General features: G+C 30.8%; 1 protein-coding gene across 3 annotated transcripts; it reads right to left on the bottom strand.

Annotated features, from left to right (window-relative positions):
• Positions 1-15,343: 15,343 nt before the first annotated feature.
• Positions 15,344-71,114, bottom strand: LOC124365959 (diuretic hormone receptor-like). Of its 3 annotated transcripts, XM_046822110.1 has the most exons (13): positions 70,987-71,114; positions 39,988-40,026; positions 31,070-31,143; positions 29,718-29,898; positions 28,436-28,634; positions 26,902-26,995; positions 26,708-26,801; positions 26,236-26,316; positions 25,137-25,207; positions 24,042-24,161; positions 20,334-20,519; positions 19,417-19,577; positions 15,344-17,436 (listed from the first exon to the last, which is right to left on the bottom strand). In XM_046822110.1, the coding sequence occupies exons 3-13, from the start codon at positions 31,133-31,135 to the stop codon at positions 17,238-17,240; spliced, it is 1,452 nt and encodes a 483-aa protein (XP_046678066.1). In that variant the 5' UTR covers positions 31,136-31,143; positions 39,988-40,026; positions 70,987-71,114; the 3' UTR covers positions 15,344-17,237. The 3 variants fall into 3 exon arrangements, with proteins under 3 accessions (XP_046678066.1, XP_046678067.1, XP_046678068.1); XM_046822111.1 differs by lacking the exon at positions 39,988-40,026 and having other exon boundaries at positions 70,987-71,106; XM_046822112.1 differs by lacking the exons at positions 39,988-40,026; positions 70,987-71,114 and adding an exon at positions 31,591-31,745.
• Positions 71,115-72,089: the final 975 nt, after the last annotated feature.

The following is a 72,089-nucleotide window of genomic DNA, read 5'->3' as shown; positions in this document are numbered from 1 at the left end:
AGGACGAAGGGGGAAGTCAAAGCCTAAAATTTAAGGGGTTATTTGGCCATAACTTTTGCTATTAACGTCCTAGAGATGTTTTCTTCATGTCATTTTATTTCTATTAAATAGACCATTACACTAATATGTCACAAGATAGGGATTGCAATTAAAAATTTAAGGCCCGCCCCCCGGCGACACCTTTGGAATGGGAGCGAGCTTTTTTATCCTCCAAAAAACCCAAAAACGTATTTTTATAAGTATGGTAAAGGTTATACATTGATATCTTCATCCGTTTTTAATATATCCAGGCATATCAGGATTTAATTTACACCCTGCATATCATTAATCTCTATAAAGTCTCAAACGAATTTTGCTGTTTATTGTTTGGTGCTCATTTCTAACGTGAATTACGATATTTACATTCAAATAGAAAGTCTTACAAATTTATTTATTATATAAGGCTCGAATAAAGATAATATATAAATATAACAAACACTGTTGATATAGGTACACAGTTTCGATAGTACCTCTTTTTATTGTATAATACAGGTTTCCTGGGCCAAATAATTACCTCTCAGCTATCCGGCTTACTGAGGACAATCTTCCAGCTTTAAGTCGCGTTAAATCCCGGGCCTTTAAAAAGCCATGAGAACTTCTGTACAGCGTTTACCTGCTCCAGTCTCTCTTAAGTAGCCTAAGAAAAGCATGTCTTGAGCGTTTGCTTTGTAATGCCGGATATTCAAATATGAAGAGGTGCAGCTGTTCATCAGCCTTGCCACATTTCCTGCACAGGATGTGCTAAACATGGATGTCTATTCTGTTTAGGTGGCTTCGGAATATCCAATGTCCAGTAATACAACCAATCATTACGGACCTCCGTTCTACTCAGCTGTCCTCCACAAAGCTACTGCCTGTCTCATTTTGAGTCATGAACTAGTTCAATAGCGTACAAAAACTAAAATTTCTATTGTCTTATTTATTTAAAAAAAAAACTGTAAAAGCTATGATTTATTTTTGAAAAGTGAACAAGTTTCAAAAATGTGTGATAGTAGAATTTCCCTTATAAGGAGATTACACTTGAGGTACTAAAATCATGTTAAATAGTTAACAAAACCGGTAATTGCATTTTAAACACATTCGATAACTGAAAAGATTTAGCCATGGGGGTTGTGTGTTTGAGTTTGAGAGAGCTTTGGTCGACGAAAGTCCATATTTATAGTAGCCACGGATGGCTGACGATGTATTTCTTAGTGAATAGAGTAATGTTTATAAAGTATGTTAATAGCAATAAGAAACAAACAAATTGCCTAGGTACTCTATACGTATGTATTATTAAACCAAAAGTGTCTAATCGTAGCAATAACGTTACTTGTTAGGTAGTGGAATAAAGATTTCAGTATGGCCCTATGAAATAAAAGATTAGCTTTAAAACTCCTTAATTTAATTGAATTTCGCCCTATATTTATTTAGGCCGCAGAGCCATGGCCACTGAAGAAACGTCGAATCGAGAGATCTCGCGCGCTCTCTCAACTCGCAATCCTCGTCCTGAGGTTTTAATTATCACCTCTGACCCTAATTTTTAACATAGTTTTACTAATGTTTCGTTAAATTCAGTAAATTTTAAAAATATCTTATCATCATAAAATATAATGAAAATGAGCCCAAACATAAATTACATGTGAAATACCTTTAAAACTAGAAAAAATCATTGTTCCAATATTTTACAATAACACATCTTTGCCATGATTATACTTGTTTTCTAAATTAAATCATGATTATAAGCTATTTCCAAGAATGATTGAAATACGGTAAAAATATAAATAAAGTTTTAATACGGCAGAATACCAATTAATTGTTTTCTTTCCTAATAAATATAATTTAAATAAAAATAATAAAACTTGTTGAATGCACTTTTGGACAATAAGGAGGATTCGATGAGTGAGAATTCAACCCGCTCATTTGGTCTGTGACTGGGCGTGCGAGAGCTAACAAATAATTAAACATCAGGAATAATAAAGAACAAGAAAGGAAAGTTATTCATGTCACAACTGGGTCAACAAGGGGAGATGCGAGACTTATAATGACTTGTCCATGTCTCCCAATCGATAGCGGACTACTTCATAGGAGAAACTGTTATTTAGCTTTCGACAGCTGATAGGAGCATACTTTTAATACAAACATGATCTGATCTATTTTTTTACATATTAATTTCATATAAATAGTTGTAATGTTCGTATATTATTACATAGTTCAAGTTTTATTTTAATACCTCAGTTTATTTCTTATTCTTATATCCTAGTCTTGTTTTTTTCCTAGATGTGATATAAATTTTACTGTTATATTTCAGAAAACATAAATGTTTCAGTTTAAAATTCAAGAAATACATAAATTGCTGCATTGCTGTTTACATACATAACTGGATAATAATGTAGAATATTCTATAGTAGTATTTTAGTCTTTAATGCAAATTTAATTTGCTAATATTAATCTTACACAGAATTTATATCCATCTTTGTTTATTCACAGGGGATATGTTAAATTAAGTAAAATTTCATAATAATTGTCAAAAATTGTATCTTATTTATAGAAATGCCTTGTTTAAGTGGAAGGCTACATTACATAAATAATGTTTGGTTAAAAATTAGTTTTGGTAAAAAAATTAAAATGTTTTCCTATATACTGGTCAGTAAAAGACTATAACTTAATAATAATATCAATTCATCCCTTATATTAGAGGTTCTTTTTGCAGCGCTTAAAATATTGTATTGGTTATTATAGCTTACATTATGCTTTACTGTGTTTTACAATTTCTTCCACTGTATGCTAGTATTAACTTTAAGAAGACGTTTTCTTCAATTTAGAAAAAAATTATACGTCATAATATGAATCACTTACTACCTAAATTAAGCATAATCATAACAATGAAATATATGGTAGAACATTTATTGATTGAATAGAGGTTTCCCACGTATTTGCAAGCAATATTTTCCACAAGCATGAGTACTTTTAGGTTGTGAGCGATAGAGATTTTGTGTTTTTTGTACATGTCTTTGTCCCTTTTATCTATTGACACTATAAACTATACCATTTAGGTACTCTTGGAATTCATTCATATTATAATATATGTTTATTCTCTATTTGGTTTCTAAGTTATACAAATTAAGTACATGATACCTTCTCAACGCCATACAAATTTATATTGGTAAATGCAATCATCATTTTATAGCTCAAGTATGGAATAGAAATTAATATCAGAAAAGATTTTTACCAGCACAGCCAATTTTATTGGTTATAAAATTAATCTTTACAGTTAATTAAAAATTTCTCTAAATTAATAAACCTGCACACATTCTAACAATACTTATTGATTAATTCCTAATTTTGTACAATTACAGGAAATGGTTTGTTTATTTTTTATGGGTATGAAAACACCATTTTGGTTTTATATAAATGCAATGCAATAGTATTGTAACAATCCACAACCTTTTTTTAACTATTCTTCTCATTGATACAATCAGTTATAGTTTTCATGTTTCGAATTAAACACATATACTTTTCAATCAACTACCATTGTATAATGTGTTGGAATAGTGCAAGTAGATATCGTTTCGAAACTTCTTCCTTGCAAACACGTTAATGTAGATGTTTATTAACTAACGATATGTCTCTGTTTAGCTGCACACAGTAAAATTCACAGATACTTAAAAACGTGCATACTTCAAGCCGAGCGTGGTCGTTAAAAAGCAGCTCATTAAATCTTCTTTTTATCATCCAGAATTCTGTGCATAAATATAATTGAATATTAGCATTCTTTGTTGTGTTTCATATTTCGCTTCCTTTTTAAAATATTCACACAGGTATGGTAAAATATGGTAGACATTAATTTTGGTGTTAATTTCTATATTAAGAGGAGTGGGTATGTTTAAATATATCTTGATTATATGTTAAATCAGCAGTAATTTGTAAATGACCTATTATTGACTCATTTAAATTAATAAGATATATTACATTACCATTGTACATATTGTTGAGGACCCTTTAATGAGATCGTGTTAAAATCGTGTCGTTTACCGTTCGCCTGTCTGTCTAGCCATCACACAGTGGAGCATTTGAAAGCTAGAACCTAAATTTGTGTAAATTCCTAACTTATACATGGTTTTTCTTTATTTGAGAAACATTTTTTGTGGGAATTGATATTTTTCCTTACATTCAAGACAATTGCCATTGTAACAAACAACTTTTATTCTATTATTTTTCGCTGAACCTAGGGTTTTATAGTTTCAGTATTTGAAATTTGTACTAAAGCCCAAACCAGAAACCTAGTATAGGTGGACAAAAAGTAATAATTAATTATTTAATTATGATTTACTGTTTAACAACAATTTATATACTGCAAAAATATTTAATAGTTAAATAAAAATGTACAAATTTTATTTTAGTCATAAATTTTTTACTGGAAGAGCCTTCTTTTTTAAACAAACCCATAACAGTCGATGCTTTTTATACAATATACCTTTGTGTACTCTATCAAATCAAGAAAAAAAAACATTCTCCTCTTGTTTCTGCCATTATGTAATTGTTCATAATATTTAATAATTAAATTTTTACAACATATGTCTGCTTTCACAAAATGTACTTAATATTTCAGTAAAATATAAAAGAAGTAAATTTTTTGAAAGAACCGAGGTATTTAGTATTTTAAAACGTGGGTTTAGCAAAATCTATAAAAAATATGTATTTATTTAGAAAACCATTTAACCGAAATGATTATCTGTGCACAAAAGAATAAATAATACAATAGAGACAGTCAAATTAGCTTCATTAAAGGTTTTAAGAAATAATTTATTATTATTTTCTTATTATAGATCGTTTCCTATAAAAAAATACATCCTAGCTTCAAATCTTTACATTAATGACATTATTAATTCACTAATAATTTTTAATCTTTACACTTCATGCACGAACTAAGTTCTTGGAAGGTTTGATGGATTTATATTATATATTCCTAATCAATAAATTGCAAAGCTGCACATTAGAGAACCAAAAAATAGTAAAGGAGTCCATGTATAAGACTCTTTCTCGTAGTTTCATTAAAAATTCAGATATTTTTTCTTGTACTTCATATACACACCATTAGTTATACTAGATATGTGTGTTATGTATTGATGTGTATTCTCAACAATAAATACATTAAGCCTTGATTCATAGATTTTTATTGTTTTATATAATGGTTAAAAGTATTAAACAAAGGTTAAAACACCGTAATTTTTGATTATTTTATATTTCAGTTTATTGTCATTTACAGCCTTTTCAAATCGATTAAATTTGATCGGTTATAATTGCAATATGTATTTAGTTGCAAATTTTAAACTTCAGACAGTCTGCGTGATAATGCTAGATAGAACATTGCTAGAAACTTTTGAAACTTGGCACATAGTTATATTTTACTGCATGGAATAAACCTTCTATTTTGGGTCATATTTGTAAAATGCGCCCTTTTTTCTGTCTGCCCATTTCGTTGCAATCTGTGGTGTCCATCGATACTTTCTTGTATAAGTTTATTTTTAACGGTTTCCTTACTAACCGACCCAGTTATTATTATTATGTTACTTATTTTAATAAGTATTTAACAATAAGGTGTAGGTATATTTTCTTTTTTAGTTAAAGTTAATATAAATCTTTGATGTAAATAACAACTGGTATCATTTTTAAACGTAAAATATGTTTGCAATTATAAATATCAAAGTAAAACCTATTACTTTAGAAGCAACATTTATTGTAAAAAATAAACAATACTGTAAATGCCGTACTGTAATTGTACAGTGAAATCATTATTATAGTCATTTATAAATTAACTAAATTATATTAACTATTATTTTACAATTCCCTAGGCACATTAAACTATTTTTGAGCTGCTACAGTGTACACCGCAAAGCTAACTCGAAATGGCTAATTTTATCTCTTAACTTGAGAAGTGGCTGTGAAGTTAAGATTAGAGGCAAGTTTGCACGTGTAAAGTTAAGCTTTATCGTTTCCATAATCTAATTAGTCGAAGGCCCTTAAAGTTAGTAAAAAATCAAAGTAATTAAACATGGTCTTCTGTTATGTAACTCTATTGCCGTCTCACTGTTAAACTAGTTTTATTTTAAAAATATATTTCTATACTATTTTGAGATGTTAATTATTTATATTATTGATAAACTTTATAGCATTACAAAACTTAGATACATAGATATGAGATACTTTAGATTTAATAAGTATGAAGGAATTAAAATATATTTATATTAATGATTGCTTATATCGTGGTTGACTATAAGCTTATCTATCAAAACAACGTAAAAATAAAGGTTCTGATATCTTAAAATCACTATCTGTACAACAATCGCTGTTTAATGAAATCTGCAGGTGCATTCATTTCAGTTTTATATTACTGGTGTAAACAAAATAAAAGTCAAGGTTTTAATAAATCACGTATGTTCTTTTTCTTGTAATTTTAACGGAATCATTTATCTACAAGTTCACGAATAAAATATAGCTTGAACCTGTTATGGTGTTCGATTCCCATTATTAATTATAAGAGTTTGATGTAAATTTATCTTACTATCAAATGCTTCTAGGAAATCATTGTGTTTATTTATGAAGTAGAATGTTAGACTGCAACAACTATTAATAGGTACTATCAATAATGGATAAGAAAAAAATTTCAAAACAATAATAAATTATTAACCTTGCTTTTAATAATTATTTCATTCTGATAGTCTTGATTTTAACAGTCCACGTATTTGGAAAAAAGTATGTAGTATAATTGTTATAAGGAAATTATAATGTTTAACTTTGAAAAATCCCTTTTGAGTATTATAAGATGTTTGATTGCATACCTATTTATATTATGGAAAGTAAATATATTATGTAAACGCAAGTTAAAACACTGATAGTTGGGAATATCAGTACCATAAACGATTATAATAAATTTCAAACTTTTTTGTAAACATAAATTAAATTAAATGCACCCAATAAATTAGCCCGACACTTAATGTTTTGTCCTCACGATTTCTTTACACTGGTCGTTAAATATGAAAAAGTACAAACTTTTCAAAGCACGGAAATTTCACCAATAACTTTCATTGGTGGGAAGGTGTTGGGCACACAACGAAATGTTGCACATCATGGACCTGTGTATATCACACGTCTTCACTGATATATCAATGGTTAATGTCTGATAATAGCGTATTTCCCAACAAGAATACATTGACTGAGCGTCAGCGAAGTCTACTAATCGAGGAATGGCATAATTTCAATTCTTGTTGCCTTTCCTCACTATATTTCGAGAACGTACAGATCTATAGTCTTGGAATTTCGCGTAAGGTTTTCAATACTACACTACTACTACGATTCTCTACATCAGATCGAAATAAAAAAACTAAATTTTAAGTGGAGTCATTCATTGAATTGAAGTCATACATCGAATATTTCTCCAGAATCAATTTGAAACAGACAGTTCAAAATCAAATTTCACAAATATTTACCTTCAGCAACAACAAGAGCAAGAACTTCAACCCTCTTACTTATCGTGGCTTAAAGTAATAAGATAATAAATTCAAGTTTTTTAAGAAGCTTCATCAAGGCCTGCTGCACGACACGTATCTTTTACCTTGTTTGGGTGGGTAGAGGTTCTTGGGTTTCCCAGCCTTCCTTAGACAACACTCAGAATTATTAAATGTAAGAGATATAAGGCAGAAATTTTAATTATTCAACGTTACGCACTTGTTGTAAAACTTATACTTTATAGTGAATCTATGTCATCTATTTGTTGTAAGACATTATTTAAAAATTAAAATCCACTATGATGGTATTTAACAGCTTGTATATTAGGTAGTCCCCACATGACACAGATGTTACAACGGTGGTTGGTATCACACATGTTTTAATAATGTCACAACAAACGTAAAACTAAACTAAACAAAAAATAAACGTGGTTTCAGTGAATCCTGTTCCATTCGATTTAAGTAATCCCTAATAATTACTCTTGGTCGACTTTGTTTTAAACCAGCGTCCGGTGTGTGCGACTGGCTCACCGTGTGAATATCTGTCCCCAAAAGCTTTATCTAACATAAGCCCACCGAATATACGTTGGTAGCCTACATTTCAGTTTTGTTTTACAATAACCACAATAAAGTATATGATGACAACTGTAATACCAGGTTCTACTCTAGCTTATTTCACTGCCTAGTAACACTTTCCTAAACATTATAGAATACTTCGTTGCCATAATTTTGTGTTGAAGGCTTTGATAGGATGTATAATATTTATGAGAGGATTAAATAAAAAGTAGAGTATTTGAAAACTAGAAATTTCTATTTAAAAAATAAATGGTAGAGCAAAAACATCCGTTTTGATCGAAAAGTGTAAATGTTTCATTTATACTCTTCGTTATTTTTCTATGTATTAGGTATTTACTGTTTATTTCTATGTTCGTGTGATCTCTACATCGGTTATTGATTGTCTCAGTGTTCTTATCGTAGGGACCCATTTAATTGGTTCGTCACATGAACATTATATTATTATTTTCGACTCTCGAAAATGATTACAACTCAGTACATTAGTTATACTGAGGACCATCGGTCGCTCCTGCAAAGAAAAGTAAGTTGCTGCTCCTTTCTCTGACCCCCGCACGCCGTTCTCCTTGTCCCGTCTCTTCCTTGACTTTGTCCGTTGAGATAGACCCGATGCCTCCTACCTAACCCTGAATCCCGCCGCTTTACATTGACTACATTCCAGACTATCATATCCGTGCTGATAATGATTTTCTTCATCATCGGACCTGTAACTCGGCTGATTCCTCGGAGTGGGATCAAATCAGGTCCTGGTCTTTCCGTAAGGTACTGCTCCACTAATGGTCCTGAGACGCCCAAGGGCATTGCTGGGCGATCCTCCATCGGCACTTCACTCATCTTGACTTGCCGTCTATCCTGAATTATTATACGTCCTTAATAAAAGGAGCATTACCTTTATATTCGTAGCTAAGTCTACTTCAAGTAATGACCTCTACAGTAACTTTCATCACTTGATGGATTTAATCATGTTCAGCATCTTCTATTGTGAGTAAATATCTTCTATATTCTTGAACATCAATAAGTTTTTATGCCAACTCTCCCGTATGAGTTATTTAGGGAACCCAAGTAGTTCTAAGTTGAGTAGAATGGTTTTGGTACAGGTGTATAAGTAAATATCGTTCCTTCCATTGACGTACCGGATATCCCATTGTTGCCAACATAGGATTTCTAGAAAAGGATCACACTGGATTCGTCTATCGAAAATCGCTTAACACAGATAATGCCGTTTGACAAAGCTCAATGTTAATCTGTTAATCGATCTCACTAAGTGTCTCCTGCTGGATCGGCTTCACGCAAAGAATGTTTTGCAAATCAATGCATTTCAGTAGCCTAGCACAAAATGTTCAGCGACGTTAGAAGCTTGTTCTGTTTTGCCTAAACGTCTTTAGCAAAACCCAAGTTCACTGTAGAGTTTCTACTTATCTCCATAGAAAGACGTTTCAAGAGGTTTTCTGGTTTCATGTGTTATAGCACTTAAATACTATATTAATAATTAAAACGAGGCATTGCTGTTACAGAAGAATTAGTTTCTATTTTCGCTTTTATTACGCGCACAAAGTTTAATTATATTTATCGTGTATGCGGAAGCACAAATTTAAACGTAACACAACAACAAAACCTTACTCTAAAATAATTAAAATAATGATGTTTTATGGATCAAACTTTATACAAAAACATAGAAATTCGTTTTATTTTGAACACATAATGGAACGATTCCGTGTTAACATTCTAAACTTGCTTCTCTTGTATAACGAGAAGTTTTGATGCCGAGTTCATTTTAAATACAATTGTGCAGCCGTATCTCTTTTCGGCTAACGCTATCTTTTCAATGTTGGTTATTCACAATGGTAAAGTCACTTTATGTAACAATTATACAGGTTTTTTAGTATTAATGAAATCTCTCGTAGTTTGCAACAACATTTTACGGTTTGTGCTCATTAACACAGTTTGACTTTTATCGTTCTGTACACGTATCCAAATAAAATTTAAAATTTCTTCAATTTACACTTTTACAAAAGTGTATTTTAATTTAATTTTTCTTTATTTTCTTGTTAGTCAAATATATTAATATAACAAACTAAAGATAAAACGATTATTTTAAGTTTATTTAATTTAAGTACTGTTTCATTATATTAGGCCAATATTTTGTTTTAAAACAACAATTTTGAACCATAATTCATATGTCTTACGTTATGGAATGTATGGAATGTCAGATAATTTAAAACTTTTATTTTGATCTATTTTATGTCCTAATAATCCATAAGTAGTTCTTCAAATATTGTGAATTATTATTTATCTAGAAATATATAAAATAATATTATTTGAAAATGATACTTCCAAAGATAGAAACAGGAACTAAATGACATATATGTATACACAAAAGGTTATTAAGTTTATAGAATTTACGAATTTATCTGTTAAGTTAGCTATTCATTTTTATGGAGCCAGGAAAATCTCGGAAGCTATAAAACTTGAGTGCCGGACGTCGTGAGAAATCCCAGCTTTTAAGATTACTAACGCCGCAGACGTTTCACATGAGGGGATCCAGCTGATCCAGGGCTTAGCTGTGATGTTATTAAAGTTTGTAAACCGAAACCATTTTAGTTTATTTCAGGAAACACAATTCGTTTTGGATGCTCTTAAAATTCATATTGTTCATTCATTCACGTTTTATATGTATATAATAAAATTTATACCGCTATAACTTAAAATATGCTGATTTTGAGTAGTTCATAACAGACAAAATATTGAATTAGCATTTTATACTATAAAATTACTAATATAGAACATACTAAGAACTTTTAATTAAATTTCACACTGTATATAAGATAACATCCAATATGACTCTAGGGTGTACTGCATGACCGCCTTTCTTAAAGTTAAGGCAACTTTTGATGGCACGGTATGAAAAGCATTTACGCTAGCATGCTATTCAACGAGTAAATACATTGCAACTCACCCGGTTCCGAGCATAGCATACATTCTGTGAGCAACAATTACTTGTTTACTGAGTTTCACACACTGAAATGTTGGATCCGGAAAGTTTGTTGTAGCGGCAAAGTCTGCGTTGATATTAAATTAAGTGTAACATTATACCTTTTTTTGTTTAGGTGGGAATATTTCTCAATAAACTTTGTTTAACAAATTTTGGATATACTTTAGCAAATGTGTAAAAACATTAAAGATGTTCCCCTTCTTCAATGCATGAATTTGTGCTTTAATTTAACGGATAACGCAAGTGCGGTAAATGTATCTCCCAATTATCATCGGTAGTTATATTGGATGTAAATGACACTTCTCTCATATAAAAACTGTGTAAATCCATACTACGACAAACAAAATTTGTTTCCTTTATGTCCCTTAGGAACCATAGATTATTATTAAATAACCTTTAACCATGATAAAAGAATAGGCCAAAGAGATTTATCTGCATTACCTTGATCGTTTCACGTTTCATGTTATACGATAACATGTTCTTGTTGTGAATTTTCTTTATTGTTAGGTTTCAAAATTATACTTATATTTTTGTTATTATTGCTGTTATTATATATTATTGGTTCGTTATATTGTAGGTTAGATGACAAATAAGAAATTAATGAATAAAAAAATAGTCTTTGAAAACATTTCTTGTAATTGTTAGTTATATTTCTGCTATTCTAGTATTTTTCTTTTGTTTTACAGAAAGGCTGCTTCGACCTTATTAGTAAAACTAAAACCCATGTAGCAAAAATATAATATTAACAATGCTTAGAATATTCATCCATAAAGTTAAAACCTTTCGTGAAAGACTAACTTTTGAGCTGGTAACTGGAACTCACTTTGGAACCATTCTGTACTATTTCTGCCTGCCCATGTGGCGTGTAAACTAGTATCTACTTTATGGCAGAGAATCCTTTATCTTCATTCACCTTCTCATACAATGATATCTGGTCTTCTATTCACTAGTAGATGATGATTTTCACAGAAAAATATCTAGAGATTTTTGAGGAACTCTATTTTAGAAATAAAGTTCACTCAATTACTCGTGGTATGCAATTACCAAAATAAACGTGTATCTTTATAAAAATTGGTGTTTAACTGCCTATTAATGTTTAGCATTGAAGCATTTAGCAGTGTTGCATTGAAAATTTTAATGTTCCTTTTAGTTTTGAAAACAGTTTTTAATGTTAAATTTAACTATGTAACCAATTACTCAATTCCTATTCAAAGATGGGGGTGACACTGAATGATACATAGTCTATATCTTAAATAAAGAATTGGCATAGGGCTTCATTTTTTTATATAGTTTTAGTTTTATCATAATTTGTATTGATAGGATATATCTTGTATATACACAAAAAAACTCACAAAGAAAATAAAAATAGTATGATGGTATATTACTCTTAAATACCAATAATAACCTATACAATAAATTATAAATTAATAGAGTTTACTAATAATATATTCAATACCTTTGTTCATACAATTTAAAGAATTTATAGTAAAATATAATTTGTTTTCTACCACGTGTAGCAGCTTACTAACAAATTCGAATTAAGTTAGGTAGAGTACATAACAACATTGTTGGTATCTTCCTTTGTGCTTGTAACTTTGTTACACGTCTTTTTTATTCAGAAAATTTAATAAGAAAATTTTATTACTAATACTTTATCTTACGAAATTCGTACAGATGTTGCAAAATAAAATCCATGTTTTTGTAATCATCTTCAACTATGTTATGATTTTATTAAAATCTTGTTAATTTCAGATATAAATTACCTATTTCTAAGTTAATCCTTCTAATTTAAATTAATTACAGTAGCTGTAGCAATAAATTGAAAATATCTATTTTTGTTTGAGACTAATTAGTTGTTTTTATATAAAGAAAAATGGTCCACTTTCATTAAAAGATTTTGAGATAACATTTATGATTATTAGGAAGTCCTTTTAAATTTGGTTTACACCAGTAAGAAAACTTAATATTATTATAAGCTAAACTTAATAGGTAGTTAACATGTAAAAAGCTGATTTTGTAGCTAATTAGCTGTACGCTTACATAGTGATACTTGAAATTGTCTAGCACTCGCCTTTTAAAAACAAACTATCTCTCTCATTTATGAACAGATGTTCTTAAACTTGGTAGCATTGGGTTGAAAAAAAATAGCGTAATGACGGTTACATTTGTATAATGTGTTATTTTTAATACATTTAAGTTTAAATTTTGAAAAAAATAGCTTAAAAAATATTTTCTAAATTTTTCATAATCAGGCAGGGTATAAGACCATATACAAATTTTAAATTTACTACGGTAAGCTGTCCTCAAACTAAAAATAGTAAATAAAAATACAAAATGGTGGATGTACGAGTAGTTAAATAGTTTTTGAAAGTTCAAATATAACATCTATATTTTGGTTTTTATTTAGTTTGGAAATAATAACTCAAAAGGCTGGTTGAGAAATGGGACACCCTGTAAATATTTGTTCCTTTACTCTAACAAACAAGCAATTATCAAAGAAGTTCATAAGTAATATACTAATATTAAGTAATAAAATTCATACCTGTATAATTAAAAAAAACTAAAAAACTGCAATGATTAATAAAGGGTAAGATTAGTACGTATATTATTTTATAAAACTACCAAAACAGAAAACACTAAAACTATGGATCTTAATTTCATCATACATTACAACACAACTTACAGACTTCAGGTCACACTGCATGAGTGCCTTTTAAATATCAAGCCATCTTTTAGTGACAGAACTTAAAAAGCACTTAAGCTAGAATGGTATTCAACGGCCAAATACTTTGTAACTTACCCGATCCCGCCGGCAGTAAACATACTCTACACTATTTCTAAAACAATCACGCGTCTGCAAAGTTACACAAACTGGACTGATGCATGCTGGTTCCCCGCAAGTTTGTTTTACTGTTAAAACCACAGTACATATTGAAGTGAATGTTATGATATACCTTTTGTGTATTTCTCAGTAGGGAATTACCTCCAATAAATTTGCCTTCGGAGATCTTGGGGATACTTAACTGATTATCTAAGAGTGCCAGTTATATTATTTGTTATGAACATGAACGTCACATAATATACCCATATTTTAGCACATAAGTGTGAACAATATAGCAACATGACCATGGATAATCTTATGGGATGGTGGATTATGGACCTTCAAATAATCCATAATCGAACAGGCCGTTTCAGTGAATCCTGACCGTTACATTCGTAAGATTCAGTAATTGTTCTCGAAAAGACACTATGAGATAGATATGGATGTGCGGTTTCAGCAGGACGATGCCACTGAGCACATAGCACGTGTGTCAATTACAGTTTTGCGTCAACACTTCCCATGACGCCATATCTTAATAAGAGGTGACTTGAATTGGCCAGCCCGGTAGCCTGATTTTCTTTCTTTTTTTTAAAAAAAAGGAGAAGCCTATCCCCTTTTAAGCCTTACTCTAGCCGTCCTCATGGGCCACAGGCCTGTGCGAGGATCTTATCAAACAGAATAATGAGGAGAATCGATACAGTACAAGGTCGAGTGTACTGATAAAAAGTGCAACGGTCACAGACTGGATTCGAACCTAACTCAGACTCAAAGTCCAACGTCTTATACCACTCGGCCAATGGCACTCCAAATTAGCCCCATTTGATATTTTTTCCTGGGGCTATCTAAAATCACTGGACTATATAGATCGCCCTAAGTCCCTGGCTCAACTGAACAATAACATTCTTGAAGTTTTCACAAACATTCCGGTCAATATGCTGGAAAAAGTTTAACGAATCTTCATAGTCCGATTAGGGCAGCGACTTGACGAAAATGGAAGTCATCTACCTTATGTAATCTTTAAAACTACGTAAAAATTAAGCTTAAATATTTTATTTTATGATATGACAAGAAATAAATGAATGTCTTTATTATTTTCTTGTCAATGTAATTTCTGAATAAGAAATTCCCTCTGCCCCACCCTCTATCACATCTAAAGACAAAAACTATAATGAAATGTATAGATTAGAACCTCAGAAATGTATTGGCTTCAACATAGTTTTGATATAGTGTAGACTAACGTTACAATTAAATAATTAACCTAAAGTCAGCTTAGCTGTCTTGCCGCAGTACAACAATAAAAACATAAACACATCTCAGCCATATTCTCCTTCGATCTATGATGCTCAGGAAAAGTTACATCTTTAAAGACTTTAAATACTCCAGACTAGAATGTTTGTACACATATGAAGGATGGTAAAATAAAATAAACAATATGTTAGAACATTTTATTACAAAACAACATATCTTTCATGAGTATTGGTAAGGGTGGTATAAACAGTACTTAAATATTTACACTGAATTTATATTGATCATATTTGAGTGTTATAAAACCTTAATTATAATTCTTATACACATTACTGAAGTGGGGGTCAGTCAAGTATGGCTTTATTACATAATTCTTCAATTCATACAAAGTAGGTAAAAAAAGTAAATAGACTTAGTTTTCAAAAGCTTTTAGAGAATTTATAAACAGCAAGCAATCAGATTAAACACTCTAATATTTATCAAAGTGATTAGAAGATCATTTCCAGCAATTTACGATAGCATGTTTCACAATAAATAACCAACTTTAATTTTTATTTCACGGTCATTATAAATAAGTATTAAGTAACATATTTTGTAATGTTTACGAGTTACGCAGGGCACCCATTTAGAGCACACTTTAGTTGTTTGGTTAGACGAATTGACTGTACAAGTCGTAGACTATGTTTCTCCTTCATTTCAAAATAGTTATCAAGTACGGGGGAAATAAATCTAGCCGATATTCAGTATAGGTCCGTGTATCTCGTTAGGACTTGCTTTCACCAAACATTTAATTCTGTGATATTCTTAGTTCTTTCAACTATTTGTGGCAGAATCATCTATAATTTTAATATTTTAATGAAGATACTATTTTGAGGAATGTTTTTCTTTCGTTAAACTCAGGGGGTTGCGAATGAGCCAAAGAACCTGCTACTTTAGGAAGTAATAATCTCAGCCCATTTAACTACTATTTCATTTATGAGGTTTTTTAAATTTAATAATGGTATAACACCCACAGAGATCTCTGAATGAGTAGGCTCTAAATTATATTTGCTAAATAACCTTAAAAGTAAATGTTTTAATAATTTTCAAATAATTATAATTCTCCCAACTCCATAGTACATTTACCTCTATTCTAATACGTGTTTCTTAACGTTTTTAAACTCATTTTAGTCACTTTTCTAGTTTAATAAATAATTTCGGTGAAGTAAGGTTGCCGATAATATTTTGGACCATTCATTGCAACATAGATTTTGAGTAAATTGTGTTCTTTTTTATTTATAGAGGTAATCATAGTTAAAAGCAAGTAATAACCCGTCAGATATCACTTAATATAAACGATAGATACTTTACTGAGCAAAGATTGTGTAAGAATATTTTTGAAGCTTTTTGAATTTATATGCAAAAATGGTTATTTATCTAACATAATATTAATGCCAGAAACACAAAATCTGTTCATATACAAAAACTAAAAAAATATTTTAGTTTAGATGAATATTTGGTTCTTTTTATTTTACAAAAGAAGAAACTGTACTATTAATCATGTACTTGTTGTATTAAAAAATATTGAATTAACAGATAGTGTTTAGTTAAAATTGTAATTTCTTTTGATTAAAGTAACATTCACTTAATTTTACACTCTCGTAACCAAACATTGTTATTAAATAATAGTTGTCAAACTTTAATTATAAGTTTAATATACCTGAATTGTTGTTTTTTAATTTTTGACCTATATTTTACTTTACGATACACAACACGTACTTTAAATCAAACTGCATGACTTGATTAGTTATATTCGTATGAAAAAGTAAATAGATTAAGAGAATAAATGTATTGGTACAGTACTGTTAAAGAATCGCTCAATAATTTTAAAAGTCACATAATTTTCAACAGACGTACGCACATATTATAGGACAATAACGAATATAACCGGTTCATATTCTCTGATGTTCTAACTCTCACTTCACATTTCGTTGCGACTCAGCCCCATCTGCGAACTCTCTCTCCCTTATCTTTTGGAGTATCTTCTGTTGGACTTGACCACCCCGTAGCCCTTCACACTTCCAGAGGGCCCTGCCCTCTGCTAGACCGCGTGTTCTTCCATACTTTCATAGTTGGCAATGACAGTGGTGTGCACACCATGACCCGTAGACCCATTATTGGTTCTGGAAATAGCGTCCTTGTTGAGCACTCCACCCACTACGGTCATCGTGGTCGCCTCGCTCACAGACATCTGACGCTTGCGAAACTTCTTCTTGCTGGTGCCCTTGGTGTTGCAAAGTCTAAGAAACATGACAGTTTTCTTTTTGTTAGCATCTATGTGTTAAAGTATCACCATTGTATTAGCATACTTTACTTTATAGTTTGCATCATTTTTATGAAACTATAATAAAATTACAGTAAAATACAACATTCATAAGCGCATTTTACCCATAAGTTATACTATTTTAATCATACTATAAACATTCAACCCAATATTGAATGTTTTCGTTCTTAAATTTAGATAGCCTTCTTTCTTTGTTTTATGGAAATATAAGATGTGCATTTATTTTACAAGGAATTAAATGCTTAAATAATTAGTTTCAACTCAAAATGCGATGGTGCGTTGTAGTGGAAAAATCACTACATCACTACAACCATCCCTAAATCACTAATCGCGTTGTTGCGCGGTTTTTTCAGCTGTAACTAAAGAATAAATCTTGATGAGATAATCGATTTAATTCAACAACCAAGCAATCTTTACTGCTTATCTTTACTTCTCATCTATCTTCCTAAGATTTTACCTTCACGTTTTAAATTACTTATTGCATACAAGAATTTACACAATGACACAAATCGCGAACAAAAATTATTAAGAAAATAAAAATAAACAGTATAATTGAACGTCATGTACATATCGGATGTAACCAACCGTAACGAAGTGGGAATTCGTCGCTTCACTTCATATTTAGATCAACAGATATAACATTAGAACAACGCCTCAAGCTCGTAGTGGGGAGTGATAATTACCCAAACGGCCAGGCTTGCTATTGTTTGTCCCGTACTATAGTAACTTCTATCTCATTATAACTTGCAATTCAGTTTTGCAACATATGAAATAATTATAACGTAAGACATATCAGACTAATGTTTTACAGTTTAAAAAAGTTTTAAAAAACTTTGTAGGAAACACTTTCTTATTGTAACAGTAATTATAAGGTTTTCTTGACGGTTATGAATTTTTAGTACAGTATAAATTGCTAAAATACAAGGTATTGCATGACAGACCTAGTATCTCGTAATAACAGACGATGAGGATAAAAATAGCGACACCTCCTGGAAAAATGAGGCTCATAATTGAATTCCGTGTTGCACATGTTAAGATATATCCTATAGAAAACAGACGTACAAACTGATAGACAGTTAGATAATTTTGCAAAATAATATGTTTTCGAAGTCCCTTAATGCATCATATACAAAGTTAATTTTTCTTATGTAAAATTTACGATGAATGCGATATTTAATTTATATGGCACAATTACTTCCCGACACACACAGTGAATAGTTTTAAACTTTGCTAACACCTAATCTCATACAGCGCTACCCTTCATCGTGAAACTTGATATTGCCTGTATTAAATTTAATTAAGTGCTAAGTTTCAAGTCCGTAGCTTAACCCGTTATCGAATTATACTTCAGACAGACATAGAGACTATGTAAATTCCAGACAAATCGGTTTATTTTCCTGGCGGGCTAAATTGAATTACATACGAAAACATTACATACTACTATGAATGTATCTGAATGAAATGAACTAATTAACTTTACCAATACATCCGATTAAAATAATCTGTGAAGATTTGACAATCTGAATGTTTTTTTTTTTAAATTGGTTACCTGTTTTTTCAGTTATACTGTTATTCTTAGAGCATAGATTGTCTTTAAATGAAAACAATAATGTGGGAACATAAATGGTAATTTCAGAGCAGGTGTTGAGCTACCAGTCTTTTGTAGAGATGTAACTCCTGTCCATCTTATTAGGCCTCCCTGTACATGGTATATTACCGAATACTGCACATCTTAATTAAAGAATAAGTAGAGCAGAGCTACAGAGAACCTACCTGATGCTCTCAGTCCTAGTGTTGGATGACCAGTCCTTGGTATAGGTGAACCTCCTGCCCATCCCCAAATCCCTGGCCTCCCTCCACGTGTCTATATGGTGTCTTACGGTGTTCTGTACTTCAGAATTGAGGAAGCAATAGAAAAGGGGGACAGTGAACCTACCTGATACTCTCGGTCCTAGTGTTAGGTGACCAGTCCTTGGTATAGGTGAACCTCCTGCCCATCCCCAAGTCCCTGGCCTCCCTCCACGTGTCTATATGGTGTCTTACGGTGTTCTGTACTTCAGAATTGAGGAAGCAATAGAATAGGGCGACAGTGAAACCCTGTATGGCAAAGAAATATATAAATAAATATAAATAAGTTATAGTGTTAATATTTTTACAAGTAATTTATAATTACAAAAGTGATAATTTAATGATTTTTCCGTTTTAATAAAATTAACATATACATATTGTAAATGTATAGATAGAATTTATATTTTTTGGAGTATCTTATTATGCTAAACATATATTTAATTCAATAGTATTAACTTAACAAAGGAAGAGGGTGGAAATCGAATTCAAGTCATAAGTAACATGACATAGGACTCAGATATCAAATAAATCTTTGTTTCAAAGAGACGACTCTCAGAAACTATTTACATTATTACTTCTATACGTGTTGACGAATACTGTATTCATAAGGTGATAACCATAGTTTTTAATCATATTTGTTTACCCTAATAATATATGTTGAAATGGAATTTCTCTATTATAATTTGAGATATGCCTAAAGGAAGAAAGAAAAGCTCATTTCTGTTAACCAACAGCTATACGCTAATGTACGATTGTATGAAAAAGAATGATGACAATTAATATGATTTATTGGTTATGTAATATTAACAATAATAATAAGTAATTATAATTATGATTAAAGCATCCTTTCTACAGTAAAAACCGTATGTTACTCTAACATAATACAACTTTGTTACACATGCTCCAAGAAAATGCTCTCCCTCTATCGCTAGTTCCTTAGCTTTCCTACTTATTCAGTCATTACAATTTTCCGGAAAGGAAACCCTATAAAAGACGTATTCAAACCTGGGTAGATATAAGAACAGCTCGAACGTAGGCGTGGATGTTCGCAGACAGTCCTGTGGAAGGTCCTGCGATGACGAGGATATAAGTGATACCCAGCAGTGGAATCAGCACCAGTAAAGCTTTGGTAGCCTTTCGGTACTGCTGAGTCTCTAGTGTGTTTGCTGAGCGCAGCTTCGTGATCAGCACCTTCATAACCAGCCTTTGTAATTTAATGTAAATATTTTCCATATATAATTCATATATGGCTTTGAATTCTACGCAATAAACTAGCAATGAGCACATCATTCTTAACAAAATTTCTAATACCTTAATCAAAAGTGACGTGTTTTTTTTTCAATCTGCAATAAAACCATTACAAATCTTATCCAAATGGAATTGGGTAGAAAAGAATATAAATGTGATAGTTTACAGTAAATGTTTAATGTTATTTATAATGTTATTTATTTTATAGGTTTCTAAATTTAAGTCTATTTCATTTGAAGATTCATATAACCCGCGAAGTATTAGAAAAAGAGTTTTCTAATATTATGTCAATTCTATATAAAGCTTAACGACAACTTTAATTGTGGTAAATAAAATCATATTAGAACAAGCGTTGCCAAAATAATCCGAGACAGTGAGAGAGTATCGATATATCATAATCGAATACCAGCTGTTTCCGCTATGAAAAGGAAATGATTGAATAATATCTGCTTGATTTAAATATATAACAAATTAACTCAACAAAAATAAACTATGAAACAGGAAATGTAAGCAAGTGGACTTATTTATAACCATGAAAATTTATGTTGGTAGGTTAAAACATATTTTGAGACGAATGAGTAATTTTCCATTCACGTAAACTGGCAAAGGTTTCAGGCGCACGGTGTTGACCTTATGACAGTCGGACTGTTATCGTGGAGATGATTTAGCAGTCACACCGATCTGCAATTCATAATAAGTTCTAATTGAGAGAATTATACTTTAAAAAATTATATATTACACTCAAAATGTGTACTAATTTATTTTATTATCAGTTTTAAAAAGAAGGTAAAATGTAAAGGAAACAAGATATTTCTTGAAATTTGCCATCGTCTAGTGATATAAATAACTCCGTTTCGAAATCTGCAATCCGACTTCTTCTTCAGGTAAATAGTTAACACATAATTACAAACGGGTTAAAATAAACAAATCATACCAGAGCGTTGTAATCTCATGCATCAACGTCACTTAATCTAAAACATTCAAATAATAAGAAACAAAACACAGCACTAATTATTAAAATTGAACTACAGAGAACAGGTCACGATAGGTCTGCATTCGCAGACCTACCAACTTCGAACTTTTTTTATCACTGAACGATGCCAAATGCCAAAAAAATCCTGTTTTCTTCACAATCCTTCCATCCTCAAAAACAAACTTGAAACAAAGAATTAAAAAGGTCTTATTTCACCAGGCAAATTAGGACTAAGAATCCATCTAGGAAACTTCACAGCCATCAACAATGACCGACCCAGCGAGCTCCTTGCAAGGGCAGGATTACTCAGTGGTCACCCATTAAAGCAGCAGCCACGTTCGATGTTGTATGATTAGGTTGTCATGGGATAACTGTCAACTACACTGCGTTGTTGGTACCCTACTAATGGGTTGTGTTTTACTAACATGAAAAATGTGTAAGTAACCAACATTCTGTTCATTTATGACTACGGTATGTTTGTGTAAACTAATAACACAACTTTATATATGTTCAATTTTAACCACTGGTAATCGGTAGTATATCAGTAGAGGCTTTTTGATAACAACTACATCTTTGTGAGACAATTCAATAAAAGTATAAGGAAAAACATATAAAGAGTTAAAGTTTTAAGATATTGGTTAATGTGACTTTAATTATGTTGATTATAGTCCTTAGGTCAAACGTGAAATTTTGCATATTATATACGTGTAAGATGAATTATTGTAAGCATTAAAAGAATAGTTTTTGCTGTGCATTTTTACTTATACTCGTATTACAGTTTTAATGCACAGTGATAAACATAAATTTTACTATATTTATGTTTTATTTTACACTCAAAGGCTGCATTATCAGCATGGTTACAATATAGATTAGTTTTAAAACTAATATAGATAGAAAAATGGGAATTTTATGTGGATAAATCCGTTTTCCAAATGTAAGAGTTCACCCTATAACAGTGTTAAGAACAGCAGCCGATAATTCCCCATCAATGGTTAACTCTAACTTAATTACTTTCTCGAGTCACCGCCACTACCTGTGGGGCTTGGGGAGTAGTAACTCTAGCCGTATAGATAGTTATATGCAATTATAGTAAACACTAAGGTGTACAATTTTATTTTAATCTTAATACATAAAAATTATAGTTGCAATAAATAAAACGTAATGGACCGTTTAAAATATTTTGGAAAACCCACATTAGTTTAAAATAACTACAGTATTTTACACGTTCTTTTGCAACTAAATATCAATAGCTATAATTGAATTTATTTGGAAAAAATTTAAATAATTCTATATTTTTTTTTTAATTTTAGGAAATAGAACAGACATAATATAATTAAAGTGGTATTATGTGTATCAATTAAATTTGTTATTTTTATTTTTTTTTTTTCAAGCACAATTATTAAAATAATATTGTACCGATATGAGTACAGTTATATTGCGCCTCCCTTTTTATTAAAACTATTTTTTTTACAATTGTACTCAAGGTCACGTAGAATTAAGCATAATTTACAGTAATTAGACATAATATAGAAAAAGCAGCACAGTGATAACATTACTGTTTCAGTAAATACCATTATGTTAACATTTCGAAACCCTATGTAGTGACGTCACCTCTGTTTGTTTACACTGACACGAGAGGGCACGGTGTGGGTTGCGGCGCGGCTTATAACTGAATTATTGAAGGCAGCGACTCACTCCTCTTAGATTATCTCTTGCTACTTTAACGATGAATACTATAACCAGCGCTTTACATTTAGAGGAATGGGTGAATTGTATCAGTTAATATACTCAAAATAACAAATTAAAATATTAGGTAGTGTAATGACCTCTGTATTTGGCTAATTTTAAACTAACTTCAAAAATCAGTGAATGTCATCCCTCGTTTTTTATAACATAACACATTTATATCCAGCAGTTTTTATTAATATTAACTTATATTATTTAATAAATCATACAGCAATTTAAATATAATAGTCAACAATTCCATAGATGTATATACGTTATTTGGTTTTACTAAAATATCTAATATGAATTTTTCTCCATTAATACATTCAGAAATGTTTCTAACGAAATAGTGGTACTTTCTACTCTCGCAAAGTTGACGTATAACAATTCCATAGTTATGTAATGGTTAAAAACTTTCCTTTCGGTGTATAAAAATCAGATTAGAATAAGTCTAGTTATTTAAATTAGTATATATCACATTCCCACAACATTGAAGGCACCGCAGGTTCTTAAAAAAATTAGAATAAGGAAAAACGGAAAGTAAATTGGGAAATTATGAATTCTATAGCATTTCTTCAGTAGTTACGAAAAATACTGTAATGGTTGTATTAAATTTCCATTCAACAACCTCCAAAAAACAGGTTTTATACAATTCAAAGAGTGGGTTCACACGTTTCAAACCAACAAATACCTCGTGAATTGTACGCATATTTAAGCAGTTTTTAATAAAAGTTACTATTAAATCGTGAAAAATATGATCAGCTTACCCACATAATCATGCAGAGGAAGAGCAGGTTAATGGCAAGTACGGCAGCCACAGGGGCCTGGTAGATCCAGTCGTAGGGGTGAGGGGTCATCCAGGGGCAGTTTGCGTAGCGGCTCTGGACCTATTGACCACAAGAATATCTTAATGTACACGATGGGCATTGTTGAGTTTACTAAACAAGAGCATAATCACAGATTCGGTGACAGTGTTTTAGACTTCAACGTGTCCTCCATCCTTGTCGTTGTACAACAAAGCATGTAACATGAAAGTAGCCCACCCACTCCATCATTCAGTGTTTAAGAAAAAAACTTAGCTTACCAAATTCAATTTCTGCATTATCAAATAATTTTTTCTGCAACTATTATATGTTTTAATATTAGGTGTAAGAAGAAATAAAAATAGTTTTGGTTTAATATGAAGGATGACTGGGGTGGGTAGGGCTTCCAAGAAAGGGTGTTTAAGGTGTTTGCAGGCTTGAGCTTAAAGAAGAATCGTCTCCCCTGTCCGTTTCCACCACAAGAAGCTGGAAGAGAGCATCCCCTTCTTATAAATGACATAATTTAGATTTTTCCAGTTATTTCTAATGGTGGGGGTAAAATAAGATGGCGGCATAAAATTTCCCACACTCTGATAGTTGTACATTGTGCAAAGGTTCTTTTAGGACTCAGATCAAACAACATCTTCTTGCTTCTAGTGAAAAACAACTAGCACACTTATAAACTACTACAGTTATATAGAAACTTTTACACTATTATATAATTTTACAACACAAGTTGTATTATAAATAATAACCAAAAATACTATTATTTTAAATAATAACTTATTTATGTATATATATATATATATATATAAAATATATTATATATAAAACAACAATATGTAAAATTGTATAAACCTGAGTATCAGTAACATTTTCAAAATCCCATTCACATTTGTTTTCATAATTTATAATTTTAAAGGTAATGGAAAAAATAAAGTACGTCTGGGGTCAAAAAGTCAAACAAGAATTAACACTGCCGTTGGCAAAAGTTAGGAGTTTGTCAAACAATGAGGGAAGGTCAGGAGGGAAGAGGGGTTAAGCAAAGTCCTTACTCACCTGAGGGTCGACCTCGACGCTCGTTAAACTTTTTACAATACCCCAGACAGAGACTACCACCACCGGGATACCTAAGGGTAAAACATTATAGAAAAAGACACTGTTAAACACTTTTTTTAAATTAAACACCTGCTTTCAGTAAATTCGACAATATTATCATTTCCAGAACTGCAATATCGATTACTATGTAACTCTACATCGATGGTCTTAGTTTTAACTGTTTCAGAGATATTTGTTTTCACACTAAAATAAATCTACTAATAAAAAAAATTAAAAAGTCTTCATGTATAAACAATTTGAGCTTTAGATATATTAATTTCGAGATTTCATCCAGACAGACACGTAGAGGACAGCAAAATAGAAAAAAACATGTTCACATAACTTAGAAAGGGATAAATAAGAAGTTTGAACAAAAATTTTAAGTTTTCAGATTAAATAAGTTTCTAGATACTTTGCCAAGTGACAATTACGTTTAAGACAGTATTCAAATAATATTAAAAGGTCCTGGACAACAAACCAAGAGGGCTCTGAAACCAAATCTTATCACCGACTTTTAATATTGACTTTCTAAACTTAATTTTCTGTTTTGTACATAAAATTGACATGTGTAAAAATCTAATTCGTACTCAATTTGTTTACAGATTTATTCTTTTCCACAGTATTCTGGTTGCCGTCATGGTGACCCATAAGACAATGTAAAAATGATCGCCAACAGCCAAACATCATGGAGTGACAAGTACATAAAACCTAATGTTGCTTATATACAAATAATTTTTTTTCCTGACAAATATTTAAGTTTTTTTTAGATTTCGTAAGGGCAGGCTTATTAAATGGACAGACAGAAATTAGTGTCTTTAGCCCGTTGAGAAATGCACCTCAAGTCGTTAACACTCAGCCAATAACAAATGTGGACCCTGCGCTAACAGGATGGCGATATAATAAAGATTTTGAGTTTTTAGAAGTAGTATAGTAGACACTAATTCCCACATACACTGACATAAGATGCTAAGAGTGTTTCAGTAATAAAATACTAGTCAATGACTCCAACAGATGACGTCATTAGGAATTAAGGTGTTATTGAGCAATAGTAGACACTAACCCCAACCGATGATGACGTAAGCTCTAAGTTTGATGTTATCCCTTGTGAACGTTACGACAACAAGTGTGTACAGGTACAGACCTGCAATATAAACATTTATATTTAGTAGTACAAGTTGTTTAGGAATTAATATAGAACATGCAATTAAAGTTATCAGTTAAAAACAAGGCAATGCGAGTACATGCTAGCTCACTATGAAGAATTAGTTTCTTGTTCCTTGCTTCCGTATAGCAAAGCATAAAGAGGGTCTACACTCTACAAATATAAACAAACATGATTGAACAAGCCAGAGTTTGCTGTCTACTTGCACAAAGTTTTTGATTGCACTTTGGAGGGACTACAGAATAAAAATATATTTGAATGTATTTATCTAATTATTAATGGTGCTTAAACAATAAATCTATTATGCGTATTTATTAATACTAATGAGTTTTATTAACATTTATTAAGCTAGAAAAAGATTTACACTCACCTTCAACCAACATCCAGAAGAAGTTTGTTAGGTAACAGTAATGGAGAAGAAGAATGAGCAAAACACAGGCAGTTAGATCCATCTGTACAGTCATCTAAAACAGCGATGAAGATGTTGTAAAGGATAAATAATATTTTGAACAAACGACACACTATGTTTTGTGAAGTAATTAATAACATCAATCTTTGGCTTACCTGTACTATGATAGTGACAATCCACATGAAGTCAGCCAGGATGTAAGTGAACATGAGATTGGTGTGGATTGTGTTCCTGAGGCACCGCAGGTCCCTGCAACCCACATATTAGTAGTTATCTATTATATTAGGCAATGATCTTCGTTTATTATTTTATAATAAAGAGAGGCCAAACGCCTTAAAGCATTTTTTGTCTTTCCTCATTTCCAGTGGCCTAATGGAGGGTCTTATGAAACAAAACAAGGGTTGATTAAGTAAAAGATCGATTCAGAAAACAGATAAAATTTACAGAAAATGTTATTTTTATGGAATGTATGATGATAGTAAAGATTGTGTGATTCTTCGTCATTGAGAACTTCAACATTACAGCTTTAGGTAGTGCCTGACCTAATGTATCTACACGCCTATTTTGTCTTCTAGAACCACTCCTTTTTCCTAACAGATCCGGCAGATTTTGTGGAAACTCTGATCTTCTGGAACTTCTGCAATCTCTAAAGTCGAACGAATGGTTACTGGGAGCTTTTAGGGAGCTTATCACCATTAAAAGCTTTCAGCCTATTAAAATCATTAGCTTCTAAAATCCATATAGATTGTTGCTACATAAGACTATAGAACCTTAAATGTGGAATACAATGAACTCTCGCTTTCCGAGTTCCTGAGAAGTTTGTATATATTCAGATATTACATTGTATTGTATATTAACGGTTGAAGTTCTTGGTATAAATTTCTTTATTCTCCCTATCGTGTAAAGTTTTATTTCACTTAATATTTTTGAAGTTATAATTCTTGTAGCGTCTGGGGTATTCAAGAATAAACATAATTCCGTCCTTATCCATTGAAGGATTACTAAAACAACCGTAGCTTAGTATTTTCCAATACATTGTATAAACAAATTTCATAAAAACTGATAACATATAAGCCATTAAGTTTAATTTTTTAATTGAAACGCAATGCTCATGGTTATAACTGTAAATATTATACCTAAAGATAAGTCAACATGCAAAAGTATGTAAATATTTTTAAAATCCAAATTAAAGGGATTAGGCAGTCATTGCAACAAGAAGGAATTGTCTTTGGAATAAATTCAAGTAAATGTGAAGTATCCTATCTACAATATATATATATATAAATGTTTACATACTTTTGCATTATATATATATATATATATAGTATAAAGTTTATCTAAATTTGTTACAGTTGACATTAAATTACAGTATAGAATAGAAGGTCCTGTGAAACAAGTATTAAAAATTTTAAAAAGCTATTTTAATATTTTAAAATAATATTTTAATGTACATCATGATTGGGATTACATTTAACTATTGAAGTTAAAGTATACCTGCACTTAGATATTTTCTACAGATAATACATCGATTCTGCCAAGAGAGCGCTCTGCGCGTATAACCGTTAATGCGTATTACTAACGGCATTGCCACATTGTTTATAGCTGCTACCCATGCCTGAGACATGAAATTAACACAAAAGGTCTTTCACGTTCGATGCATTTATCAGTGTGAAAGACTTTTGCCCTCACTTGAAGTATACGAATATCCAGACTGCCACACCGAGAGCCACCAGAGACATGGTGTGACCGCCAAAGTAGAGGATGGTGGACACCTCGATGCCCTGTCCCTCCTGCAGCTCCTCCCCCATATCCATGAGGTTGCTGCAAGCCGTGTAGTCGCTATAATTGTCCCAATCCCCAGACTCGTGGCACCATCTGCTTGCATTCTCTGAGAAAATTATAGAAGTAATAACAGGATGAAATGTTTTTTGTAATTATTATTTTTAATTTCTTGTAATTATTGTTAGTGATATATAACACTTATAGTTAAAAGTATTTTCTCATAATACGGAATAAAACGGCACAAACTTATATTTTAAAATTTTTGGGTATCAAATATTAAATTTTTGTATTTGAAAGTAATTTTCAAGTATATAAATAAAGAAATTTTCCTTATTTATTTAGTTTTTCTTTTTTTCAGAAAGTTGCCTTTTCAAATAAAATGTCTTTTTTCTAAAAAGCTTAAAAATGTTTAGTTAACATTTTAATTAAGAATTATTTTCACATGTTCTTTTAATATAGGATATATTTTATTATTTTCATTGGAATTTAAAACTCAATTTAAGGTTATAAAAATACAAAACCAAAAATAAAATATAGGCAACAAATCTATTGCATTATTTTATAATTGTTACAGAGCTATGAGAAAATAAGTAGTTTCAACAAATATAACTAAATAAATTTGGACAATTTGGATTTAATTTTCTTTAAACTTTAACGTGAACAGCTATTACTCAGGCTTCAGAAAAATTCTCAACCTTGAAAAAGAGTAACCAAATTTACAGTAATAATTTGTAGATTTGAAAAAATATGTTTTATACAAAACAGTAATCTTAACATAAAATTAACTTTACTTGTACTTTTGTCTTATAGTTATTGAAAAACTATATGCGCATTTTGATAAAAACTCTAAATTTAAGATTTTAATATGTATCCAGTAATAATAGCTCCAAAAATTTAGTTTACATATAAAGTCATTTATTCTTTTTAAATTTCTTCTGGTTTTCAATGCTTTTATTTAATAAAGCATTTATTTGACTTGACCAAACAGACTGTACGCAATCATTAATTAAGAAATAAAAGCTAAATTATTAATTTTAAATCAAATTTATTTGTTAAGAGTGTTTGCAAAATCTTGTCACAAGTAGTCAGTTATGCTTTATTATATAATATAGATTTAAAACTTAGATCTTTATCGAATACTTTCCACTGCAATGTTTCACAGTTTACAAAGAGAAAGAAGAGAACTCACTGGTAGTATCGTACTGAATCCCGTTGAGTTCGGCGAAGCAGGGAAGTCGTGCAAGGGTACCGGGTTGGGTAGGGGGCCAACACAGCAGCTTGTCCCATGTACGGTGACACAGGAGCGGAGGACGGGTCTGTTGGGTGCGGTGTTCTTCCTCGAGTCCCTGGGCCACCAAACATTCGAGTTCCTAGGCATAAAGTAATCAATTGTAACTGTCACATCATGAGACTGTACATATTAGCGGTGGAGGTCCAATGCAGAAGCTTTCCCGAGACTGTGACAAAAGAGCAGAATATAGGTTTGTTGGAAGCGTAGTTCTTCCTCAAGCCCCCGGGCTACCTAGTATTCAAAATCCTAGGCTTAAAGTTATCAATAATTCTAACTTTCAGATCATAAGACTGTACAGTGGTATATTTAGGGTATGAAGATCAACGCATCATCATTCGTCTGATGATGATACAGTAGCGGTGGTCGGGCATATTCTTCAAACACAATCATGTTTCTATGGGTGGTAGAGGTATACGACTAACACAGCAGGTTTTATCATGCACGGTGACACAGTAGCGGAGGATGGGTTTGTGGTGACCTATTGTATTTATTTTTAAATGCATTAATCACATTGCTTTAGTAGAAAGTAAACTGCTTTAATTTCGATATTCTAATCTGGTTTCTTAAATACAACATGTTTTATTTAAATCATTTTCTGTATTAAACATTATTTTTATACTCAATGGTTATTTTGAAATCAAAATTTCACTGATAGATGTAAAATTTGACACACGGAAAATATGCGGAATGGTCGAAACTACAAATATTAAGGACAATGGCACGTAAATTAATCTTGATTGGGAAATCAAACAAATACAAAGGCTGACGCTGTGTGATAGAGTACTATTTTTTAGTAAATATATTACTATGGAAAGAATACCAATTTCCAACAGCAAATATTCTATGAATTTTATTCTGAAGATTTGTACATATATTATGTTAAAGTAGGAGAATATATCGTAAGTATTGATATAAATTACTATACACCGTTATCGCTTACACGTCGTACCGCAAGTTCCTATAAATAGTTACCTCTACATGCATAAGATAAGTTATTTTATATCCTATATTTATTTGAATCTTAAATGGTACACTGCAACTCCTAGATATGTTCCAAAAGGATTGAGATATCTATGTACAACTTTTACCATACTTATTAAATACTCTTTTAGATTCTTTGAGTGATAAAGCAAATTTTCCCCCTTTTTTATATACCTATAAATGATATACCGACAAGTACTTTATATACCACATATTGTAATCTTTTATGTAACATAGATACTTTTTGTTTATATTATATGCATATTTACCTCTTTTGTGAACGCATGAGACTCATTAAGTATCTTTGCGAGGAGGGCATCTTCGTCCATCCTCATCTCATGGCCTGAAACATAACACGTTGTACGCAAAGTTTGCTTAGATTTGAAAGTTAATAAATCCATCCTAATTATTAAAATTAATTTTCTCAGTGACAATTTAACGAGGTACTTTAATTCATTATTTTACGTCAAACTTCAAAACCTTTTACGTACAACTATAACTGATGGAAAACGATTTGTTTTATATTAAATATTTATTTTAGTACTACATGCTGAAATGTTGTGAGAAAGTACCTGTACGCTACTACTATAAAAATCAAACAAAACCTTTTTACTTTCTACTAAATATTTATTTACTGATTATACAGTACACAGTACAAGAACAGAGAAGACTATAACTAAACAATAAATGTTTTTGTGAAAGAAATATACCCAAAATACAATAAAATGCAAATTCCTCCTTTTTTTGGAGAGAATACTATCTGGGTGATAAGTTTAAAACTAGTGCATACCTGCAACACAAGTAAAGTCGCAATTGTTGACCTTTACCCTCAGTCAAATGACATATCTGTAGTTAGACAGCTTATTACTACTTAACTCATACTCACAGTGTTGCTACTGTACTATTTCAGTAGATTAGATAATGGAGAGGCAATATACACTTATCTTGTCTTGTTTGAACTCAACTACTATCACCTTTCATTCGATGCGGTGACAATTTACGTTTGTGTACAATTTAATAAATATTTAATCGGTGTTGTACAGAAAATATATAAAAAAGATTCTTTTTTTATCTGTGTATGGTATTGTACGGTATAAAATATTTCATATTATTAAAAACATGTAATCGAATTTCTTAAATGTGCTTTCACTCCAAGGGATTTGGCTGGAAGTGAACATTTTTATATTTAAACGGGCAATCATTATAGCAATTAGGAAATCGCAGAATGAATAATTTGTAATGTATTATAATTAAATTATGGGTGTAAAGTTAAACACACATATACGGGTGTTTAAATTGATATTTGTATTTAAAACCACATTTTTAAATTTCTATTTTAGTGTGTCGTTTTATAGATTCCTACGATGGAATATTTTAGGCGAAATTCCCGTTTCATGTTAAGTATATTTTAAAAAATTTCTGTTACATTCTACAACTAATCAGAGTCACCAGTAATTTGAGATCGCTGACTCCCTCTTACATTACTTTCCATCATCTGTGCAGATTTTGATAACTCAATTGCTACTCACTTGAGTTTCTGGGCCTTATTTAGATAAAGACGCCACACACTATATTACTATCATACAATATTTAAAGACGTCACTTATGCATAAAAAACATTGCATTCGTATTTTATATTTGGTTTTTATGAATTCATGCTACATGTTGCATGCCATATCATTTTTTATGTACGAGTTGTTAAGATGTGTAGAACGTAAGTAACTTATGGGAAGATAAAAATGGAAATCCAGGTTAGTTCAATTCATAACCTCCATAATCAAAGGATAATATCATAAAGTATATTAGATTAGTATTTAATAATAACAAAGGTATCTAGCAATCCACTTTCATGTTTTTATTATCTAAACGTGATACTTTTAAAGTGGCTGTAACGTTTGTATAATTATCTAGTATAAGTATTTTGTTTCTCTCAGGAAATTTTTACTAATTGCAAGTGTTCTCTTAATATATATGAAACAAGTGGGTAATAATTAAATGGGTTTAAGTTGAAAGTAATTTCGAATTTACAGTTTGTAGGCTATATTAAATCAAAATTCAATATTGTCATCCCCCATTGGCATTTTAAATATAATGTAAAATAAAACAGAAACAGTCATTAGTGTTATATTTATGATATAAAATGGTTGTTGAAAAAGTAATATAAGTAATTTAAAATACAGAATGACCTGATTTTAAAACTTAATATCTATTGTTAAAAATGTACTACAAAAATAATATTTATTGCAAAATACTCACAAAATCTTAAATTTTTAGGTTCATTTTCCAACAGGATGGAGCTCCGCCTCACAATAATGTTCGGCAGCTTCTCAACAACACTCTGCCCCACCGCTGGATAGGGCGCACGGGACCTCGAGACAATGCCCTTCATTCTTGGCCTCCAAGATCACCAGATTTGTCCCCATACGAATTTTTCCTTGTGGGGATATGTGAAGAAAAAATTGTTTGGTCCCCCTCTAACTCATGACATCGAAGAACTAAAGAACAAAATAACTGTCGCAATAAGGTCTGTGAACGCAGATAAGTTGTGTAAGGTTTATGAGGAACTTTGCTATCGTCTGGATGTTGTTCGTGCTGCTGCTGGTGGACATATAGAACATTTATAATAACATATCTAAATCTTTAAGATTTTGTGAATATTTTTCAATAAATATTATTTTTGTAATACATTTTTAGCAATAGATATTGAGTTTTAAAATCAGGTCATTCATTTTGATGCACACTGTACATTTATTTTATATGACTACACGATAAGTTCTACACTATAAAATATTAAAAATAGCCTTATATTTTATATCAAATATCTATAGTTTTTTTATTATCATTTTATACAAGAAGTGTTAATTTGATACTGATTATAACGATATAAAAATCTTAAAATGATTCCTAATGAGGTAACTACCTAAGCAGTGAACTGTAACGACGGATATCCAACTACGAAGCGAAGTGAACCGAAACCTGTAACGATCCTACTCTTATATCAATATCGTTATGTGACCATTATAATGTTAGAATCGAGCTCCACATGTACAGTCTTAGAAACAGCCTCGTTTCGTACGAAGAATAAGAAAATCCAAAACCAATTTAAGTTTAGTTTTTTTATTAATTTGTAACTACATTATTTATATTTGAAAATAATATAGAATTATAAACGAATGTGTTAATATAATATTTTGTACTAATAATTAACATTTTACGAACCATATGCACATGACACTATCTAATAAAGTAAATAAATTCAAACCATAAAGATAATTTCCATAATATTCTGGTCTTTGATTTACATTTATTTCTAATAATTTCCTTTATTTTGTTTCAGGTTTGTGCTTTAGATGTTTAGACTATTTTGACTTCGACAAATGTGTAATTTATATTTATTTTGTACTGAGTGTTTCTACTTTTAAATATTATTATAATTATGGTTCATCACCCGTCATAACAAAATGTCACCAAAAGAAACCACTATTTTACCTACTATGATATCTTAAACATCAAGCAGTTCTTGTTATTTTTTTTTTTTTTTTTTTATGAAAAGTGGCTTTCAATCATATTATTCCATCAAAAAAAATTTATTTTATAGAAAATAGTGTATTCGACTAAGAAGAGCTCCTCCTTCAATGGAATTTTTTCATCCTTTTTAATTGATTTTAACTTACTTGTATAGACTCTATACACCACTAATGTATTTAAAACGATACTTCTTTGGGCACAAAGTATTGTGCAAGAAAACTTAATAATAAACTAATGACATCCCTGGTAAGTGAACTATAGGTATCGAACTAACAACTGTTATTGAATATCAAAATGGAGTACTGAGGAAATATTAAATATAATTTCCAAAAAACGTGTCAGCTTATAGTTCAAAACTAGTTTTTATTTCCGAAACGTTTTCCATTATAAACTAATTCACATAGTCACTACAATAAAATAGAATCCAGTACAATAAGTTTAATTCCTGTTATTCATGGAACGATAGACCAAAACCACAGAAGGACTCAAAGCTATGATTGTAATAACAGATCTACATTGCGGCATTGTAATAGCAGAGGAATATTGGCTTTCATTGTGTAACTGCCATTGGGCAAATACAATAATTGTCATCTGTGAGGGTCATCATGAGTTGCCCACATTACTAAAGGAGATGTACATTCGGTACAAACAAGCACATTGCACACAGCAAATATTTTGAGAAATTTTACCCTTATTGAAATCAAGTAATGATCAAATACTGGCTGTGCATGAGCAAAAGTTAAGCCCATCACTAAAGGTGATAGACATAACTAATTTATATCTGACAGCCCGAAAGATAAATCGAATGCGAAATGATAATTAGATTTAGCATGTATTTAAATTTAATATAAGCAACATTGAGTTCAATTAAAGTGTATATGTCACTTCACGTGATTTGGCTGGGCACTAGCGAATATTCGTAGAATGGTCTCACGGGCAACCATAATGACCATTTATTTAACATCTTAGTTTAAATAAATGTACAAACAAACTGATTATAATCATATGACGTTTTCAAATGTGACATAGTAACACATTTCTTATTGGAATAAGTTTGGCTTGAAATTATACAGATATATAACATAACCAGCGTCCCAGTATTATACAATACAACACGTTTGATATGATTAGAATTGTTTTCACAAACGGTACATGATTACATAACATACAGAGTGAGAGTTTTAAGTCCCTTCCCCCTACTTTTTTTTAAACCGTATAAGTTAGGAGGTTTAAACTCCCGTACATATTCGTTAGACCTAAATATCTTGTTTTTCATGGGTTCATTGACTCTCCACCTCCAATGGGGGACGGTCCACGAGGAGTAAGCCGAGATTCTTAAATGTAAGCATAGGTTGATATGCACATCAAATTAAAGGTCTCTGTAAGTAGAATACAATGCCGCAAACCGGACCTCAAAAGGTTCATCCTAATGAAAATTACAGGGTGTTAAAATGTACAAAATAGTAATGTGTTATTATCTGCGTTTTATCGCGCACTTTTTTAAAAGTTCATTTCAAAAACAATTTTTATATTGCTGTTTATTCTTTAAAAGAAACTTTATTTTGTTGTGTGTTTAATGATTTTAAGGGATCATTGGAAGTCCGAGATCTTGGAGTTAACTAAAGGATTTAATAAGAAGTCGATCATGTGTTGTGTCGCCTTGTAAGTATTTTATTTAAAGAATTGTTGTCTTACAAAGGTTTTAGACCCATTTATTTTTATTTCAACAGCGATTCCCGGTTCTAATATTGTACGATTCCGATACTAGTAGGTTGTTACTTACCCTTTTATTGTAGTAGATGCTCAAAACCGATTGCCTGTTACTTCCTGACAGTAGTATAGTCTGTTAACAAATTCACCTCCTTACACGGGTTAGGATTTCTAGGGTTACCTTCCTGCAGGCCTCAGTAATTCTGTTCCGAAGATCTTCCACACATGCGACTGGTGTACAATAAAATCACAGACTTCAAGTGTCCCCCACAAAAAAAAATCCAGTGGGTTCAAGTCAGGGGATCGTGCCGGCCATTCTATTGCCCCGCGTCGTCCTATCCACTTCTCACGAAAATGTACCTTAAGGTAACTACGAACATTAACATCGTAGTGTGGAGGAGCACCGTCCTGCTGGAACCTTACTTCTTCTCGATTAAACTCCCCACCATTAGTGCGAATTGTATTTTCTATTAATGGATGAATATTATTTTGGAGCATATGTAAATAACTTTCTCCATTTCAATTTCCATCAATAACAGTGGTCCAATCACGTGGTTACCAAAGAGACCTGCCCAAACATTTACTTTCTAGGGATACTGGGTATGATGTTCTCTGTGAACATGGGGATTAGAGTTATCCCAGTATCGGCAGTTGTGTCTATTCACTAAACCATTTACGTAAAATGTACTCTCGTCACTAAAGCAGATATTATTTACGGTTGTTGGATTTGCTATAATTAGTCTTTCCATAGTTTTACAGAACTGCAATCTTCTGTGCGGGTCATCTTCATTTAATGCGTGATGTAGCATAATTTTGTAGGGATGAAATTTGTGCTTCTTCAGTGTAGTTATTTGCTTTGCGTTGTGATACCCCGATATTGTCTGCTATTTGTCTCGAAGAGGTTTGAGGATTTTCCACAACTGTACAAAGAACCTCAAAATCAACTTCTTATGACAAAGGAGGATGGCCTGAACGTTTTGCATCAGTAACGCTACCATCTCTCTAAATTTTGTTATTAACTGCCTTAAAATAGGTTCTGCTAACAGGTCTTTCTGGATGGTTTTCATTAAATCGTCTCATTGTTTTTCGTGGTAATTATTCCCAGAAGCACCAAAAATAAACACCATGTCAGCTTTTTCTTGAAGAGTGCGAGACATTTTTCTAACTTTAAAACAGCACTAAAACTAACAAGGTCAGTAGCCACACTGCAACTAACAAGGTCAGATACTTAATGGCCCAAGTAACTGAAACCAAACATAACAAGTCTCTGGGAATACCCAGATAACAAACAACTTTCACTTTTACAACGACACAGGGACTATGTCAAAGATTACATTTAAAAATGCAGACCACAGATTCTGTACAAAAATTATTATTAACAAAATTAATGAACTATCCTTTTTTAATTCAGATTGTAGCACCGTTTCCAACGTTAAAAGGCAATGTTAAACGACACATCACATGACCGACTTCTTATTAAATCCTTTAGTTAACTCCTAGATCTCGGACTTCCATGATCCCTTAAAATCATTAAACACAACAAAAAGTTTCTTTTAAAAGAATAAACAGCAATATAAAAATTGTTTTGAAATGAACTTTTAAAAAGTTTGCGCGATAAAAACGCAGATAATAGCACATTACTATTTTGTACATTTTAACGCCCTGTAATTTTCATTAGAATGAACCTTTTGAGGTCCGGTTTGCAGCATTGTATTCTACTTACAGAGACCTTTAATTTGATGTGCATATCAACCTATGCTTACATTTAAGAATCTCGGCTTACTCCTCGTGGACCGTCCCCCATTGGAGGTGGAGAGTCAATGAACCCATGAAAAACAAGATATTTAGGTCTAAAACGAATATGTACGGAGTTTAAACCTCCTAACTTATACGGTTTAAAAAAAAAAGTAGGGGGGAAGGGACTTAAAACTCACCCTGTATAATTATTTCCCTCTGGTAAATATCATTAGGTAGTTTCTGTATGACATGATATCAAATAATTGTTTTGTTTACTCAGAAATATGATTGAAAACAATCTAATAAAACTGTTCAATGCTTATAGGGAGGATACGATAATTGAGAGGTGAGCCCGACCATAAGATCTGTCACTGCGCGAGTGCGCGTGCGAGAGCTAACTATTAATCATCAGGAATAATAAAGAACAAGAAAGGAAAGTTATTCTTGTCACAACTGGGTCAACAAGGGGAGATGTTAGACTTCTAATGACATGTCCATGTCTTCCAATCGATACCGAACAACTTCATTGGAGAACTGTTATTTATCCTTCGACATCTGTTAGGAGCATACTTTTAATACAAGGATGCTCTTATCTAATTTTTTTTAAGTTTTTATATACACAGTTTCAATGTTCGTGTATTATTATCAACAACATTTTTCATTTTATTACCTTGGTTTATTTACAGTAAAAAATATTGGAATAATTTTCTTTCACTTCTTTATATCCATTTATCTGTTACAAATGGCTTTTATTTTAGCAACTTTCAGTAGTTTTTTACAATTTTTAGATTTACCTATTCCTTTTAATTTTTTATGCTATGCCTTTGAATACGTCCTAGAAATATACGTATTACTTTTGATATTTTAATTAATCATAATTAAGCGACACAATTGAGTTCGATGTTATATCCTCTCATCGCTGAACAAACTTCCTTCTCGTGTTTTCTACGCATATCGCTAAGTGTTTAATAAATGATTCACATTTATATTGTATAAGTAAATATAAATGGATTTACTCATAACATTAAAACATTTTTACAGCCCACGGTCTTTTTATTACTACACAAACGTGAGTCAAATGACAAAGAAAAACTCTAAAAAAAGAATGTCTGTAAAAATTCTTTGTCCCTCCAGAATAAGAAGTGTAAAATACGACTTACCTATATAAATTAAATTATTAATCCATCTTATTTTTTGACAAATTTAAGTTGCCTTTTAGGACCAGTTTGTTAAGATAACATTAAGTGGATGTAATAAAACACCACAGAATATCAAACCACTATTGATTCTATCAGTGTAGGCTACATGTGCATTAGTACCGGTTATATGGAAGTATTTTCTGATTGGGACGCGGCCTCCCACAATCATCCTTCTAGTGAAACTAAGTTAGGTTGTTTTATTAGCTAAACTCTTTATTGTTGATCTATGTATTAACTTTACACGGCAAAGAGACTAATCAGGTGACTGACTTATTATATAAGATTCTTAAACGCTTTTTGAGCAAACTCTAGTTCTTTATATCTATGATATTAAATATAGTAAATTGGCATTAGTAAAACTGTTACACACCTAGATTGGCCTGAATTGATAAATCAGGAGAGGGGTCACAAAAAATTTATACTGGGTTGTACATTGAATATACTCAGTATCTGTGACTATCCTAAATTTTAAATCTATAAGGGAAATATCAAGGCACTGTGTATACTGCTTGAAAATTCCAACAAATTATCAGAGTTGCGCTATAATTTACGTTATACAGGATAGAATCGGTGTAGGGAAATAGAAAGTTAACAAAAGATAGATGATAAGAAAATACATTTTCATAAAATTTTATAAATACAATATTTTGCACTGTTACTGAAACCAATATTAAACTCTTATAGAATTTTACAGCTTCATCTAATTAAGACTACCTGTCGGTACTTAGGTTGCAGCAAAGCACATAAATAAGAATAACGTCCTTGCATTTTAGATGCTACAGTGGAATTTACGTTTGGTATATGGAACTATAGGTTAATATTTTTACGGCTGATAGTTTTATTTATTCTCAAGAATATTTTTTCTTGGTTGAATTTATTAATGATACTCTTTTAAGAGTAAGTATAAGTTATTCTTGTCACAACTGGGTCAACAAGGGGAGATGTTAGACTTCTAATGACATGTCCATGTCTTCCAATCGATACCGAACATCTCTTATATGATTACTACTTACTTAGACAACTTCTTCATAACTTGTTTTGTTACAGGTTTTCTGAAACAAAATTTTAAATACAATTTTATATTTATTCTCAAACATTAATTATTAAAATATGTTCTGGGTTTAATCATAAGATATACTAAGGTTTTATACACTTTTTACCAAATAATATTTCTGTCAAAACCATAATTACATAAAAATTTAAAATTGGACTTAAACTCACTGATATCATATGTAGTTGCCCTTTAACTTAACGTATCTTTTGTTTTATTTTTTGATTAGTGACAGAAAGCATTGTTCATGCAGTAAAGATTCGCAACCAGTTATTTCCTTTTCTCATAAATACCCCAAAATATTGCTGACCCTTTCTACGCGAGGAGAAAGAACGCTACTTTCACAGATGGTATTTCGAAACGGACGTACTTAGCCGTTTACTCAACAATCTCTCATGGAATATAAATAATTCTGTAGATAAACCCTTCCTAATATTTTATATATTTATATGTACTGAAAGATAAATCTATAAAAAGTGGAATACTGTTTGATAATACACCAGTTTTACCGGCAACAATATATTATTTAGACTCCGACGGAAACAAGACACAAAATTTACATTTAAATATATTTTACAAGCATCAAGGCAGTATGGGAATATATTCTGGCTATTTACACCAGCAATACAAATTGTAAAATCGTATTTCCCTAATTTAAAAAATAGTACTAAAAACACACAACTGCCTGAAATATATGTATAGTCTATAGTACTATATTATTAAGTGTATGAAACGTAATTATTTTCTAAATATAAAAAGAAATTCATTTGAAATAAAAAAAAAAAAAAAAACAAAGAAGTGAAATAGGATTAGTAAACCTAAAATTTGGATTTATATCCTCAAGATCCTAATTTTATACTGATTTGGTTTGTTCCTTGATGGAAATTGAACCGTAAGATTATAATTTCGAGACAATTATGCCCGCCATATTTATGCATCGGTATTACTCATTGCGTATTATAAACTTGTATTTATGAATTTTTTACTTGTATGCACAAACTATATAGTGGAAATGGTTTATTTGTGATTATTTAGTGAAATTCATAGGCCTGTAGGCTAAATTTGTGATATAAAAATCAGTAAACCTAGTACTATTTAAACCATTAAATTTTATTTGTTGAACACTATGAATGACCTAGTATGTTTTAGTATATATATATATATATATATATATATATATATATATATATATATATATATATATATATAAAGTGTTCCAAAATAAAAACAAAAATTCTCTTTTGTACACTCGTTAGTGTAAATGTTTATTAACTAACGATGTGTCTCTTTTTAGCTGCACACAGTAAAACTCAGAGATACTTGAAACGTGCATACTTCAAGCCGAGCGTGGTCGTTAAAAAGCAGCTCATTAAATCTTCTTTTTATCATCCACAAATCTTTGCATAAATATCAGTGAATAGTAGCATTTATTTTGTATTTAATTTTTCGGTTACCTTTGAAATATTTGCACAGGTTTGGTAAAATGTGTTGAACTTAAATTTTGGTGCCAATTTAAATGTTCAGAGCATTACACCTACTTAATTATCAAACAATTACATGTTAATTACATGTTCTCTTAGCAGTTATTTGTAAATGTCCCGTTCCTGATTCACTTCAAATAAAAAAATATATCACACCGTCACTGTAAATTGTTGAGGACTCGACAAGGAGCTCTTAAAATTGTGTGGCTTACCGTTTACCTATATATTTGAATGTCACTGTGGAATATTTAATCGCTAAAACCGGACGAAAGTCGATTGAAACTTTGTGCTGTTTCTTAACTAATATCTTTTTTTGCTTAAATAAACAAGTTTTGCTTGGAATTGATATTTTCCCTTACCGCCGGGACCGTAGCAACTTCAATGCAGGCTGTAAGTTCAGTTAAATAGTGTCTCACTTAGCTTAGTACTTAAAAGTTTTCGTATTTTTAAGCCCAAAATCAAACCCAATAAATGTGGACAAATCAAGTAACCATAAATTACCTTATTATGTTTACCTGTTTAACATTAAAATGGTTCTAGTGTAATAAAATAATAAAAATTATCTTTAACACATAAAGTTTGTATTTGAAAGGTTTTCTTAAAAAAATCATAACAGTTATGTTTTTATACAATATGATAGCCCTGAGTGTCTATTTGCAACTAATAAAACATATTTTCCTCCTCTTCTCGTCATTATTAAACTCTTAATAATATTTATTAGTTCAATATTTACAAACTGTGCCTGCTTTCAGGAAATTTATGTGATTTGTTTTGAACAAATTACAATTTGTTTTAACATTTTAAAGAACCATACTATTTAAAAGAAACCATCTGTGTGCGAAAGAAGAAATAAAATAACTAAGGCAATGAAATCAGCTGAAATAAAAATGTTTAGAACAAATTCTTTTCTTATTACTAATCTTTTTGTATAAGCTTAGTTTGAAATCAATACAATAATTAGATTATTAGTATTACATTATATTACCGTTAAACCGATAAATCGTTTGTACCCTTCATGAACGAACTAACTTCTTCAAGAGTTCTAAGCATTTATCCCATATATTTTCAATCAAGAAATGGCAAGGTATGCAGCCCAGAGGGAATATTTATGCATAGTTTTTTTTTAATAAAAATAGTTAACAGTAAAAAAACAGCATATTTGTTGATTATTTCATATTTCGGTTTTAATTTTAGGCTTAAAATCTGTTTGCGATTATAAATAATAAAGTAATAATAAATTTACTGCAGGGCAAAAGAAAAATGTAATAAAAAATTACTGCACTCACAGGAATTAAACAGTAACAAATTATAGTAATTTACTTATATTAATTTAATTCTATTGACGTTTAACATGTACTAATAACTGTTTAATTCTCAAGGTACATTTAATTGTTTGTGAGCTGATAAAGTGCGCCCAGTCAAGCTAATTTTAACTGGCATATTATAGTTTTATCTGTTCACTTGAGAAGTTCCTGTGAAATTGAGATTGGTAAGTTTGTACCTGTGGAGTTAAACTTTGTCATTACCATTACCTTATTAATTGAAGGTATATTTCTTACAGTACAACTAAAATTAATAAACACCAATACACATGATAATCTCTTATGTAAATCTATTGCCCTTAAGTTAAACTAGATATTTTCAGATAAAAATTTATTCTGTAATATTTTGAGGTGTTAATATAAACCATATGTTTCCATACTATAATAACGTAATAAATATGGCTCTGCGTAAGCAGAAAAGCTTCCAAGGTTTCAACGAATCTCCTATGTTCTTTGTATTGTTTATTCTACACATGAACTGGATGTAGATGGTTTGAACCACAAATTCACGACTAAAATACTCATTGAGTATGTTATATTCTTCTATTTCCATTATTGTTTATAGTACTTTTATGTAAATTTATCTTACTATCAGACGCTTCTTGGAACGCATTTAGATTATTTATGAAGTAGAAGTTTATACTACTGAAATTGTAAATAACAGATAAGAAATAAAAACTATTTATTAATTGATAACTTTGTTTTTGATAACTATTGAAATACGATTGACGAGTGTAACAGCCCATATATTCAGATAAATACATTCTAAAGTCATGAAGAATGTTGGGCAGATGAAGAAATGTTGTACATCTTGTAACTGCTTTGTATATATATATATATATATATATATATATATATATATATATATATATATATATATATATATATATATATGTACTCGTATAAGACGTTTGATATGTCAACGTCCCCTGATGTATAAGTCGTTAATATCTTATCATGGCGAACTTCCTAACAAGAATGCATTGACGGAGAGCATCCTAGCCTACTAATCGAGGAAATGGAATAATTAAATTTCCCCCCCCACGATATTTTGAGAACATAAAGACCAATAGACTTGAAAGTTTGTCTGAACCTTTAATACTACAGCAACATCGAGTGCTGTGGTTGGGCATTTACTAGATTTGATTAGGCTGAGCGATAGCAAACACTTTTACATCATTCATGGGCAACAGCAAAATTGTAAGAGAAAAAACTATTTCTTAACAAACTGACAAAATCATGCGACATTTTAACGAGTGACATAGTTACAAATTTACATTATGTAATAAGCAATAGAAATACAATTTTGCAATCAACTTCAGTAACACGTGTTGTTACGTTTTAACATACATCGTATAACAGAGATTATATAGGTGTGTAGTTCCAGTTTATTAAGGTCCTTGTGTTCCCCAGCCTTTATTAGACAACTCATGGAATTGCTAGATGTAAGCGATATGGTGCATTCATTGTAATTGTTGTACGGTACATTACGTACATGTTCTAAAACTGTCCCGTTACAGTGTGTGCTAATGTTTGTAGTATGTTTTGTTGTAAAACAATATTTTTTTAATCAGAATCCAACTATCAAAAAAATAAAGGTAGTTTCGGTTATTCCTGTTTTATTTAATTTATGTAATCTCAAATAATTAACATTGCTCGATATTGTTTTAAACCAGCGTCCGATGGGTGCTACTGGCTCACCGGGCGGTTGTTTGTCCACGGTAGCTTTATCTAACATAAGCCCACCGAATATACGTTGGTAGTATTTATTTCAGTTTTGTTTTACATAACGACAATAAAGCTGATAGTATAACTGTAATACCAAGTTCTACTGTAGTTTATTTCATTTCCTAGTCACTCTTTCTAAAACTTTAAAATAGTATTTCTTTCCAACAATTGTGTTAATAACTATATTAACTTTAAGGGACTGTATAATATTGTATTATGAACACTTGATATAAAAATAAAAAATTTAAAACCCAGAAATTTCAATATGAAAAGAAAGCGGTAGTAAAAGCTCAGTTTTTAATACAATACATGAAATCTTTCTTCTTAACTGTTTTTTGTTTGTTTGCAACATATTATTTGTTATTATTATTGTTTTAATTTCTTTGTTCGTATGTTACCCATACCAATTATTTATTCCCTGGGTAATTTCTTGTCGTGGGGACGTATTTAATTTATACAGCACGTGAACATAATTGTTTTGTGTATTATTTTTGGCTTCCGAAAATGAGTGCACCTCTGGACATTGGAGATGCAGTGACCATACTCAATCTGACCCTCCGGCGCAGAAATGGAAGGCTGCTGCTCCTCTTTCTGATCCTCCTCGCTGATCTCATAGTCCTACATCATCCCAGGCTTTGTCCGCTGTGATAGACACGACCTTCTACCCAACTCAGGGTCCTGCCACTTTACATTCCACATAGGCGTAACCTTGCTGCTGCCTTACATCGTCTGACCGGTAGGGATATCACCGCCCGCTGTCCTAAGTGTGAATTTATTGTTACCACGGTAAGCTTCCCGAACTTACATTTCAAGTTTACCTCACTGGACGGAATGTCGGTATTTCACACGTTCCCTACCCGGCACCCAACCCGCAAAGGTTGTTTGCTGGTTTTGTTTTCGGCTTCCATATCTCCTGTTCCATTTCTTCGACGCTCTTCACCGCTCACCACCTCCAACAAGTTGCTCCTTTACACCTCGATCATAAGACAAACCATCACCTACCCCAGCCCTATGTGGTGCGACCAACTGGCCGCTACCACCAAGAAACAGCTCAAACACAGGGCTGTTTACGTCCTAACTGGATTCCCTTGGTTTGTTCGGAACACTGTCATTTTGCCTTAGCATCCCAAGGCTGAGCGACTACATCAAGGCGCAAGCTCTGGCACATCAGGTCCTGGTCTTGTCGTGAGGATCCTACTCCAGTGCACAACCTGAGACACCCCAGGATATTGCTAAACGTCCCTCACTAGGCGCTTTACTCATGCAGACTTGGCGACATCCTCAATCTCCGACAACCACGTACATCCGCTTCATTTTTTACCTACGTGTTATGCTGTAATGCACTGATGCTTCTGCTCTCCAGAAGTCTTTGGGACATTCGTTTCACAAGCTGCTCTGAACGGTTCATTTTAGTTCAGAGTAGGTAAACAAAGTAATATTAACAAACAGAACAATAGGTTGCAACAAATGATTTGTTGCACTTGGATGTTTACATTGGATGTGTTAAGGGTTTAAATGTCACATAACGCTATGTAAACAAATATATTATATATGACAAACCACTAAAATTTATCATTTTAAAACTGTGAGATACATAAACAAAGTAAAACTTTGATGGCAAGAAATTAAATATGCTATTCACTAAAAGTTTACACAATTTGGATATTGTACAAGTTGCAACTACTCTTGCAGTTTTCACTTTATCCACAAGTAAAAGTTACAAGTTCCAGGCAATGGAGTATTTACTACGCATTTTCAGAGTCTGTGGAGTTTGACATCCAGGCTTTGACAGCCACAAGATATCATTTCTGAATGGTTGGCGATGAAGTCCGTATAAGCGGTCGGTGTCATAATAAAAGTCAGTCATCCATTTTACATGTATCGTTTGGTTGAAGATGGCTCTCCTCCAAGAGGCCGAAATATTCTAAGACCGTGTGAGCAAAGTTAAAACGCATTTTCAACAGAGAAACTTAATGTTTTTTGCTTTAAATGCTTAGATGCCAATCAGATCCACGTTTTGGTTGTATTTATTTATTGTAATATTATAATACAAAAAATAAATGCAATTTTATTGCGAAGATTGGGTTTATTATTAACACATTCCAGATATATTTGTTCACACTTCCTATTCTTAGTTATACTTGTATATATTCTTCATAACTAATTACCAAGCAGAGTACAATTTTAGTCGACCCTAATGCATATGTCAAATAGAATTGTTCAGTTTATTTTTAATGATAAAAATATGTAAGTAATATATCAATCATCTAATATCAATCAATAGACAAAAACATGTCTACATATTATTTCAATACAAATATATATATATATATATATAAATTATAAAAATAAATAAATAAATATACACCTACAAAATAAATAAATTTATATATACATAGTCTATGCCAAATTATTTTAATTATAACTTTGGAATTTCTTTTTGATATTCAACAGCAATAGTTTCCATTTCAATATTAGCATGATAAAAGGTTTATTGGCGTTTAAACGACCGTATCTATAAAAACTAAATTCGGTATATATAGATGTCTAATGACTTCTATTTACATTCATTAAGTTTGTATAAGTGGCAATAGCCTAATTTAATTTCAATAAATATTGAATCGCAAAAAGTACTTACTCCGCCTGGACTGTAAACAGAAGTCATTTGACATCTACTGTATATACCGAATTTGGTTTTTATAGATACATAGTTTGGTTATTTAAATACATATGTGAAAGAAACGGCTAAATACAAAATAAATGAATCGTAAAAAGTGAGGGCTCTGTGGTGTAATGGTAGCACATTCACCCGGCAAGTGAGAGATCCGGGTTCGAGTCCCGGCGGAGCAAGTACTTTTTGCGATTCAATATTTACTGAAATTATATATATATATATATATATATATATATATATATATATATATATATACAAAACTATAGTTTAACTTTCACTTTTATTTCATTAAGACCATTAAAACTATGTGTAACTTGACATAGTATTACATATTTTGTAAGTTAGGCGCAAAGTTAGGCATTATTGGGGCCGATTAAATCTTCCGAAATTAACAGGAAATTTATGTTTTGTCCTTAAAGATTTACGAGTCTGACTTTTTACAAGTGAGATCGTCAAAAAGTAAATTTGTTAATATATATACTTATTGTTTACAGGGTATAATAATTTCAAAATTTTATTCTTTACTAAAGAAATAATAAAATGATATATTAACATGGATAAAAAGACATTTCACGCGTAAACAGTACATTTTATTTCATATTAAAATACGTTATTAACAGGCTAATTAGTTTACTTCAATAAACTCGCAAGCCTCTGCCTAATCTCTTATTAAAAAACGTGGTTTATTAAAGAGCTCTATTACCGGACTGAAATCGATGACTGAAAAATTAACAAGAACACGTTTTCGCAGTTAATCGTTATGCGAAAACTTGATCTATTAACTGCCATGTAATACGGGTATTTCATTCACCATGTACCGACTGTTCTGAACTATTCACTGATTGAAGCAACTAAAGAAATTTGGTAACAAAGAGGCAAAATCAGTCCATCTACAACGGGAATGGTACACATAGAGGAAAATTTAACTAATAGTTGTCATATTTATTCATATTTAAGTGATCTCTTAAAAACTGTGTAGTAAAACAATAATTTCCATCCAAACTTTTTAAAAGACTACTAGTAAAACATCTTAGATAAATACAAGTATGTTGGTAAATGAAAATATAGTGTTAGATTATGAAATACGTTTTACCACATACGTTATTTACCACATATTAAATATTATTTCGTTATTTTGTCCCATACCTACTTTTGAAAATCTAAGCAAGTGAAGGGTAATAAAGTTTTCGATTGTTTCCTATTTTGTTGTATAAATTGGGAGTTAACAAAATATAATTTTATATGCAGTGATGGTAGAATGGTGTTATTAAAGGTTTAAACAACTAAAGTCCAACATTACCTACACCATAAATACTTCAGCAACTTTAAGAAAACAAGATTGAAACCCACCCTGTGAAAGTTGGAGTACCCACGGTCGCCTTTTCAGTAAATAATGGCCTCGACCTTGAACTAGTCAATCTTGCCTGACAGATACAAGTAAATTTTATGTTGAGAACAGTTTAACATTTTGGGATTATTTAACTTCCAATATTACTTCATATTAATAATTATAACGTAAATTTGTAAATGTAATAGTGACTCTTGTAAACTTAAAAGTTAAATATTAATATTTGCCTTATATATTTTCAAATCATTGACATGCAATTACATTTTCTACCCCTTTCGTCTGTTACGTACTGTAACATTCATAACTATAATTGTTTCAGTTACTTGTCTAATGTAACTATCGTTTTTTGTGCAAACAAGCTATCAATTTATATGTACAATCAGTTATCCCTGTAGTTATTTATGAGCTCCTATAAAAAGGAATGTTGAATATATCAATAAATAAATCTAAAGTTTTCTACTGTATTTATCACTACTAAAGGATCGAAGCGTTAAATTCACCAAAAAATAGCCGAATAAAATTTTCAACAATAACAATAAGGGATTGAAAGCAAAATATAGGCCTATAATGTCTACCTCTGGTCACTCGCAGTTTTAGAGGGGTGTGAAGAGAAAATATAAAACATATAAAAAATTAATTACGTGTTTATTCAGTTACCTACCCGGTAAAACAAGGCCCTAATGTTGCTTTTCCTCATATTCCTTTGTGTGTCAACATAAGTTGTGTCTGCAGCTGTGTTGTGTAATTGTATGTTTTGTGCATGCACCTGTATTGTATAATTGTATATTTTGTTCTTTCCCTGTGTTTTGTTGAACTTTCTTTTATACTTTTGTTTTTTACTCGTACGATGCATATGTTGTAAAGTTTAACACAAAACATCCTGTACCAGTTCACTGCTTGCAATTTTATGTACAGGGCTTGTACAGAAGAGAACTGACTTACATTTTTGACGCGTAGTATTGTAATTGTATACAATGGGAAATTTCTAAAATCGTGTTTTTCTTAAAGGATATAGAATATATTAAATATGTAATAATATATATAAGTAATATTACATTGCATATTTTACAAACATTCTGTGCGCTATGGTTCTAAAACATATATATTCTAATTTATATTTAACCACCGAAACAGCAGCGTATAATTTTTTGTAACCAATTATTAATTAGTATTTCAATCCAATTTTAAAGGACTAAAAAAAGTATAAAGTTTGCTGCGTGGTACAAGCCTTACCAATCTAGTGAAGAATAAATTGCCAATAGTTTTATGACTTCAATCTAATTGCTTGTATACAAAATAAGATTTACAAAAGTTCAAATAATAAACTTTAATGGTTGAGAAGAACTTTTTCAATCAAATTATAAGGTTTTAAAACCAATAAGCTACTGGTCAGCTATAAGGAATAGATCAAATTTACTGGACGTAAGTGCAAGCAATTAAGTCTGTTGATGTTTTAGCCCAGTTTTGCGTAACTCGACGTTTGTCTGGCTAAGTTTAAAGTGAGAATTGCCAATATATAATAGGGTTTAATGTTACTCTGTGATTATTTTAACTATGTATACGGACTGCAATAATAACAATAATAAATTAGGCCACCCATTGGGACAAGAATCTGTGAAAGGCTATGATCACATTGGCGCTATTGTATCGATTACTGCAGTAGCAAACTCAATATGCGTGACTCGACCCCAACTGTACTCAGTCGTTTAGTATGTTGATTTTACAACTTATAGATCAATTGATTACTCGCTAGGTACTTTGATACTTTTTTCAAAATAGATTTTAATCAAATTATTTAAATAGTTGCGGTATTATTTGTAAAAAATCGTATTACAATTATTATGTTACATAATTAAGAAAGTCATTTAGTACCTCGTTATTCAACATATATTGGCTATGAAAATCACCAGTAGTACAATCTTAATAGGGCAAACGGTTCCTATTACAATAATCCTCTTCCAGCTTCCCTTTAAATCATTTATACAGCCTACCTTGCGACAAATTATCCTTCTTCTAGGTATCCAAAGTGTTTATAAAACATTGTCAGCTATGTAAACTACTGTTTGGACCAACTATAATGTAACTAATAACTCAATAGAGCTAGCTGTAGATTTGTTTAGTACAACGAAGAAACGAAAAAATAAATTTAAACTGTATTTATCAAGTAATAAAATATTGTACTGGTAATATGGATAATAATATTTTCTGATTAAAACTAAGTAATTAAATTTTAGTCGGATATAAAGAAAATTTAGAAAAACTTTGAAAAATGTATGAAAATCATTCGATCATTTACTGCAATTGCTTAAAGTATTGTCTTGATACAAATTTAACATTGTATACTATATATAGGGCAGTATTGGTATTTAGAATGTTATACTATATCTAGATCAGTATTGGTGTATAACGAATTCGCCATCGAGGGTAGCCATGGTAGTGGTGTGCCCATACCAGGATTTACATTCTTGGTAAACAGAGAATTAAAATCTTACAAATTAAAATTATTACATCCATCTATATCTGTATATAAATTTAAATAAATCGTTACAACTTTTTCTATGATAAACTAAACAACCAAAATTTTAGATAATGTAATGTCGAAAGGTTTAAAAGGATAATAAGATTTTAAACAATTGGCATATTATGTTGTAACATATATCGTTGGATACCCTATTACTGTTACATTAAAAAACCATATTAAGCCATAGTAATATACAAAATAAAATTTGAACAAAATTTACCATAAAAACACTGTAAGCAACGCAATAATTTTACTCTGCCAACACTTTAAGGGTGTATAAATAAGATCCAAGTTCAAGTAATTTATAATTAGTGAATGAACCACACATATTTATTAACTCAAAGAAGGGATTTTTATCCAATGATCAAGTAATTTTTTGACTTCTTGATAAAAAAATAAATAATATCAGTCAGTATTTGGCGTTTATATGGTCAAGATAGAATTCATAGGGGAAAGTAAAAATCAATATACGTTCTGTTATTTAGTAACTATGCAACAACAGTGAAGATAAAATTCCTATCTCTAACTCTGTGTCAAAATTACATCGTCCATATTGTGCAAGAATATATAGTTGCCATTATGCTTCATTTATGTACTCTATGGAGTATAGACACGCAGTAGTCTTGATAATTAAGGCCTTGCACTAAACGTTCTTATAGCACACTTCGGAATTTTACTAGCTTTTTATCTTATCATTAATGTAGTAAAATTTAGAATGGAGTAGTTTGTTTAGTCAAAACTTTTTGGCAAGAAAATATGTAAGATGCAACTAAGAAAATAGAATAGGTGCAATAACTTATGGATGTTTATTACCTTGAGTAAATTGGTAATTTTACGAATATTCCAACCGATATCTACCTTAAAATTATTGTATATGAGTTTAAAGTTTTACAAACTTAAAATGTAACTAATTTTTTGGAATATAAAAATGTTAGGAATACGTCATATAACGTGTCGCGAAACAAGATACACTGTAGTTTTTTTCAGAGGTCAACTACGTACAAAATACTATCAGAAATAAACTGTACACATATTCAGGTAGAACAAATTTAAAAGCACTAACGTAGCTACGTTATGTTTTCAAAGCCCGGTGCTCTACCATGCTTAGAGATCATCTCAGAAGCATCGTAGTGCACTCATTTGTACACCTTACAAATTGTATACTATATGACTACCACTTCACCTACTTATAGATGTCTCTGATGTCGAACCTATGTGAAATGGCAACAATAGCAGGATTTTATAAATTAATATGTTTTCTATTATTTGTTTAAACTATAGGTATATATAGACGAAATGCTCTGAAGTATTACGTCCATTTCTTAAAACTTTAGCAAACTCATTACCTGTAAGTTTAAGTTCCACGCAGATGCTGGCCTTCATAGTCATAAAAATTTACCTCAATAAGTTTTAGAGATAAACCTCTAAATTTAAAAAATGATCTAAAATATTTTAGTAATGGTTATAATAAGACAAATATAGGACAGCTGTAAGCTGGTATAATTTGTGTGGGTTGCTGAACGTGTATCGACTCATTTTCGCTTAAGCGATGCTTATGTTCACCTGAACATTTTGTGAAAATAACTGCAGTCAATTCTACTTTCCTCACACATGCAAGTGTGAAATTATACAGAAATTTAAGTGTACTTTGATAAATATTAAAAGGAAATATCTTGTTATTCTGTAAACTAATTTTGCATTTATCATTCTTTGAACAGGAAATTCTCACCTAAAACAGCTTTGGCTGAACCCGTGCAAAGTGTATCGCGTGCTGTAAGTACAATGTATATTGCACTAAACTAAATTAAATAGGGTTCTACACTGAAAACAAGTTTCTGCTCAACAAGCGTAAATCAGGAAAGAAGATTTACTCTGTGCGTTCAATGTAATAAAAGGAATTTGCTTCTAATCTTATTAAATAAACATGTAACTGTAATTAAAATTCGTGTACCTATAAACTGGCTAATTTCTCCAATTATTTTTGTTTGTGAACTTGAATTTTACTTCATCAAAATTACCGTAAGTGTGTCACAAACGTTTTTGGCATGCTTTACATAAAGATAGCATGCTGAACTATAATGATTTCATAACGAAAATGTTCCCTTGGGCCTTAATACCCAATGTATTCTTCTACTGTAGTTTATTGAGCTACTGATACTTAAATAATTTGGGTTATAACTTATAAATGAGACCTGTAATTATTTTTATTTATTTATTAGTTTTTTATTTTACCGATTCTATGGCTAGGTTCCTAGTGAATTTTTAATTGCTATAAGACATCAGTAAACAATGTACAATGTATATATTCCCATATTTCACAAAAAGTGTTGTTAAAGTGTGTAAAGATTACTCATATAAGTGATATAAAATATAAAAACTGTGTTATTTAAATACTTATTTTACAACCTGAAACAATCTACCAATACGTTATGCATTCATAATTCATCATTTTCAGCACATATTACGACAATTAGAAAACACTAAAAAACTAGTATTTAAAAGCCTAATGTTTATGAATAAACTAATTAGCTGAGCTTTAACTATGTCTTTTACTCAAAGGGTAATAAACATGTCATTTCTGTGTCTCTTTCTATCTGCCCATTCGCATGATATCTCGAAAACGAAGTGACCTACGCATTTAAATTTTTTCATTGGATAATATTGCTCATGACTCGATGGTTTTTGGCTGAAAATTAGCGAATATCGTTCCATTGTCATTATGGGTAATATCGTTACCATAGCAACGAGAAAATAACAAAATAAGTAAAGTTGTCAACAATCCACGAACAATCATAGATTTTAACATGTGTCCTTTTTATTCACTTTTTAGAAAACAATATAAAGTAGGAAATAAATGTTAAATTTTAGCTACAATGTTTGTTTTCACGCCACTTTTTCGTTGTAGAACCCTCTATTTCTTACCAGAAATATCATGGTTGACATTTCTATAAAAACCCAACTTAATTTTAAAATATACATTTACGCTGCTGTATTATAACCGATTGATGTTATGCGGAAAATTTGGCGAGGTATATTTCATCCGAAGATTTTAATGTTTGCATGAAGCTTCTTTTCTGCATAAACAATAATGGTCATATTTAACTTTGTAATTTGGCTGAGGATAAATTTTGTGAAGGTTTTTCCGTTCGATTTTCTGTGCGTCGATGTGCCCGCACGATATCTCAAGAATTAAATGAGCTATAGATTACAAATATATGCAAACTCAGAGAAAAATTTTTACGCGACACATGTTGTAGCGTACGCCAACCTTGTACCTAAACACACAAACACTCGTTAGGATTAAGATGGTTTTATGAGTTCGAGTACTGCATAGCATATTATTACAACTACTGAGTAACACATGTAACAACGTTGCGAGCACAGAAGAGGTCACTAACAAGATTATTCTTTACGATGCCCAACTCATTCGATTTAGATGGTAATATGTTTCTCGGAGTTGGGTTTCCTTGTAAATTTGTAATTTTGTGACAAAATTAACTATTATATAGGGTACACATCATTTGTTTCAAATTATCTTGAAGCAAATTCTAAGGAAATAAATAATGATTTCATATTATTAGCTAAAGATGTTTGAATAAAACCAATATATTATAATATTATAATTAAATTAACTATTAATCGTAAAATTATTTTTATATAAGTGTTAAATTAGTATAATTTAAACCAAAAATTTAATATATATTTTTTAGATAGTTATCAAACTCTGTCGGTTCAATTTTTTTATTTTTTAGGTAGTAAATCATAACTGTGTAAAGGCAATAAGAGCATGACTTCAAATGTATGGTTTCGTATTTCAAACTATTCCTATTCCTACCCATTTTGATTTTGGACCAAAACTAGCGCAACTAACAATTAATTTTTCTTCAGAGAAATTATTCAATAGATCAAAAAAGAAAGATTGTATCTAACATGTTAATGAATTCATATAAATGTTACACTTTATAAATAGTAGTATTTTAAATGTGGATACTAAAATAACTCACTTTATTATTATCATTAACTATAACTAATCCGATGTGTATTCTCTTTGAACTCTGTGATGGATAATAAACAGCTGTTAATTTGTAATCGATCATTGTTCTATAAACAGCTGATAGTGATTGTTGACCAGAACTGCGATTTAGTATTATGGGCCATATACAAATATGAGGAACTCCGGTTAGAACATATCCTTGTCTGTTTTTTATCTGTAGGTAATCGTAAGTCTGATCACTTCACTTTATGATGAAATTGTTCATTGCTCATCAGTGCGTGTATAAACTTGTCCTTATTTATCAAAATTTGGTAACTTGTTATAGTTATTAACTATGCCTGGTTTGTATTCTGAGCTTTAATGTGCGAACATGTTTTTCATTTGTTGTGATTCCCACGGCATGCTTCTATCATGTGCCAGGAAATGTTTCCAATTGCACTATTTATTCCCTGATTATCGCGTTTTCGTAAACTTTCAGGATGCCTTCTTTAAATCCAAAATATCATGTGATCGAAATGGGCAAAAGAATACTTTCGAGGAAAACGTTATAGAAGAAGTTGAGGATAATATTGATGTCTTAGCAAGGACCATCGTAGCCAGAACGCGGATATAAAGATGTACAGCCCCAAGGTAACAGTACCGTCCATATCATGTGCAACATGTACTTTAATACCTTTTAATTATACCGTAAGGGAATATTTCTGCCCTTATATATTGAAAGAATGTTTTTAAATAAAATGTCATTGTCATATGAAATTAATTTAAGGAAACAATGTTTTTCAAACATCCATAACCTACATAACTGGTCACATTTTTAAAGATCCTCGCGCTAATTTGTGATCAGAAATTATTAGGCTCACCATCAATTTGATGTAAATTTGTAAAAGGATATTATAGATTGCAAAACTATAGGGCCTTACGAGTTACAAGAAAATAGTAATGTTGCATTTCTCTTACATTTTCTCGAAAATGAGTTTCAAAATCTTTTGGACGATGTCTGCCGGACATCGATGCCGGCAACACGGCAACATATGTGGTATCAGAGCTATCCTTGTCCAACTCATTACGCGAGGCCAGAGCGTGACTTATTTAATGCTATATACCCAAACAGGTGGATTGGGCGAGTAGCCTGTGGCCTCCCAGGTCCCTGTCTTAAATCCGCTGAATTTTCACGATTGGTGTCATCTAAACAGGAAAGTGTATGCTGAACATGCATACAATATTGAGAACTGCGGCAACGTATTTGCACGGCTGCTTAAGAATGCAATGCTCCCTGAAGTGCACGAAGAGTCAAGCGATCCTTTATAAGAAGATGCTACACCAGTATACGCACTGGTGGGCGATAGGTTTAAAATTTATTGAAATTACAGGCTAAATCAGTTAGTAGTAAAAACATATTTTGCCTTAGACTACGAGCTTAACTCAACTTTTTGAATAACAATTTTGTTGATTTTGTAATAAAATTTAATAATACTCTTATTTCTAAATTGGAAAATTGATATACCATTTTTTATCCCAACAACATGAACATATCCCTACACATATAAATTAACTATATTAAGAAAAGCTTCTTTGATTAGGGAATGAGGAACATAATGGCATATACGTATATTCATAAAGTAAGTAAATTTATAGAATTTAAGTTATCTGTTAAGTTAGCTATTACTTTTGCTTGAGCAGTAAATTCTCGAAAGCTATAAAACTTGAGTGCCCGACGTCGTGAGAAATCCCAGCTTTTAAGATTACTAAAGCCCGCAGACGTGTCACATTAGGAGATCCAGCTGATCCAGAGCTTAGCTTTGACGTTATTACAGTCTGTAAACCAAAACCAGTTTAAAATATTTCTGTAAACATAATTCGTATCGGGCATATTACGCTGGAATGACTAAGATATATTTAATTGTGAATTAGCACCTTACTTACTTATTATATGTTATTTCAATACCCATTGTTATACAAAATTATTGTTTTTTCGTGCAACTTTACCCCTTACAAGCCCAATATGTACAAGAACAAATAGGATTGTAAAAGCTGTTGGCATGTATGTAATTTAAAGGTTATCATATTTAAATTCAAAATAATGAAATTAATTTGAGTTTTGTGTAAATATAATTTTCTTTACTTTTCCTTATATAAATAACATGTACTAAAACCGGTATAGGGTCCATGAGTTGCTTTTCTCACTGTTATTACCTAAGGTTCTAAAAATTTTCTAGCTTAATTTTTAAATCAAAAAAGGGTTTCTATTTTTATTCTGAGTTTCCAAAAATGTGTTTATCAGTTAACATAGTCGGGGTGATATATATATATATATATATATATATATATATATATATATATATATATATATATATATATATATATATATATCCATACTATACAGAAAGCATAGGCATACTATACGAATTACATAGGCTACAAACATATAAACTAATTTTAAAATCATAAACGTGAATTTAATATCGTACATACTAAAATACTAAATATCATTTTAGCTAAGTTTTAATTTGGAATGAAAATAACATAACGAGATATAGGAGTATTCAATGGGTTGAGAAGTGTCGCTTCCCGATAGTAAAATAAAAATATGTATGGTTATAAAATATTAAGAGCGTCCCTTGTTTAGGCCGTAAAAACTTTATACACCGGACATTAATATTAACAATTTATTTTGACAGCTATTTGCAGAGAATATTTTAGTGTACACAATATTCACTGAAAATAGCTTTAAAATGTAGAGGTTTGCCGTACATAAGCATACAGCATTAGCTTTTTCATTGCATTCCTTTTCTATTAAATAACATATTAGTTCCTTTTCATGATTTCGTTAATATTTCACATCCATATATTACACGAGGGAACAATCTGATTTAAGAAAAAAATAAGAAGGGATATTCATATGGCGCAGCACCTGTTTGATAAATGGAGGTCTGTGAGAAAGCTTACCTTGTGTGAATCTCGTGTGGCAGAAGGACTCAATTCTACTTTTGGACAAATAAGCTCAATTATATAAGAGCCTTCTTGCTCCAATAGTCACATTTTTACATCAAGATTAGTCCATGTCTTTTATTGTTACATCAGGCTTTAAAAAACTGAAATAAAGAAGCGCCTATGTTCCAAATTTATGTAAAGGTTTTCGGTTTATTATTATTGTTCTTTACAATCTGACAAAGTTCTCACTTAACTGGAGATAAGTGAGAGTTTGATCGTTTATTTGGAAGGAAAACACAGAACCAATAAGACAAGCTCATGTAAATCTGGCTGTATCAGTTGTATGATTATTTAATGAATTAATTAACTAATAGAAATATCACCGTACTAAATTTGTTGTATCACATTGTAGACAAAGGAAAAAATACTTCCTCTATATATATATATATACATGTGTGTGTGTGTGTTTGTGTGTGTGTGTGAATATATATACGAGTATATGCTATAAATCTATCGTATTTATTGAACATGCACAAAAGGGTAATTTCTATTCATCTTAAAAATTATTATTTCCGATGAAGGTGTTGTAGCTTTTAGGGCATGGTTATGTCATACAGCCACGAAAAAGTAAAACAGGTTTCCTTATATATATGGGGGTGTTAGAGGTTACCTTAAATTTTGGATGGTAAATGTAAAACTTAGCATTAGAAACCCTCACTTGAATAATAGTATGTTTGCAAGTTACCTTGGGGACGGTGATGGTCATTGGAAAAAACTTAACATTATAAACTCTCACTTGTATTGTGGGATGTTTTCATGTTAACTTCGGGACGGTAATGGTTATTTGGAAAATCTAAACATTAGGAACACTTACTTGTATAGTCAGGTGTTCTCAGATTACCATAGGGTTTGTGATTATTAGTAGAAAACCCCTAGCATTAGAAACCCTTACTCGTATATTGAGATGTTACAAAAATATACACCACACACTATTCCTCAGAACATGACAAACACATTTCTGTATTACACTGTATCTCTTCAAAATGTATACTCTAGCGACTTATTCTCCAAAACTATATAAATCGAGACTGAGTTTTGAAAAAAGAATAGAACCAGAAGAAAGTGAAAGATTTTTAAAGTTGACGAAGACACACATTAGCAATATATTTAAAAACTATGTTTTAATACAATAATTGCTAAGTCTGTGATTGGTTCAGACTCATAAATATACATCTCAGGTTATAGTCCAGGATCCGAGATCCAAATTTATTTTATACGCACAAATCTGAAAATTTTAGTGAATATTGACTAATTTTTCTACTGACCAACATCAGTGCTATCTGATAATATCACACCTTACAAATACGAATTTAAGTGCTTCCTTTTTACCATCGCTATATTCAGAGCATCCCGAGAAAATTCCACGATTAAGGTTTTTTTATCAGCAAACATTCTAAGAAATAAATTGCTTTTCAGATGCGATACTTTTTTTGTACGCCGAAATTGGATTTAAAATTTAAAATTTTAACCCTTCCAATGCCCTCTCATTTCGACGTAAAGCCGTTCTAAGGAAAATATATGCAACGATTAGAATAAAAACTAAACTGTGTGGTCATACATTGCAAATTGGCCCTTAGCTATTAGTATATTAATATCAGATTCTCAATATGTACGTAGTTATAATAAAATTTTTCTATTAAGAATTTATTTTATTTATTTATCCGCGCACAGGCTAATGGCCCATGATGACGGGCAGAATGAGGCTTAAAAGGAGATCGGCTTCTCCTAAAAAAAAACAGTGAATTATTTAGGCCTAATAAACAATTATACAAGGAAATAACGAGTAAGAATTTTTACCCAAAATATTACGGTAAATACAAACATATTCTAGTGATAGCCATATTTATATATTATATATATATATATATATATTTATATATATTATATATTATAGCCAAAATTTCAAACACAAATGCCATCCATGCAATAAACCACGCTGTGGAATATGCAATATGATGCAATCTACAAACTGTTACAAAAGTTGCGTTACGCACAAAAAATATTCTATTGCAGAAGATATCACATGTAACAGTGAAAATGTAGTCTATAAATTATCCTGTCAACATTGCCCTAAAGACTACATTGGAGAAACATCTACGTCACTTAGGCTGAGGATGAACAATCATCGTGCCGATGTTCGACATCAAAATTTATTAGACCCGTATCTGCACACGCTGTCCAACACAACAAAACCTTTGAAAATTGTTTCTCTCTAATTGGCATCAAGAAGTTTCAAAATTATGACAATAAAGAATACACAAAATTATTACTAAGAAGATATGAACAAGCAAATATAATGGCTCTTCAATCAAAATCACCAGTTGGATTAAATTTGAGACACAGCTAATTTAAATTTATTATTCAAACTTTTTATCTATCTCTGTGTTTAGGAAAGGTTACATGTTTAATTTTCTTCTTTGATACCATATGTTTTGTTTTGTTGTTTCCAATGTTTTTATAACCTTCATTTTTATATTTGTTTATATTTTATTGTATACATGCTTTTGATAATGTTACTGAAAAGTAACGAAATATTAAGCTTTTCAAGTTGAAGAAACATGTTTTGTTTTCTTTTATACCTATATATATATATATATATATATATATATATATATATATATATATATATATATATATATATATATATCAATACAATCGAAATCGAAATACTACCATAAACGGAATCTTTATATGTATTATTCGTAAAGTTTGATGTTTTTTATGTTGATAAATTTATAGCTCAAGACAACCCGAAGTGTAGCCCGAAGTGTAGCACATTTAAGTGTCATAAACAAGAACTATTACCAAGAGAATACGTTACAGCCTACCCCATCCATCCTAAGCAGTAATAAACACACAGAGCCTGCTGATATAGATGCTAAAGGCGTTTATTGGCACGACTATTGCCTCACTCAGTCCGTTCCCTGTATGTCGTTAAGTATTTTAATTGTACTCTACGAGTATTATTGTTAAGGTTACATTTTATGAAAGTGTATTTTGCTCAAAATTGTAATGTTAGTATGGATTATTTCTGGTTTTTTTCAAATCAAAGTTACAATAAACCTTATTACGTTTACGTGTATCTGTTTTATTACCTGAGAGGTAGCGAAGCCCATCACTTGATGGCTTTATAACACTCATGTCTGTCAGCCTATTAAACATTCGAACTAAAAGTAGCAAAACTACAGAGATTGAGTATAACAGGTTCTGACTAACCAATTACTAAAATATTCGTCATGACCATTGTTTTTCTCTTCTTTGAATACATTTTATAAATTGCTTCTTGGCGCAAGTATTTAAGATGTTTTTAATTTACATTATGAAATAGAAATTATAAATAATTGTAAATAACCTTCGTTTTAACACAAAAATTGTTACATTATAGTTGTAAACAAAATTATTATTTATTACGATTATACTTTCAGAGTGAGTGGTTTTCAGTATAGCCGGCGAGTACAATTACGCTAAAATTGACTACCGCAAGTGAAGCTTTAAGTCAGTTCGTTATATCAGAGCAAATTATTTTTAACAGAATCTCGCTGTCGCTGCTACGGCACTTCGTTGAAGAGCGGCTCATTACTGCCTCATCATATCCCTGTCTTCCCAGTTGTCAATGTCGGCGATGGGGTGCTTCAATTCAAAAGCTTGGAAGCTAAAATTTTAGGTATATTTATAGTTCACAGGGAAATCCAGGGAAATCTTTAAATATTATTCATTTCTATTATGTTTGTATCAAAGTTATTCAATTTTATATCTCGTGGTTCATTTATCTATTACTTATAATATTTTGACAAGCTGAAAGTAGATACTCGGGGTCCGTATCCTGGAAAAATGCTTCGTAACCACAACGTAAATTATTCAGTTGATAATATATTTTATCATTGTACCTTTAAGCAAAATGAGTCAGCCAAGGTGTCCTAAACATGCATTAGAAGAAAATTAGATCTTTAAAAAAAAAACGAAATGCAACCCTAAAATAACATACCGGGAGTATATGCAAAATATTGTCAAAAAATTTAAATAACATTGTGTGCTATTACTGAAGGTCTCAGATCAAAATGTAAAAATTCCAAAGTTAAAACTTTTGATACATTATATTTAGTCTTTAGTCACCTAAAAAATATTTTTTTAATGGAGAAACGAATTCCAAATTGGGATTTGACAAAAACTTAATGTACTATAGAAATTACAAAAAGTAACTAATCAGCATTTAATTCCCTTTAATTTGATACGTAAAATGAAAATATTTGCGAAATATACCTATCTCTAACAAATATAAAAAAGTTTAAATGGACATCACTTTCATGATGGTGCATCATAGTAGCCTACGTAGTTTTTAAACTCCTCCAAAAAATACTTTTTAAATTTTAATCCTGTATCTACGTCTATTCTTTTTTGAGAGTTTAAAGAAAATTACTACAGCTGTCATTATTTCTGTATTTTATTGTGTCTAATTTTCAAACGTCTCAAATTAATTTTATTCTTTTTAAGATATATGACTTTAAAATATTTCACGAAATATTTTTAATTGTACATAAAACATAAAAATCTTAAAATTCAATCGGTTATAATGTTACATAGGCTGACTTTAAATAAACCTACTAATGTACATAGTAATTGATTTTACCATTAAAAATAAAAATTATATGTCTCTCCTTAATAATGAAAACAGTTTTATGGCGCTTAAACACAATTCGTTTGAAATGCTTTACCAATAGCAACAACACAGAACATATTTATGGAGTTTACTGTCTATTCTAAAAACATCGTGCACAGACACTTATTGTTATTAGGTAAAATTACAAAATAAATTAATGTGACACGTATTTTTAAATGAAAGTATTCATTCCAAGTTAAGTATTTGTAAGGTTTGTTATACTAACTGTACAGTAAAACAGTACTCACTTATGTAATTACTGTTAAAGAAAAATCTGTTATATAGCTTTAGAAAACAGGCTGTCATAAACCATGTTACAGTTGGCCATAACTACCAAAGTAAAATTTAAAACCGTATGATAAGCGAGGAAACCACTAAAGGGAAGAACTGTCCATAAAACTGACCGTAAATTCCTTAACATCGTTTGCAGTTTTTGCAATAAAGGCTCAGCGATTATATTTGCGTTTTTTTATTAAATACAGAGTTATAGATGTATACACTTTACGGTACATCTTATACCTATCCATTGTACTGTTTAGTAAAATACAGATTATTTGTTTCTGAAAAATATTTACTATACTCATGTACTTTACAAGGACACCTTGGCTGACTCATTTGCTTAAAGGTACAATGATAAAATATATTATCAACTATTTTATAGGATACGGACCCCGAGTATCTACTTTCAGCTTGTCAAAATATTATAAGTACGAGATAGGTAGTATAATACCACGAGATATACAATTGATTAACTTTGATATAAACATAATAGAAATGAATAATATTTAAAGATTTCCCTGGATTTCCTTGTTAACTATAAATACACCTAAAATTTTAGCTTCCAAGCTTTTGAATTGAAGCACCCTATCGCCGACATTGACAACTGGAAAGACAGGGATATGATGAGGCAGTAATGAGCCGCTCTTCAACGAAGTGCCGTAGCAGCGACAGCGAGATTCTGTTAAAAATAATTTGCTCTGATATAACGAACTGACTTAAAGCTTCACTTGCGGTAGTCAATTTTAGCGTAATTGTACCGCCGGCTATACGTACGTTTGTTTATATTTTTGTCACCTTACTACATTATGATACATTTTGACTAATAATCTCAAGTTTCGTATCCCCACACATGTATTTGGGTGTGTATGTTCATTTCAGGAAATTTCAGTGTATTCAGCGTCAAGAATATACGGGGAGTCCTAAAATATATTAATATAAGTTAAAGCTCACAGATGTAGGATGTATACTATATACAAAAATAAATTTAAATACACAAATAAATTTGAAAATACCATTAAAATGAAAGTAGTGTAAAGGGTTTTCTTTGTGGAGGGGACGTTTATCTCAAAAAGCTGTTATAAAATATGTCAAATGTAGCTGTAGTAACTAACTGTTATTACTATAGTCATATCACTGTATAGTACTCCTATAATTTATTTAATAGTTTTATTTCATTTTCCACAAATCAGTACTATAAAACTATGTATGTTGAGTCTGAACTATGATTGGAAAACGCTCACCTATCGATGGTGATAGGAAAAGGCACAATTTTGAAGTTTTGAGCTCATTAAAAGAAAAATACTGACTAATTAATTGTACCATACTGCATGTGCGTGCTGGGGACTAATACAATATATTTCGTAGTTGATCATCGCCCCTATTATGGTTCTCGTACATTCTGATTGATTTTGAAATTCAACCAAATAGTTTTTAATACAATTTTGACTTGATGGTTTGTGTACTATATCTTTACTGTTACAATTAATGCATTAATCGATTTTGCAATTAGACACTGGTGCTTAATTGTATTAACTTTACGTTAATAATTTTTCTATAATTGCTGACTATACTATTTTTGGAATTTTTAGTATACATTACCCTGTACGTATGACAACTAACGCGCATTTCCAACTGACTGAGTGGTTGTGCAAACTACGGTTAGACTTTTATACCAAATGAAATATGAGAATTTAAAGAAACATATTCTACTCATATCCTTCATATGGCTGGTTTTGTCGCAACTTACGGAGTTTACGAGAATTTTTATGCATTCGGTGCATGGCAAGTGATATGGCGGCAGTAAAATAAAACTGTGCGTATAAAATAGTACTTTATGGTGCGAGTTCTTTTATTCATTTTTTCGGTTCGCAACAACTTCACAGGTCTTTTGTAGGGAATTAACGTATTTAGCTTAGTATGTAGCTACAGCTTGATACAGTAACGAGGTACATTTTGGTTAAACATTTAAGACACGACCAAGAACCGTACATTATAGATTGTTTTGTTGAATGTATTATATAATAGGAAATAAATATAGTTCATACAATAAAACTGGATATTTATTGCCCATCGATTGTTTTTTATATATGAAATTTGGACAAAACAGTATTTTCACTTCAAAAACTAGTAATATTATCTAATAAAATGTTACAGTGCCATAATCCTACACGTTGGTGTCTCAACACGTCAAAATGTAAAGATTTCTATTTATATAGTAAATCGGTAGATATGTTAAACTTTAAATATAAATTTCGTGGTCAGAAACGTCTGAAACAAGTTTCAACGCACATTGTGGGTTACATTTCTTAAATTGAATGAATACGATAATACTATGTTGGAAATCGATAACTTGCAATGGATAATTTTATATTGTTCTCTGAAACATTCTCTGTATACGAAAGGTGTATACGAAAGGTCTCTCACTCGAACATTTATCACTAATTCCCAAACTTCACGATAACTCAAAAAGATGAAATATGGCACTCGTTTTTAAAATTTCCTCTAGATATTATAAATTTTGAAACACGTTTCTAATGACTTAAATATAAAAGAAAAAAGTATTTTCTTGGAGATCACCTAACCATACGGGTTGCAACAGCATCGTAATCCCTATAAGATATTTATTTTGGTTACTATAATTTTCCGATACCCTAGGTATATACAATTGAACATTAAAAGACATATTTCGTGACTTAAATGTAAAATAATTCATGAAGATCAACTGCTCTTAGGGGTTCAGTAAGGTTAAAACCCTATAAGGACTTATTTTTTTTTTAATTTTCCACAGTCATCGAAAGATGAAACGTTTTACCTATTTGTTCTGTACTTTCAACAAAGTACCTTACACCGAAATTAGAAATCAATGGCTATAAGTAGTCATTCTTTGACTGAATTAAACTCTTCAGACCTATATACGTAAATACTTTCATGTTAGGGGCAATAATGCAAAAGTAAGTATCTTACAAAACAATCTTAGGGAGAAAGTAAAATAAAATGGCTGCAAATATTCGCTTTTCGACCAAAGAAGCTTTTGAGAACTATATATATGTAGATATGTATACACACACACACACACACACACACACACACACACACACACACACACACACACACACACACACACACACACACACACACACACACACACACACACACACACACACACACACACACACACACACACACACACACACACACACACACACACACACACACACACACACACACACACACACACACACACACATATATATATATATATATGTATATATAAAATATATATAGATACCTATATGTGTATATATAGTTATCTATATATATTTTTTCAAACCATTCTATCAAGTCAAGTACTTCTATATGACCTAAAGAAAAGCTTTTTGACCAAAAACACGTTTCAGACCTATATTAAGTATATTTTTCCTGATTGGGGGGACATAACAAGGCCTTCTGCAGAACTGAACATACCTCAAATCGGTAGTAAAATTTTTAATGGCCAAAAAAAGATATTTTTCAACCGAAGTAGACTTTTAGATCTATATTTGAATATATTTTCTTAAACAGAGCAACAATGCAAATGCTACATTAGCATCAAAAATGCCTTATACCAGAAGTAGATAAGACTGGCTTAAGGAGACGCTTTTTGACTAAAGAAGACTTCTAAGGATATGTGTATATATACTTTCTGCTACTGTGTATGACATACAATTGTTCGAACCAGAAACACTGAAATAATACGTAATGAATGCAGTTTTTTTTATTTAAATATTATAGAATTTTGCAAACAAATGTTCATATTCCCTTGTTATTTGTAATAACTCTTTACTCTCAGACCTCACAGCCCTAAACCTTTGCTCATTAACCTCAGGACCATTATTCTGAAACGAGTCAAGTGATTAAAATATCTCTATAGACCTTCACTTATTTTCAGGAGGGTCTTTAAATTTATGATATAAGTTAAATAGTAAATTTTGCTATATTGTACAGTTACAAAACTATTGTATATTTTCACAGAAATTTCAATTTTACTGTCTAAATATTTTCTTAATTTCTTAATCTGTGCGCAACTACTTGTTCAAGAAAAGATTGAAGTAAGAACTGCTCTTGCTCTCAAAAGCTTTCTCTACTTTTTGAAGAAAATAAATGCAAATAAAATTGAAACAGTGATTACATTAATTAAACATATGGTTTATTATACAAAAAATTTAAACAGGCCTTTTCAATTAATAGTATTTGTTTTCCATAATGCAATTTTAGAGACCTGTATGGATTTTCCGCAGCTTCATATACCAAAGAAGTTGTTAGCCCGAAGGGACTTTTAAAAATGGCTATAGACCTGGAACTATAAGAATGGCGATGCAAAATATCAGTAAATTGGCTAAAGTATCGTAACAAAGAAACTCACACTTGTATTTATACTAATAATTCAGCACAACTATTTTCAATTATTTTGCTGGTTTATCGTGGAGTGCTTAATTAAATCTTAAACGTCCATATTTGAAGTATTTTCAGATAGAAAATATAATGTACCAACGATTAGGATTTGTGTCTTTGTTTCTTTTAACACTTCAAACTTACAGTAAACTATTACAAGGTAAGTTAAAATTTAAAGTTTGTTTTAGATTTTACTCTTATTTAACTAGTATTTTGCTACAGTATCGTTAATATAATATAAAATCTATATTCACACTAATTTTTATCCTCGTAAGACCGTCATCCCGACTTGCTAGAATACTGAAAACTACTAATAATATACTTATGTAAAAAATTCTTGACCTTATTCCTAGCTAAGACTGGAAAAAATAAGCAATTTACAATTCTTGTAAACGAAAAAACTATTGAATGCACTCATTGCGTGTCATGTTACGAGGAAGTATCTTATCGAATTTTCAAATTCTCCTTAATACTGAATATTGTCTAAACTTCTTCTACCTATTTCATAAACTAGTTAAGTGGAAAAAGATAGAAATAACATGTAAATCATTGTATTATTTCAATTCTTTCATTCTGATATTTTGGAAATGGTTAGTGTCTGGATCCCGTTCTTCTTTTTTACTATTATAAAGAATTGTTCTCAGTAAAAGCATATTGATTTCCGAATATGTATAATGGAAAGTTGAAATAAATCTTTCTGTTTACCACTACACAGAATGTAAATATAAATTATGTTTTATAAATATTATTTTGTCAAGTAACGTCAGATGAGTGCGTACAAAATTTAAATAGTACTATTCACAATGTTCAAAATAAAAATTTTTTCTTAGAAGCTTGAATCGTGGGAGCAAAAATAAAGTTCAGTTCACTGAATATACATTGCAAATAAACGAAATTTCCATCACTAAGAGTGAAAAATACTTTTACTAGTCAGTTATGCATATACCACAGTTGTTATATAGTTTAGGCATTATTAATTTGAATTAAATTGACACTACACGAGAAAGCGGTAAGAATTTTCGGAACTAAACATGTAATATATTATGCTAAATTAGTTTACATCTCATTATTTTGGAACTTTTTATGTATTTTAATAAAAATTGGCACACATTATTATGTCGTTTATACGCGTATTTAAAACGTTTATCATAATTTAAAGCAGCATACAATAAAATAAATGTCAACCTTGAAATATTAAAATTTCTTTTCCGTATAGAGTTTATTTAGGGTAGAGTAGGAGTACATAGAGAGTTCGTTATAAATAACAACTGGAAGTTATGTTTTGTTGATGGGTTTATCTTAAATGAATTTTGCTTGGCTATTAAATGGAACGTTAGTTTAAGATGGTTATTGAGTCAGAATATGAAATAAATCACGTATTATTATGTATTGGAAGTCTCAGAATGTGGGGATCCACAATTTTAGATAACGTTAGGATCAGGACTTACTAGATTCGTAAAATGATAGAGTGCTGCGGTTTTCTGATAGCCATATATTATCACCTAAGCTAAAATATGTAATATGTCGTGAATTAGCTAGGTATGAAAACTTCCAAAAGCCAGGATAATCCATTTGTGTGATAAATGTTTATTTTATGCCTTTTTTCGGTTCAGTTTAATTTATTTAAATACAAACTGAAAATACGAACTGAACGTTTAAATGAATTTACAACAAAAGTTGTTGGACATGTGTAAAACATATGAGAAAAACTGCTAGACTTTTTCATAATAAATAATTATTTTTCGTATTTATTTGTTTGAAAGACGTCACAGATTTGCAGATTACCACTCACTTTCAATGTACATTGTTAAATATAACGTACATCAATTTAAAGCAACAAACAGCTTCTATAATGCATACAAACTGCTTAATAATAATTCTCAAAATGGAAGCTACACTTTCCTTTTCAGATACAAAATATGGTTGCTAAAAAACTTCGAAACGACTAAAACGGATTGAAGGTCTTTGGTTTGTCTGACTTGAGTGAGATAATTAGTTTGTGAAACTTCTGGACTTTGCAGTGTTGACAGGATATTACCGACCATTCATTTAAGTTTAAACAGGTTTTAGAAATATTTACGAGATGAATTTATACAGTTTATTCACCAAAGTTACTAATCCTTGGTTTAAATATTTTATTTTTTAAAGAACATTAAAATTTATTCTAATTCATAGTTTTTAAAATATATTAATCAATATTAGGGCGATATGAGGTGAATAATAAGATGAATGTTTCTATAAATTCAAAAACGACTGAGGGGATTTTTATAAGAACGTTTTAAAAGAACGATATAAATAATAAGTTTACAGGCAAAAAAGATGTATTTTAATTTAAAGATTGTTGTAAATTATTTTGCTTGATTACCCAATATTTCCATTGTTTCCCATTTAGCGGTTATTTATATTTGTCTGTAGTGATACTTCCTAAATAAACGTATAAAATTTCAACAGGAGAGAGGACAGTGCGATTTATTGTTGACAGCAGCATTTGTTCTTGGACTTGTTTCTCTTGCATTAAGTTCCCTTTTACTATATTTGCTTCCAGATCCGCTGCAATAAAAGTTTTTTGTATTTTAGTTTCAAAATATTAAATTTGTATGTGTTTTAAAAATTTCTAATTATTTCTAAAGTTTTTAAAATAACAGTAGAAAGCCTGAATGTTCTTTGTATATTCGTTCACGTTACAAATTTATTTTACTCTTTCAATACAATAAATTGTTTAGATTGAGAGTTAATTTATAATTTTATGTTTGGCAAAAATACAATATATGAATGTTAAATCGATATGGTAGTGACAGTGACAAAGCTACATATTTTATACAGTATTTCATAATATTGAATTAAAGTTTCCTATACTTTAAATTTAAACGAGCATATTATTCTTGATATTAACCTTTTTGGTATTTTAAGATTTGAACTCTTTATTTCCATGCTTCAAGAATACTTACATCAAAGTTGTAAACATATGAAATATTTTTAAACCAATTTTTAAATGAACTAGCTAATGTTTAATAGTTATTTTTTGACATAGAGTTCTCGCAATAAAGCCAAAATAATATTGCACTACTGTACACTACTCTTATAATGTATAAGTTGATGATTTTTAACAACCGTTATATCAGTTATTACGTAGAAATAAGTCTAGGACATTCTGCAAAACAAACCGTATAATAGTATCACAATAACTATGTGTATTTTCTAAACTTCACCTACAAAATTAAACTGCAATTTATGCTAATAATCTTAATAATTTGGTACAGTATTTATTTTTAGTGAACAATCTGCGAAATGGTTAGCAACAGGTGGCCTCGGTGTTGGCGTCACTAAATGATTCAGTTACTTGTTGCTGAGGATTATTTTACTTTCGAGCATTAATTTACAATACATTGATTACATTAATGCAACGACAATAAATTGTGCTTTTTTATACATTCCAATGAATATTGAAGAATACATACTTGTAGAATTCATTATTTAAAACTTCTAAATGCGTAATTAGTATTGTGTGTAATAACTATTACAAGAATGAACTTACTTATTCAAATTTCTTCCAATTATTGGAGTAAATATTTGATTTTTTCAAAGGTGCACACTCCTATTGTACACAGGGAGTTACTGTCGAAAGCACGAATTACGCGGGGCTGTGTACTCTCTCACGCACAGACACAGACTGAGCCGGGAGTGGTGCGCTGGAGTGTCGTGCGCATGCGCCGGTCACGTGACCACCGCACCGCACTGCCCCCGTGCTTTATGGTGTATTAGATTGTCTATTTGTGGTGGATTAAATGGGGAATAACTGTCTCCGTTTTATGTGTATTGTTGTGTTAGTCCTGTTCAATTTAACTATTATGGGTGTTTGTAATAGCGCACCAAGTACTAACTTTATAAATGTTATCCTTTTATTAGTAATTGGAAAGATTTAATGATTACACAGCAAATGCTTCGTATCCAACTGTGTGATGATATAGTTGCCATAAATCATACCATCTCAAATATATGACACCCTCTTTCTGAAATGAAAGAAAATTGTAAGAGCTTTGGTTTCGTTTGCCAAGACAACGAGAGATTTTCTTATCTACAACTATATTCTAAATTAGGTTTGGTAATCCTTGTTAGATTGCTTCGTTCAGTTCAATTTCTTTCATTGAGATTTCTGGTTGGCTTTTCTGCGAAATTAAAGCAATGTACCCTTTCTAGATTTTACCCAAGAAACGGCGCCCACTACAATCGCAATCCCCTAGATGGTACAGTCGGAATTTCTACGATTACGTATCACACGTTTCAAAGTTTTCTTGTCGTTATAAGTTGTATTTTAGAGTTTTCCGACCCCAAATTTAAAATTCAACCTATGTTCGAAGACAGAAAAGGTAACGGTACAACGAAACATTGGAACCCGGTTTTTAGTTTCATCATCCGCTGCATATATCAAATTGATAACGATAATACTTGTGTTAGAGATAAGCGATTTTCAGAAGCCTTATTTGGGATATTTACAATTCCATTTACAATTACTGTATATTAGTTAGGAATCATGAGGTATGTTTTATTAAAATACTCTCACCTCATAATGTTTTCTTTCATAATTTACTATATTTAATTGTATCCATAGTTCTGCCTTACTCTTGTTAACTTACATTG

Source organism: Homalodisca vitripennis, chromosome 7 (genome assembly GCF_021130785.1).
Source record: "Homalodisca vitripennis isolate AUS2020 chromosome 7, UT_GWSS_2.1, whole genome shotgun sequence".
In the NCBI taxonomy this organism is placed as follows: domain Eukaryota; kingdom Metazoa; phylum Arthropoda; class Insecta; order Hemiptera; family Cicadellidae; genus Homalodisca; species Homalodisca vitripennis.
Note: the sequence above shows the minus strand (reverse complement) of the source record. Positions and strands in the feature narration are given on the sequence as shown.

Bases quoted from the DNA above. Each gene is read 5' to 3' on its own strand.
- LOC124365959 (XM_046822110.1), bottom strand. From the start codon at position 31,135: ATGAGGATGGACGAAGATGCCCTCCTCGCAAAGATACTTAATGAGTCT. The intron at 29,899-31,069 runs GTAAATATGCAT...CTTTATGCCTAG, and splicing joins CTCATGCGTTCACAAAAGAG to GAACTCGAATGTTTGGTGGC. The intron at 25,208-26,235 runs GTTAGTGTCTAC...TTTTACCCTTAG, and splicing joins TTACGTCATCATCGGTTGGG to GTATCCCGGTGGTGGTAGTC.